This window comes from Bufo bufo, chromosome 3, assembly GCF_905171765.1.
Source record: "Bufo bufo chromosome 3, aBufBuf1.1, whole genome shotgun sequence".
NCBI lineage: Eukaryota > Metazoa > Chordata > Amphibia > Anura > Bufonidae > Bufo > Bufo bufo.
The window spans coordinates 643,135,325-643,207,413 of record NC_053391.1 but is presented as its reverse complement, the minus strand read 5'-3'; the positions used below and the strand labels follow the sequence as shown (position 1 = coordinate 643,207,413).

Sequence of the window (72,089 nt, the reverse complement as noted above, 5' to 3'; positions counted from 1 at the left end):
GGTAAGGAATAAGGGTTTAGGTAATAGCCTGAGGAGAAATCTTCCATCCTTGAAGTCATGTAAACAAAGGAAACAACAAATGTTTCCTGACTTTTCCCATGGCGGGGCCGTGGGGCGAACAGCTGATGCAGACCTTGTGTGCTGTACCCGTTCATCTTGTGATCTAACGTGTACAGGCACACGCTCCCTCACTTTAACGGACTTCTTATTGTGCAGTATATCCTGTCTATACTGCTCAATAATCATGGCCGCATCCGTGAGGGATGGCTCCCTAGCTGCACTTAGCCGGATTGCAGTATCAAGGTATGGGAACTTTTCCACAAACATGCGCACCATGCCTTGTGGAATACCAATACCCTGATCCTAGGTAACCCTCCTGTACATTGCTTCAAACCGACTACACAATGACAAAGGTTCATCATGTATAGTAGTCTTGAATTTTGACAGGACCTCTAGAGTGACGTCCCAATGACCCGTGGCCAATCTCGTGAGTATGGAGAGGCGTTCCTCCTTATCATGAAACTGGCCATTCGTGGGTTGCATCCTCCCAGTTACCTCATACCTTTGGTTAAGGTGTGTCGGTAACCACAATTTTAACAGCTCCATACGATATTCAGGAGCCACTGAATATTTATTACAGTGACCCTCGAAAATATCGCATGAAGTGAATGGATCTACATTGGGATCGTATTTTGGGATGTCCTTGCAAATCCATAACAGAAAGTTTATCCGTTCCATACTGGAATGGTTAGGATAAACCCCTTCCTGTTTCTCCGGACGTATTGGTGGATTGTAAGCGGAATATGGCCATCCACTTTCCTCTTCCAAACTGTTGTCCTGTTCCTGGAAACGGCTGCTACTCCTATTCTCCCCGGGTGTCGGGGTGAATCGTAGCGACAGGTCCACCTGTCCCCTAGTATCTACCACTGCGCATGTGTTGCTGGCAGATCCTCTGTTTGCGGGGTGGCAGGTGGCACTGTCACTCCAGAGGTGGATGAAGAGGCCGAGACTGCAGCAGAAGAGGAAGCAAGAGGAGCCAGAGACCTTTCTTGGTTTTTGAGGTGTCTACTCCACTGCAGCTCCTGCTTTGCACTTAAATGCCTGGTCATGCAGGTTGTGCTCAGGTTGAGAACGTTTATGCCTTGTTTCAGCTTCTGATTGCACAGCGTGCAAACCACTTGTGTCTTGTCGTCAGCACATTGTCTGAAGAACTTCCCCGCCAGGGAACTCCTTGGAGCTGGCTTTGGTGTGCTTGGTCCCTTGCTCCGGTGGGCAGTAGCAGGCGTACTGTCTAGAGGACGGCCGCTCAACTTTTGCACCCTGCTCCCTCTTCTGCTCTGTGCGACCATCGCCTCTTCCTCCGAACTACATCGGTCACTCGCATGACCTTGATTCCATGTGGGGTCAAAGACCTTATCGTCCTCCACATCATCTCCACCCAGTCTTCACCCGTGCCTCCTTGTCGGTCTGCATACTTTCGAAAGCCCCAGCAGTTGGCATCTGTGTTTCGTCATCATCTGAGACATGCTGCGATGGTCCTCCCATGTACTCATCTTGAAAGATAGGTGGTTGGGCATCGGGGCACTCAATCTCTTCCACTTCTGGGGCAGGGCTATGTAAATGGCCCTGGGAAACCCTGCTAACAGAGTCATCAAAAAGCAGAAGAGACTGCTGCATGACTTGGGGCTCAGATTGCTTGGCTAATTTGCAAGGGGGTGAGGTGAAAGACTTATGGACATCGGCTGCAGGTGCCAACTGTGGTCTTTCAGCAGGAGACTGGGTGGGATACAATGTGAAGGAACTGGATCCACTGTCAGCAACCCAATCTACTATCGCCTGTACTTGTTCAGGCCTCACTATTCGTAGAGCCGCAATAGGCCCGACCAAATACCGCTGCAGGTTCTGTCGCCTACTCGCACCTGAGGAAGGGTTTTCACTTGTGCGTGTAGCTGGCACAGATCGACCACGTCCTCTCCCTGCAACAGGAGCTCCACCAGCAGCACCACGACCTGGGCCACGTCCCTTATTTGTGTCACGGCCTTTGGTTTGCGCGGTGACACTGTTGCCACACTTGCGGTTGCCCGCAGCAACGTGTTGCTGTGAGAGCAAGCGGTGGCAGTGTCTCGGCCTTCTGGGTGATTGCTGTGACATGTGTAACATCCCAGAGTTATGTTACGAACCTCTTTTATCCCGCTACAATCTCCTAAGTGTATCTGCATTGTCATCCTGTGTAATTTAACATCACATTCTCACAAATGTGCATATTCTAAGCCTGTTACATGTATTTGCTGTAATTTTCATGTACAACAGCAGGTGGCAGCAATGTTTAGCAGGACCTTAGTTCAGTTTAGCATATCTAAACTGGAATAGTTTATTCCAGTTTATCTCCCCCCTCTTTGAGCAGAGTGGGCTCGCCCATGTCCTGCCTCATGGGGAGGAAAGGAAGTTAGAGTTAGTGTTCCAGCTCTCCCTGCAAGGGGAAGGCTGTGCTGGTAGGAGCTCCCAGAAATAGGGATCCAGGCCAGAATCTAGTCTCGGCTGAGACCAAAGATCAACCTTCCCAGTCTGAGCCCTTCAGCCTCAACTGGTGACCAGCAAGCAGCCATCTCCAGAACGTCAGGACGAACCATTCCCTGTGAGCATAACTGTGAGTAACTATCCAGAGACCAGGAGAAGCCAAAGTCCTCCTCAGCTAGTCAGTACCCAACACAGCAGAAGATAGACAGAGCAGAAGATAGATTCCTGCCATATTCTTCAGGCACATGATAGGAGCAGAAGAGATATTGATCCCTGCCATATATTGCCAATACCTGCTGGGACCCAAGACTATCTCTGTATCTCATATGAATTAATGCTGCCTTCAGTAAAGACAAGTTGAATTATATCCAGTCCAGCCGTACCAAGGTAGGAGACACCGTTGACACTATACCTAATGCCACCCAGAGACATTATACCTCTCTGGCATTCCTCACCTGGTACGTGAGTTGCAACACCTTAAAGGGCCCTGAGACTGTACCCTGCGCACGCTGCAATTGGCGTCACGAACAAAAACTATTAACTATACCCATATCCGGACCCACTGCATACTTTGGCGTCCGCCTAACCGTACCACGGTCCTGCTCATTGCACATGGTTGCCACGCATGCTGTTGCCAGTGGTAACGTGTGGTTTAGTATGCTTGTGTGTGCACTTCCCCTTTAAGTTGTAGCCTCCCTCTGTCTGGTGCTGTAAGTGTTAACTCCCTGACTGGGTGTGGTCTCTTGGCTTTTATCTTCTGTGGTTTTCTGGCTAGAGTCATTGGTACTTCAGCTGTCGTTGGTGCTGGAGCTCTGCTCCAGTCCAGGGTGTTCCATCTGTCCAGTGAGGGCCACCCTTGTGGTCATAGATGTTGATGTTCTTATGGTGTCTCCTTCCCTTCTTATGTTTTGGTTTGTGTGGATTATGTTCAGGGTTTTGTATGTCTTGTGTGGTGTTACATGGCTGGTGATGTTTGGTGTCCAGCATGTTTGCTAGACATTCCCCTGTCTCACGTTTATTGCAGCTATGGGTTTCCTGGGTTCCTGTGTGGTTTGTGGTGTGTTCTGTGACCTTTAATGTTGGTGTGGATAGCAGAACTTGTGCACGGGTTCCAGTCAGTGTGTCTGTGGCAGGTAAGTGTGTTATGGGTTTCGCTTACCTGCCATCTCCATGTATGTGTTCCCCTCTCCTTACAGCCTGGTCTCAGATAGAGACTCCTGTTCCTCCATGACTGGGATGATCAGGTCGTCTCTTCCCGACTCCTTAGTGAGGGATTACCAGGGCAACTTAGGGTCTCTAGGAATCCAGAGTATGAGTCGTCCTACCATCGGGGTCCACTCATACGATGAGTCAGGGAGAGGATTAGGGACGCTGCAGGAGGTGACCTGCTCCCTTATTACTCCTTTTGGCCAGGCTGATCCCCTTTTTACCATTTGACACCGCACGGTGGGGGGTTTCCCCCACTCCCCACCGTGACAATTTGACGCTCTCCTCATATTTCTCGAATTAAGGATCTTGCCCTAAATGGGTGTTTAATTGATAGTAGAATAGAACGACAGTATGTACAGGGTGTATCTCACACGGCCTGAACCGGACTAGGCCTCAATTAAATTAGTTTGCCCAAAATGGCTGTATTTCAAATGCCTGAATAGAAGCCCTGTATTTAAAGGGTGTATCTCACACGCCCTGAACCAGACTAGGCCTCAATTAAAGATTTGTGCACCAAATGGCGGTATTTCAAATATCTGAATATAACCCAATTATATACAGGGTGTATCTCACAATGACATATGCAGCAAAGGCTGCCAAATAAACTTTTTTTGCCCAAACGGGTGTTTGTTTAATAACTGAATATGGCAGCAGTATATAACCCTGGAATTTCAAACGTCAAGATGTTGCAAGGCCTGAAATATTGTGTATTTTTCCACAAAAAGGGTGTTTTATTAATAGAAGAATATAAGCCCTGTATATACAGGGTGTATCTCACACCGCCTGACCCACACTAGGCATCAATTAAAGATTTGTGCACCAAATGGCTGTATTTCAAATATCTGAATATAACCTAAATACACTGCTCAAAAAAATAAATGGAACACAAAAATAACACATCCTAGATCTGAGTTAATTAAATATTCTTCTGAAATACTTTGTTCTTTACATAGTTGAATGTGCTGACAACAAAATCAAACAAAAATTAAAAAATGGAAATCAAATTTTTCAACCCATGGAGGTCTGGATTTGGAGTCACACTCAAAATTAAAGTGGAAAAACGCACTACAGGCTGATCCAACTTTGATGTAATGTCCTTAAAACAAGTCAAAATGAGGCTCAGTAGTGTGTGTGGCCTCCACGTGCCTGTATGACCTCCCTACAACGCCTGTGCATGCTCCTGATGAGGTGGCGGATGGTCTCCTGAGGGATCTCCTCCCAGACCTGGACTAAAGCATCTGCCAACTCCTGGACAGTCTGTGGTGCAACGTGACGTTGGTGGATAGAGCGAGACATGATGTCCCAGATGTGCTCAATTGGATTCAGGTCTGGGGAACGGGCGGGCCAGTCCATAGCATCAATGCCTTCGTCTAGCAGGAACTGCTGACACACTCCAGCCACATGAGGTCTAGCATTGTCTTGCATTAGGAGGAACCCAGGGCCAACCGCACCAGCATATGGTCTCACAAGGGGTCTGAGGATCTCATCTCGGTACCTAATGGCAGTCAGGCTACCTCTGGCGAGCACATGGAGGGCTGTGCGGCCCTCCAAAGAAATGCCACCCCACACCATTACTGACCCAATGCCAAACCGGTCATGCTGGAGGATGTTGCAGGCAGCAGAACATTCTCCACGGCGTCTCCAGACTCTGTCACGTCTGTCACATGTGCTCAGTGTGAACCTGCTTTTTTCTGTGAAGAGCACAGGGCGCCAGTGGCGAATTTGCCAATCTTGGTGTTCTCTGGCAAATGCCAAACGTCCTGCACGGTGTTGGGCTGTAAGCACAACCCCCACCTGTGGACGTCGGGCCCTAATATCACCCTCATGGAGTCTGTTTCTGACCGTTTGAGCAGACACATGCACATTTGTGGCCTGCTGGAGGTCATTTTGCAGGGCTCTGGCAGTGCTCCTCCTGTTCTTTCTTGCACAAAGGCGGCGGTAGCGGTCCTGCTGCTGGGTTGTTGCCCTCCTACGGCCTCCTCCACGTCTCCTGATGTACTGGCCTGTCTCCTGGTAGCGCCTCCATGCTCTGGACACTACACTGACAGACACAGCAAACCTTCTTGCCACAGCTCGCATTGATGTGCCATCCTGGATAAGCTGCACTACCTGAGCCACTTGTGTGGGTTGTAGACTCCGTCTCATGCTACCACTAGAGAGAAAGCACCGCCAGCATTCAAAAGTGACCAAAACATCAGCCAGGAAGCATAGGAACTGAGAAGTCGTCTGTGGTCACCACCTGCAGAACCACTCGTTTATTGGGGGTGTCTTGCTAATTGCCTATAATTTCCACCTGTTGTCTATCCCATTTGCACAACAGCATGTGAAATTTATTGTCACTCAGTGTTGCTTCCTAAGTGGACAGTTTGATTTCACAGAAGTGTGATTGACTTGGAGTTACATTGTGTTGTTTAAGTGTTCCCTTTATTTTTTTGAGCAGTGTATATAAATGGTGTATATCACAATGACATATGCAGCAAAGGCTGCCAAATAAACTTTTTTTTCCCAAACGGGTGTTTGTTTAATAACTGAATATGGCAGCAGTATATAACCCTGGAATTTCAAACGTCTTGATGCTGCAAGGCCTGAAAAATTTTGTATTTTGCACAAAAAAAGGTTTTAAGGTTTTATTAATAAAAGAATCAAACCCCTGTATTTAAAGGGTGTATCTCACACACCCTTAACCAGACTAGGACTTCTTTTAGTTTTGTTTGCCCAAAATGGCTGTATTTCAAATACCTGAATAGAACCCCTGTATATACAGGGTGTATCTCACACGCCCTGATCCACACTAGGCTGCAATTAAATTTGTTTGCCCAAAATGGCTGTATTTCAAATATCTGAATAGAACCCCTGTATTTAAAGGGTGTATCTCACACGCCCTGATCCACACTAGGACGCTATCAAAGAATTGTGCTTAAAATGGCTTTATTCAAAATAACTGAATAGAAAATCAGTATGTAAAGGCGGTATCTCACAATGACATAGAAACATAGAATGTGTCGGCAGATAAGAACCATTTGGCCCATCTAGTCTGCCCAATATACTGAATACTATGGATAGCCCCCGGCCCTATCTTATATGAAGGATGGCCTTATGCCTATCCCATGCATGCTTAAACCCCTTCACTGTATTTGCAGCTACCACTTCTGCAGGAAGGCTATTCCATGCATCCACTACTCTCTCAGTAAAGTAATACTTCCTTATATTACTTTTAAACCTTTGCCCCTCTAATTTAAAACTGTGTCCTCTTGTGGTAGTTTTTCTTCTTTTAAATATGCTCTCTTCCTTTACCGAGTTGATTCCCTTTATGTATTTAAAAGTTTCTATCATATCCCCTCTGTCTCTTCTTTCTTCCAAGCTATACATATTAAGGTCCTTTAACCTTTCCTGGTAATTTTTATCCTGCAATCCATGTACTAGTTTAGTAGCTCTTCTCTGAACTCTCTCTAGAGTATCTATATCCTTCTGGAGATATGGCCTCCAGTACTGCGCACAATACTCCAAGTGAGGTCTCACCAGTGTTCTGTACAGCGGCATAAGCACTTCACTCTTTCTACTGCTTATACCTCTCCCTATACATCCAAGCATTCTGCTGGCATTTCGTGCTGCTCTATTACATTGTCTTCCCACCTTTAAGTCTTCTGAAATAATTACTCCTAAATCCCTTTCCTCAGATACTGAGGTCAGGACTGTGTCAAATATTCTATATTCTGCCCTTGGGTTTTTACGCCCCAGGTGCATTATCTTGCACTTATCCACATTAAATTTCAGTTTCCAGAGTTCTGACCATTCTTCTAGTTTTCCTAAATCCTTTTCCATTTGGCGTTTCCCTCCAGGAACATCAACCCTGTTACATATCTTTGTGTCATCAGCAAAAAGACAAACCTTACCAGCGAGGCCTTTTGCAATATCACTTATGAAGATATTAAACAAAATCGGTCCCAGTACAGATCCCTGTGGAACCCCACTGGTAACATTACCTTGTTTTGAATGTTCTCCATTGACTACAACCCTCTGTTGTCTGTCACTCAGCCACTGCCTAATCCACTCAACAATATGGGAGTCCATGCTCAATGACTGCAGTTTATTGATAAGTCTTCTATGTGGGACAGTGTCAAAAGCCTTACTAAAATCTAGATATGCGATGTCTACTGCACCTCCACCGTCTATTATTTTATTCACCCAGTCAAAAAAATCTATAAGATTTGTTTGACATGATCTCCCTGAAGTAAACCCATGTTGTTTTTCATCTTGCAATCCATGGGATTTTAGATGTTCCACAATCCTATCCTTTAATAGGGTTTCCATTAATTTGCCTACTATTGATGTCAGACTCACTGGTCTATAGTTGCTCGATTCCTCCCTACTACCTTTCTTGTGAATGGGCACGACATTTGCCAATTTCCAATCTTCCGGGACGACTCCTGTTACTAATGATTGGTTAAATAAATCTGTTAACGGTTTTGCCAGCTCACCACTAAGCTCTTTTAATAATTTTGGGTGTATCTCATCAGGCCCCTGTGACTTATCTGTCTTCACCTTAGACAGCAAACTTAGAACATCTTCCTCTGTAAAGATACATGCATCAAACGATTTCATAGTCATTCTTTCTAGTGGAGGTCCTTCTCCTTTTTCTTTTGTAAAAACTGAACAGAAGTATTCATTAAGGCAGTCGGCTAGCCCTTTATTCTCTTCTACATACCTTCCGTCCTTTGTTTTTAATTTAGTTATTCCTTGTTTTAATTTCCTTTTTTCATTTATATATCTGAAGAATGTCTTATCCCCTTTTTTCATAGACTGAGCTAGTTTTTCTTCTGCCTGCGCTTTAGAAGTTCTTATAACTTGCTTGGCCTCTCTCTGCCTAATCTTGTAGATTTCCTTATCTTCATTGCTCTGGGTTTTTTTATAATTACAAAATGCTAGCTTTTTATTTTTAATGATTTGGGCCACTTCTGCTGAGTACCACATTGGTCTCCTCCTTTTTTTGCTTTTACTGACGAGTCTAATGCAATTTTCTGTTGCCTTCAATAATGCACCTTTTAAGTAGTCCCATTTCTCCTGGACTCCATGTAATCCGTTCCAGTCTGATAAGGACTCATTTATGACTAATTTCATTTTTGAAAAGTCTGTTTTTCTAAAATCTAAAACTTTTGTTTTTGTGTGGTGGGACTCTTTCACAGTTCTTATATTAAACCACACTGACTGGTGATCACTAGATCACACATCTACAGCAAAGGCTGCCAACTAAATTTTTTTTGCCCAAACGGGTGTTTGTTTAACAACTGAATTTGAAAGCAGTATATAACCCTGGAATTTCACACGTGCTGATGCTGCAAGGCCAGAAAAATTGTGGAATCTGCAAAAAAAATGAGTTTTTAAAAATCAAGAAAATGATGGCTGTGTTTCTAGCTTAACCGCCTTCGGACCGCCTAACGCAGTATTGCGTTCCGGAGGCGGTCGATTCATTCCTCCTAGACACGCCGGCGCGTCGTCTCGCGAGAGGCGAAATTTCCTGTGAACACGCGCACACAGGCGCGCGCGTTCACAGGAACTGCAGGTAATCGAGTGGATCTGCAGCCTGCCAGCGGTGATCATTCGCTGGCAGGCTGTAGATCTGATTTTTTTAACCCCTTAAAGGTATATTAGACGCTGTTTTGATAACAGCGTCTAATGTACCTGCTACCTGGTCCTCTGGTGGTCCCTTTTGCTTGGATCGACCACCAGAGGACACAGGCAGCTCTGTAAAGTAGCACCAAACACCACTACACTACACCCCCCCCTGTCACTTATTAACCCCTTATTAACCCCTGATAACCCCCCTGTCACTGATTACCCCCCCTGTCCGCGGATCCGCAAAACACGGACACCGCGGATCCACAAAACACGGACACCGCGGATCCGCAAAACACGGACACCGCGGATCCGCAAAACACGGACACCGTCAATGTACTTTCCGCATTTTGCGGATCCGCACATTGCCAGAACTATATAGAAAATGCCTTTTCTTGTCCGCAATTGCGGACAAGAAAAGGACATGTTCTATAGGCTCTACAAAAAACGCAGTGTTCGCCCGATCAGGCCTGATCTTGTGCGCACACTTGCGTTCAGTCCGCCCTACCGCAGTGACAGAAATTCTTTTTTTATGATCACTGCAAAAACACTGTAAAATCGCTGCGGGGCTATAAAAAGATCACTTTCGAGGGGCATGGCGAGTTCATAGAAGATTTTTTATTTTTTTTGGCACAAGTTAGCGGAAATAGATTTTTATTTTTTTTGTTTTTTCTTACAAAGTCTCATATTCCACTAACTTGTGACAAAAAAAAAATCTCACATGAACTCACCATACCCCTCACGGAATCCAAATGCGTAAAATTTTTTAGACATTTATATTCCAGACTTCCTCTCACGTTTTAGGGCCCCTAAAATGCCAGGGCAGTATAAATACCCCACATGTGACCCCATTTTGGAAAGTAGACACCCCAAGGTATTCGCTGAGGGGCATATTGAGTCAGTGGGAGATTTTATTTTTTGTCACAAGTTAGCGGAAAGGGAGACTTTGTGAGAAAAAACAAAAAATATATAATTTTCCGCTAACTTGTGGCAAAAAAAAAATCTTCTATGAACTCGTCATGCCCCTCACGGAATACCTTGGGGTGTCTTCTTTCCAAAACGGGGTCACATGTGGGGTATTTATACTGCTCTGGCATTTTAGGGGCCCTAAAGCGTGAGAAGAAGTCTGGAATCCAAATGTCTAAAAATGCCCTCCTAAAAGGAATTTGGGCCCCTTTGCGCACCTAGGCTGCAAAAAAGTATCACACATGTGGTATCGCCATACTCAGGAGAAGTTGGGCAATGTGTTTTGGGGTGTCTTTTTACATATACCCATGCTGGGTGAGAGAAATATCTCTGTCAAATGACAACTTTGTATAAAAAAATGGGAAAAGTTGTCTTTTAGAGAGATATTTCTCTCACCCAGCATGGGTATATGTAAAAATACACCCTAAAACACATTGCCCTACTTCTTCTGAGTACGACAATACCACATGTGTGACACTTTTTTGCAGCCTAGGTGGGCAAAGGGGCCCAAATTCTAAAGAGCACCTTTAGGATTTCACAGGGCATTTTTTACACATTTGAATTTCAAACTACTTCTCACGCATTAGGGCCCCTAAAATGCCAGGGCAGTATAACTACCCCACAAGTGACCCCATTTTAAAAAGAAGACACCCCAAGGTATTTCGTGATGGCCATAGTGAGTTCATGGAAGTTTTTATTTTTTGTCATAAGTTAGTGGAATATGAGACTTTGTAAGAAAAAAAAAAAATCATCATTTTCCGCTAACTTGTGACAAAAAATAAAAAGTTCTATGAACTCACTATACCCATCAGCGAATAGTTTAGGGTGTCTACATTCCGAAATGGGGTCATTTGTGGGGTTTTTCTACTGTCACGGCATTGTAAAACCTCAGGAAACATGACAGGTGCTCAGAAAGTCAGAGCTGCTTCAAAATGCGGAAATTCACATTTTTGTACCATAGTTTGTAAACGCTATAACTTTTACCCAAACCAATAAATATACACTTATTGCATTTTTTTTTATCAAAGACATGTAGAACAATAAATTTAGAGATTTTTTTTATAGAAATGTATTTTTTTTTTTAAATTTGACAACTGAAAGTGAAAAATGTCATTTTTTTGCAAAAATTTTGGTAATTATCGATTAATAACAAAAAAAAAAAAATGTCAGCAGCAATGAAATACCACCAAATGAAAGCTCTATTAGTGAGAAAAAAAGGAGGTAAAATTTATTTGGGTGGTAAGTTGTATGACCGAGCAATAAACCGTGAAAGTAGTGTAGTGCAGAATTGTAAAAAGTGGTCTGGTCATTAAGGGTGTTTTAGCTAGGGGAGCTGAGGTGGTTAAATTGCACACCGACTAAGCCTGCAAATACACCAGATGTAAATTGGCAAAAAATTTTGATTTTCAATGTCCCAAAAGCTCAGATGCAGTGCTAGTGCACTGAGCTTGCATAAAATGGCCGCCGCCGCCCACCTAACTGACTTATAAACAGTGGCGTAGGGATCGCCATAGCAAACATAGCAGTGGCTATGGGGCCCTACGCCACTGGGGGCCCGTCCGGGCCGCCTTCTGTTGATTTATTTATTTATTTTTTATTTAGACACACACTACACACAGGCAGCCAGGCCCGAGCCTCGGACCGCCCGCCCACTACACTAGACTAGTGTAGTGGGCGGTCCGCGGTTCGGGCCTGGCTGGGGAGAAGAGAAGGAGTCAGTAGGCGGTGGAGGGGGCCGGAACGGGGGGCGTACCTGAGGGACGGAGGCGGAGCCAGGCACCAGCGGCCGCAGTGCAGGAAATTGGAATGGAATCCTAAGTTGAGTTCCGGAATCCATTGTGAGCTGCCTGCAGGGCAAGCTAGGGGAGGGCCGAGGGCGGGCGCCGGGCACAATTAGTGGGCGGTCCTTCCGTGGCCCAGGCCGGCTTGGGCTTGGCTGGGGAGTGGGGAGCTCATCTGTGCTGCTCGTCTGACTGCTCCTGACTCCTCCCCTGGGGAGGAGTCAGTAGCAGTCAGGCGAGCAGCACAGATGAGGTAGGCAGTGGAGGGGGCCGGACCGGGGGCGTACCTGAGTGGAGGGAGGAGGGACTGGAGCCAGCCAGCCACCAGGTTGGAGAAGCAGCAGAGGGAGGCGCTGAGGGCGGCGGACTCAGGCGGTGGAGGGGCCCGGGCCGGGGGGGGTACCTGGAGTGGAGGGACTAGGGAGTGAGTGGTCATGCCGGCCGCACTGGCGCCAGTCAGATTCCCGCTCTCTGACTGCCGGAAACCAGTCTGAGCAGCTCAGCAGTGTCTGACTGAGTGAGACAGTGTCGCAGTCTCAGTCTCACACTGCTAGTGCTACTGCTGCCAGCCTGTGCCTGCCTGCGCTGTACTGGACCGGTCCTCCTGTCTCTGCTCAGTGCTTCAGTGAGGCCGGACAAGAAGCACAGCGGTAAGGGTGTAGTGTCCCACTAGATGGGCGTGGGCACTACACAAGGGTCAATTGGTGTGCGTGTTGCTCCTACTCACAAGGGACAGAAATGTTATATTTAATTATGCATTTAATGTGTTTGCTAATGTGTTTTTATATGCAATGTTCCCCCTGTGTAAATGCTTAGCAGGCCTAGCTGGGTGTAGTTAGACATCCCAGACACTAGAGGGAGATAGGGAGCCCCTAGTATAAATGTTCAGGCCCAGACAGGGAGGAGAGAGTTCAGAGTCAGGAGTCTGTGAAGACAGAAGTCAGAAGGCACCAGCCAGAGATATGCTGAGGGCCTCCTCCTGACATGCAGCTTGATAGCCCTGGCTGCTAGCCATGACCAGGAGGCTAGTGAAGAATCCTAGCCTGCCTGAAGTCCAAGAGAGCCTTAGTTAGCTCAGAAGACACCCCAGTAGCAGGACAGGACCTCCTGGGAGAAACCTGCAGTCATTCTCAAGTCAAGTAAGGATATTTCCAGCCAAGATAAGTACACTAATAGGCAGAGGAACTATAAAGCAAAGCAAGGATTTTATACGGGAGGAAGATATATATTTTACCAAGGATTTAAGCCAGCATTTAGGCATCCGGGCCTTGGGATTGAAACCAGACAGGAGTTCTAAAAAGGACAGTGTACGCTATTTCTGAGGAAAGGTACAACCTGATTCTGAGTGTGTTGTGGATTTACCCTCTGAGTATCTTGCATGATCAATACCTACCATCTTGTGAAATAAACCTGCTTGTGAAGCTTGTGATATAAAGGACTGCATTATTATCTTGATGTACAAAGTTGGACTGTTAAGTAAAGCAACGTTTGGTTCACTATACCACCTGTGTACCTCACTTATTCCAACTATAAATCGGTGTGCCACCGTTACAGGCACTGGCGTCACGAATCCAAAAGGGACCTTGCTTCAGGCACTCAAAATACCTGTAACATCCAGGGCACCTCATCCTCCATCAGGCCTGGTCCCTACATACCGAGTGTGCCTAGAGGAACAAAATCACTCAAACAAAGACAAAGGAAGGGACCCAGAAAATACCAAAGAAAAGACAAACAATGGGACAAATAAAAAACAGCATAACTCAGTCACAGACAATTCACCCACCCATTACAACGTACCAACCTCTAACAGATATGAAACATTAGCAACCCCACATTTTTTAGATGTAACCCCCCCCACCACAAAACCAGACAGAAGGTGACACCATTACCACTCTTAGCGAAAAAATACAATCAGACACATTCTTCCACCCACGATTACAATCTGAGACACAAACAAAACAGCAAATCGATATATCAACCACGAGATTGTCCACCACAATACAGACACCAAACTTCACATCAAAATCAATACCAGAGGGACAACCCGTCACAACAAACATGGATCCCACCCAAAACACGCACATATCAACAAAGAGAAAGATACGAAGAGGAAGAAGAAAATCACTACACAAACTGGTCAAGAGGAAGCAGTGAGGACCATAAAGAAATTAACCTTAGCAAACTAAAAATCATCGGAAGGAAATACATGCTACCTGATGGGATATATGTGACTCCATTTTGTCTCATTTAGCCACGTGTATTACATTTGGTTAGTGCACTACAAAACCTCCCTCCCCCCTATGGAATGTGAGACACTTCCTTAAACTGTTTCATGGAATCCATACAGTTTGAAAGTATGAACAGCCTTCTAGCCATAAAAGGACATCTCGTTCAACTGTATGCTAGCCTATGTGTATATACCTGATTGGTCAAATGCTGTTACTATGAGTCAGCTATGATGTTAATGCAGAGCTTATGTGTGACCATACTATTGGTCAAATACTAATGCTAACATATGATTGGATGTAAAGGAAGCTCAACCCCTTCTATTAAAACTGTTTGCCAGCTGTGAATAAACCAGAATGGATTGGAAATAGACATGTGTTCATGTGGTCTATCTTCTTCATTCTCCCGGTACCGGTAAGACTTAATTCAAGCTGGCCACTGAAATCATGTGTTAGGGACACACCGTTAGGGAAGAGAGTACATTTTCCTTACAGATTTGGGGGCTCAGTTTCCGGGATTGGGAGGGTCAACTCTTCAGGTCTACCGTGAAAGACACCAATTTTTGTCCGCCTTGGACCTGGGAGCAATGACCAAAAATCCCATTCAAGTAAGTCGAACCATCTATTTATGATTTCAGTGGGTTGCGATGTCTGGGACACGCAAATGTTGATTGTAAGCGGCTCATATCATTGAGTCCATATCGTTATAAAATGTTGATTGTAAGCGGCTCATATCATTGAGTCCATATCGTTATAAAATGTTGATTGTAAGAGGCTCATTTGAGTCCGTATCGTTAAGAGATAGTGCACTATATAAGGATATCTGTTCCGGGAACAGAAGGATACAAGCTTGAATTAACTCTTATGTATATATAGTATAAGTATTTTAGAGGTATTAAGATTATCTGTCTGTGTGAGATGTTGGCCGGGTGGTAAGTTTACGGTCGCATCCCGCTTTGAAATCATTCTGTTTCCATCACTGCCAACATGTAAACTTTGTTGCACGGTCTAGTCCCACAAATTATTTCCTAGTTAACACATGAGTAGACAATTGGGCAAGATTTGAGAATTGACAGTTAAAATGTGAAACAGAATGTTATGCCAGGCTGGCAGGGATGAAAATCAGTTACATCAGAACTCCCGTGATTGTGAAGGGGGGCTATTGTGAGTGAGAAGACACAGCAGAGTCAGGAAGTTAATTCATGGCAAGGGAAAAAGTGTCTCAGTGTTTGCAATTAGAAAGGGCTTGTGTTAAACGTTCAGAAATGAACTGGTTAAGTTTTGTTGCCCTAATGATCTTTGTGTGTTTAAATAGTGACGATTTATAGTCCCTGGAATTAGAGATTACAGCACTAAAAGATGGACAGTTAATGCATAAGTGTATTGATAGTTGAAGAGAGAAGTTGTTAAAGGATAATAATAGCCTGGTGCAAGCTGAGTTATGGTGAAAAAGTGTATATGGAAGTGACTGAGAGAACTTGAAGTTAGAGAAATGAAATGAGCAGCATTTCTTATTTCAAGATGGAGGATTTTGAATCCTATAGAGAACAAAGGTTGCCATGAGGCATCCCTCCCCCCCACCACATTCCAAAATGTCACTTGTAGTACTACAAAAAAAAAAAAAAAAAAAAAACAACTTCTTCCTGTCCTGTTTGAGATGTGTTTTCAGAGAGAACTCCCTCCCATCTCACCCCTCTTCTCTGCTCAGGAATTTCATATGGGGGTTGAGGGGGGAGGGGGGCTGCTAATTGGTATTGCATAAGCAGCAATGTGAAGATACTAACCTGTGTTATCTATAAGATATTCCAGACAGGGCTCCAGTATTAATTGTATCTTTCCAAATTGTATGTTCCGATGGTTTAAAATGTGCCTGCAGTGATGATGCTAATTAGAAGTGTCCACTCGTATCAATCTAAGGTTGCACCCAATAAGTTCTTATTCAGATGTGAGTAAAAGTTTGAGGAACATGTGGTACAGCTGAACGTCTTGATGTATTGCTTTACTTCCCCTGTTCGAACACTCCTGAAATAGGAGACGCAAGGCAGAGGAAATGGGGGAAGTGTTAGTTATATACAATAAGTGGCGATGTGTGTAACACTAAAAAAAAAAAAAAAAAACGACATGGCATATAAGATGATTTGTTAATTTTAACAAAATGACTGTATGATTAACATGTATATTGTTTTACAGCGACAGACCATCAGCAATTGCTGTGTTTGTCTGTGCTGCAAGTTTTGGGATGTAACAAAGAGATTGTGTGATTGGGTGAAAGATACATGATTCAGTGGAATGTGAATGGGTGTGGCTCTGAGTTATATGTACGTAGCAGAGCTGTGTGTGTAATTCATATTTTATGTATAAGGGCGTGGTTATGAGCTGGTTTGTGAAGATGAGTACATGAAAATGTATATGAATGCGTATGGAATACGGTATTTGTTTTTAAATATGCGCATTAAGAATTTTATTTTATTTTATTGGAAGTTTTTGGGTTTTTTATTGGTACCAACAGCATTGATCAAGCTGTACATTTTTATTTCAATGAAAAGTTTTTATGGGCCCTTTGTGTGTTCATGTCTGTATTGTCAGATCTGTTTGTTTCAATGTTTGCAGTTACATGTTACATGTTCAGTGTTGTGCTTAACATCAGAGCTCTGCTCGTATGGACAGCTAAGATACTAATGGCAGAACAGAAGACAGACCAAAGCGTCCACCAAAAGGGGCGGACTTAGGTGACTCAGAGTGTCAGGAAGGAAATGTGAGCCCTCTATGGGAATAAATGGGGTACTGACAAGGACATACAGAACAGATTCCTTACCAGTAGAAACCATGGACAGGGAATACATCATGTCATGTATTTAGCATTATACTAGATTGCCCAGTCAGCCTATTAGGGAGAGATTTGTTCATTAGGCTTAACTTGCAGGTATCAGCAAAGAATCAGGACATAAGAGTACACTCAGGTCTCATTCCAGTCTCTACACCAGTGCCACTGATTCTTGCAAACATACAGGACCACCCAGAATAACATTAACCCTGCATTATGGTCCTCAAATGAATATGACACAGGATTCATAGATTGCACACCTTACAAAGCTACTGTGAAACCAGGTGTCATCTCAGTGTTCCAGAAACAATACCTGCTGTTAAAAGAGAAACTTGATGGACTTAGGCCAATGATAAAGGAATTCCTACAAAAGGGAATCCTGGCAGAGGTGATTTCACCCTACAGCACGCCCGTGAATCCAGTGACAAAGGCAGATGGTGCTGCCCGCTTTGTACAGGATTTAAGGGCCATCAACAACATCATTGTGCCTATAGCCCCTGTTGTACCTGATGTCACTTAATTATTATCTGCCATTCCAGCAGACGCTGTTTGGTTCAGTGTGATAGATCTGAAAAATGCTTTCTTTTCTATCCCAGTTGATAAGATAACCAGACTACTTTTTGCTTTTTCCTTTGACAGACGCCAACTGACCTGGTGCAGAGATGCCCCAGGGATATGCTGATTCACCTGTAGTGTACAGCATAGTCCTCCGAGCGATGTTAGAGTCATGGTACATCCCCCCAAGGTTCTGTGCTGCTGCAATATGTCGATGATTTATTACTGTGTAGCATGTCAGCGGAGGCCAGCATTCAGGATGGTTTATCACTGTTATAATGGTTGTCAGGATGTGGTCACAAAGTGACACTTAAGCAAATGCAATGGTGTAAAATGCAGGTTGAATACTTGGGCTTTGTCCTCACAAAAGGTGAACGGAGAATCAGCGCAGAAAGAGTCCAGTCTATTGCGGGTTTGGTCGCCCCGCACACCAAGAAAGAAATTTTATCTTTCCTTGGTATGATAAACGGTAGACAATGGATTACTGGTTGCTCCCACTATTGACAATGTTTTGAGGCAAGCCACTCTGGATGGAAATCCAGATTTGATTAAATGGTCTTCTGAAATGTACAATGCATTTGATTATCTGAAATGTTCGCTCATGTCGAGTCCAGGGCTGGGCCTCCCTGACTATAATATGCCCTTCCACATGTTTGCACGCCAAAATTGTAAAACCATGGCGGGTGTACTGACACAAGAAAACGGAGGCAAGTTGCGTCCTTGTGTGTTTTTCTCAAAGGTAATGCCCACCTCTGTCCAGGGGATGCCGGCATGTCTGCGTTCTCTTGCAGCCTGTGCTATGATGGTAGAGTCGGCAAATTCTTTCACAATGTGACATTACACCATTTTGCACACCACTCATGATGTTGTAGGCCTACTCAAGGACATCCGCACTCAACACAGCAGGCAGCTGAGCTTATTGCACTCACTAGGACATGTATTCTACATGCTGATAGACCTGTCACCATTCATACTGAGAGTAGGTACACACATGGGGTAGTGTGGGACCATGGTATGATCTGGCAGAGGAGAGGATTTACGGCAGCAGATGGTAAGGAACATGTCTCACAGGGCAATGCGCTGGCAGTTAAGATGGCGAAATGAGTTGCCAAAAGCAACCTCACAGGTTTGTATAACCATTGGGAGATGCCATGTTTGGCATCTCCAACCCCTGAGATGCTGCAAATACTTACTGATCTTCAGTGGTATGTCACTGAACAGGGACAGCAGGACTGGTGTTATCCAGTATTGCAGAAAAATTAGTCTGCGAAGAGGGGAAGTTATGCATTCCCCAACACAGTGCTTCCATCTTAAGTAGCACATTTCCACAGAGTAGGACATTCCACAGAGTAGGACATAAACAGCATTGAGATACTCATGGGTAGGCCTTTCCTCACACCATGGGCAAGACGCCCCCTGGTGGTGCAGGAAGGGGACTTGGACCTGATCAGAGAGAAGTACTAATCTGATCAAAGTCCTCAGTAAAACTGAAGAAAAAGTTGCTTGTAAGTCTCCTTCTCTTTCACAGGAATCAACCCGTCCATTCCGGATAGGCAACCAGGTGATGATCAAGATCTTAAAGAAGGGAAAGGAACCAGGAAGTTTCACCTACGGACAACCCACCGAGGTAGTCGCGATCACCAGAACAGCGGTCCTCACTGAACAATCGCCCACGTGGATCCACGCCACAAGGATTAAGTTGGTGAAGAAAAGAGAGGTACTAACGGGGGCAGACAGCCCTGACCTCCAACGAGGCCCAGAGGTACTAACGGAGGCAGACAGCCTTGACCTCGAAGAAGATACAGAAGGGGTACTAACGGAGGCAGACAGCCTTGACCCCCAACAAGATGACGCAGTCGGGAAATTCCTCGAGATGGCTGAGATGTAGTGCCTTAATAATTGTAATTTTGTGTCTCCTACTTACTGTCCCATGGCTGTGGAACAGACAGATATACCTGGAAACAGAATGCAGAGGGGAAGACAGTCTATGCAAGACAAAGGAGAACTTATGGCTGTACCTGGCCAAAACTCTGAACTTAACTGACTTTTGTCTCCAAACCACTTTATCGGCATCTAACATTTTGGAGACATGTCTGGTAGCAGTCCCCACCCCACTAGACGTATGGACGGAGCTCCTACGTTCCCAATGGAACGACACAGACTTGGAGGATCATGATGTTAAATATGGATATGTAAATCCTTATCATGCTTGTTATGACTGTCCTACATATGAGAATCTGCAGAGTAATATGATAGAAGTAATTACAGGTCTTGTCACAGCAGCAGAAATATGTTATAACTTCACCTGTGATGAGACACTATTGCCTCCCTGCATACAAGCAAAAATGCAGAATAAGATTAAGCCAAATATTTGTGATAGAGATTTAGGTAGTTGTAAAAAGATAATATCAGGAAAGAATATGCAATGTAATATTACAAAAACAGTACCATCCCTAGACAAACATGTACCTCTACCAGTAGGATGGGTATTGGCCTGTGGGAATACTAGTTACACATACATACCGGCCAATATTACAGAGGGACCCTGTACAATAGCCAGGCTGACATTAGCAATGATACCACTATTCCCAGCAGTGCAGACACGACACACGAGAGACACTTCCCTACAGCTACCAGAAAATTGTGATTATAATGTGAATCTCCTCTCTAGATTAGAATATATGAGTTTAGGGGTATCTTTGATAGGAGTACCAGGGTTGGCCATATATAACCACAGGACAATATCAAAACTTGCCTGTTTTATGATAAAACAGATAAATGTCACTAGTGCAGTTCTGCAAGATATGCTGCTGGATATACAATCGTATGAAAAGGCTATCTTGCAGAATAGGGCAACTATTGACTATTTATTGCTCCAGCATGGTACAGGATGCTCAGCGTTCGCAGGGATGTGTTGTTTCAATTTATTAGATCACTCCCGTGGAATAAAAGATAAAATAGGCCAATTAGAGGAGATGAGAAAACATATAAAACAGGATGTTGACCAAGGTTGGTGGGACTGGCTTTTTGGCTGAATACCTGACTTTGGTCAAATAAGATATGTTTTAGGAGTGGCACTCGCCGTGGTCGCTGCAATAGTGGGTCTCTGCTGTTGTCTGTAGTGTGTGCCCTCCCTTCTAGCCATATGTCAAAAAGGTGGCCGAAAGAGGGGTACACTTAACATTCCTCTATACTCCGGTAGAGGTAGAAGAGGCAAACACAACCTCAACAAAGCCTGAGGATTATACTGCTGAAGGGTATATGGAATACCTAAAGGCTTATAAGCAAACCAAGGAAGAGCAGAGAAAGAACCATATAGTATAAGGTATATATATAAGGTTCTAAGAGGGGATTTGATGGGATATATGTGACTCCATTTTGTCTCATTTAGCCACGTGTATTACATTTGGTTAGTGCACTACAAAACCTCCCTCCCCCCTATGGAATGTGAGACACTTCCTTAAACTGTTTCATGGAATCCATACAGTTTGAAAGTATGAACAGCCTTCTAGCCATAAAAGGACATCTCGTTCAACTGTATGCTAGCCTATGTGTATATACCTGATTGGTCAAATGCTGTTACTATGAGTCAGCTATGATGTTAATGCAGAGCTTATGTGTGACCATACTATTGGTCAAATACTAATGCTAACATATGATTGGATGTAAAGGAAGCTCAACCCCCTCTATTAAAACTGTTTGCCAGCTGTGAATAAACCAGAATGGATTGGAAATAGACATGTGTTCATGTGGTCTATCTTCTTCATTCTCCCGGTACCGGTAAGACTTAATTCAAGCTGGCCACTGAAATCATGTGTTAGGGACACACCGTTAGGGAAGAGAGTAAATTTTCCTTACACCACCGTGATATCTTTAAATTTCCCGCAGAGAAGGAGATTGGCCAATCAGAAAGCAAGCATCGTGTGACGCCAGACTGCATCATCATCACGTGCAGCATCACACGGTAAGGCAAGCGATCACGTGGGACGCCACGCAGGTCCTTGCAGAACGGAAAATATCGTAACCAACTGAAGAGGGGTAAAGTAAATCTCTTCTTTCTATTATTCCTCCATTAACTACATATGCTATATTGCCCACAATAACGGACATATGTAATAATAATACCGGGACATTTCACATCCAAATCCAAGTGAATCGGAGAACTGCTAGGAGAGTCGCTCTCTCTTTAAAAGGCGGGCACCAACACTTGGTAATCCGGTGAACACAGGTCCTAACAAAGCTGTATCAGTATCAGCAACTATTCTCAACACATTTTTTCACTTGTATGCCAAATGGCAACATTGATTTGTTGTGCATAACATAGCATTTGCAATTGAGCACGTATCTCTCTATTTTTTAAAATAATTTCTCAATTTTTTCAATTTTTTTGCACTGCACTTTTGTTTTATATTTATATCAATTGGATTTTATATACGCATATACTGCACCCTTCTCAAGAACAGCACTATCTTACTGAAGACAGACAATATATTATTAGAATTTCTTGGACTGTATATATATCGATTCCAGGACCTCTTAAAGAACTCTTTGAACATTTTCTAACATTTTTTGGACACTATTTTTATTTTATTTTAATTTTATTTTTACTTTATTTTTATTTTTATTCTTCTTATTTTTAACTACAATTTCAGGGAACCCTACTCCATCATTACCCATTGAACTATATACCATTGTCCAATAGACTCTATACTCTACCCTAACGTACCTAATAAATATATATATATATATATATATATATATATATATTATTTTTTTTAAATATATTTTTATATCTATACCAACAATTACCATCAAATACTTTTTACTTATATAACAATAAAAATCCCCATACTTAACCCAAATGCGAGTGTGCCATCACAATTTATTTCTATTTTAACATATCCTTACGGTTTTAGGTGTACCGGTGATAGAGCACCTCCATCCATACTGACCGTCTGGTGAGCCACAGAAACCCTTCTATCGATAGGGTGCAGAGGTAGGAAGTTAGAAAGGGCGGGAGTAGTCATGAGAACGAGGGGGAGGGGCTGCTGGTCAGAGTGAGGAGGAGGCGGGGGGCAGAGGCATTCGGCCAGGCAAAGCAAACGGAGCAGGATCATGTCAGCGCTGCCATTATCAGTGGAAGAGATGCTGGAGATACTGCGCAGGGAGGCGGAGGTGCGGGGGCCTGGCTGGTTGCAGGAGCAGGTGGGTGTGTGCGTTATTGCCCCCGCTTCTGCAGATACCGCCACTGTACGGGCTGTCCGGCCGCGGCGGGGTGTCCCACCGGCGCGCCTTAGTCCTGAAAGCACCCCCAGGGTCCGGCGCCGAGTAGGGAGCCCCTCCAGGGACCCTCCGCGGCGGAGAGGCTCTGCTCAGCCTTCAGCAGGGCGCTCTCGTCGCGGGAGGAATCCCAGTACACGGCGGGGCCCAGAGCAGAGTGGGACGCCCCTTCCCCCACTCTCACCTGCTAGTCTTCAGGATACAGGACCAGGAACGGTCGACCGGCCCAGTCCAGGTCCTAGAGGGCGGTCTACTCAGCGGTGTGAGGAGATCCATATGCTTCGGGTTGCGCAGAGTGAGCGAGAAGAGCTGTGCAGGCCCAGTGAAGTTTCGTGTGGAGCGGGAGCAGCGTCTTTGTGCCAGAGGCCGGTCAGCATTATACAGCGGGCAGTACAAGTCGTCCGGGAGGAGTCGCCTTCAACGTCCAGGAGGAGCGCCGAAGTTGAGGCTGAGCAGCGGGAGTCAGGACTTGCGGCAGTGGGAATCACAGCGCCCGTGGTGCCTGGTGAGATTAATTGGGGTCCCTTATTAGCGCAGGGCTTCCCGGTAGGAAGTGTTGGGGGTGGGGTGGCCATGGGTGATTTAGGAAAAGGTTTAGGGCAGTTGCTGGGGGGTCTGGCGGGGTGGTTGGCTAGTTTGGGGTCCGTGGGCGGGTCGCCATTACCGGCGTGGGGGGTGTTGTCGGGACCGGTAGCCGGGTCGAGTGGGGGGTCGGTGTCTGTGGAGACTCAAGTGGGGGGTGAGGAAGAGGGGCAGAGGTTGGATGATAGAGCGCGTGGGGAGGTGTATGTGTGCTTTGAGGGCCCTTTGGGGGACCATTTGAAGCAGGAGGTGAAAGAAAAAATCTGGAAAGGGGAATATGTTGAAATTTTTTCCTTGCTTCCTTTGGAGCGGTTTAATTTGGATAGGGGTAAGAAGGATGAGGGAAAGAAAGAGGAGGAAGAGAAGCGGCGGCATAGGTTGATCCCCCACACATTTGCTAATTGGCTGCAAGCGTTTGCCATATTAGCAAGTGTCATTGGGGAGAGGTCTCCGGAATGTTGTTAGGCGTTATTCTGTTACCAGGATGCGATAGGTGAGGCATATCGGGTATACGGCGGTGTGGGGTGGCTCCGTTACGATGAGCAGTTTCGGCAGTGTAAGGCGGTTAGGTCAGATATACGGTGGGACCACAAAGACATCGGGTTGTGGTTGAAGGTGACGGCACCGCCTAGGGCTGGGCAATCCTTTCGGGCTGAGCCTGGGGGATCGTCCCCGGGGGCATTGGCAGCAGCGTCAGCAAAAGGGTTATGTTTCCTCTTTAATGAAGGGAGCTGCAGATTTGGAGCTAAGTGCAAACTCAAGCATGAATGCTCAGGGTGTGGAGGGTCGCATGAGGCTAGCCGTTGCTTTACAAGGGGGAGACAGACGGGGGGGGGGGGGGGGATGGTGTTGGAAAGGGGACGGACACCGGTGCAGGTGGAAAGGATGCAGGAATATCTAGATAGGTACCCGGACCGGGCGGCGGCCAGGCTATTGGGTGATGGATTTAGATTTGGTTTTCGCATCCCGGCAGAGGTAACGGCGGGGCCTGTGGTTCATAAGAATCTTAGGTCTGCGCTTGATCATGCGGATGTGGTGACCGAGAAGTTAAATAGGGAGGTTGAGTTGGGGCGGATGGCTGGCCCGTTTAGTGCGCCACCGCTTCCGAACCTTAGAGTGTCTCCGTTGGGGGTGGTGCCTAAGAAGGAGCTGAACAAGTTTCGGCTCATTCATCACTTGTCTTACCCGAAAGGTGTGTCGGTCAATGATGGTATAGATCCTGAATTGTGTTCCGTGGTGTATACCTCATTTGATGCGGCTGTTAGGTGAGTGAGACGGTGTGGGCAGGGGGCGTTGTTGGCAAAAGTTGATGTTGAAGCGGCTTTTCGGCTGCTTCCGGTTCATGTGGAGAGCATGGGTTTGTTGGGGTGTTATTGGGGGGGGGGAGTATTTTGTGGAAAGGTGTTTGCCTATGGGGTGCTCTCTCTCTTGTGCGTATTTTGAGACGTTCAGCTGGTTTTTGGAGTGGGTGGTGGTAGATGTTTCGGGTTGTGCATCGGTTATTCACTATTTAGATGACTTTTTGTGTTTGGGGCCTGCGAATTCTCGGGTATGTTTTTTGTTGTTGCACACGGTTCAGTCAGTTTTTGCGCGTTTTGGCGTGCCGTTAGCGATGGAGAAGACGGTGGGTCCAGTTACTGAATTGTGTTTCCTGGGGATTGTTATAGACACAGAGAGGATGGAGTGTAGGCTTCCTATGGACAAGGTGCTGGATTTGAGGCGCGAAATCGATCAGGCCATAGTGAGGGAGAAGATTAGGTTGAGGGAGCTGCAGTCATTATTAGGGAAGCTTAATTTTGCATGTCAGATTATGCCGATGGGCAGGATTTTTTGTAGAAGGCTGGCTGCCGCTACAGCGGGTGTGACTGCGCCTTATCACTTTATTAGGTTGCGAAAAGAGTTGAAAGGTGACTTAAGGGTTTGGGCAGAATTTTTAGGTCATTATAATGGGAGGACGTTAGTTATGGAGGAAGTTTGTGATGTTGCAGATTTTGAATTGTATACGGACGCGTCGGGGGGTGTGGGTTTTGGCGCTTATTGTCAAGGGCAGTGGTGTGCGGGCGGTTGGCCAGAGTCGTGGGTGGAGCGCGGTTGGGTGACGAATATTGCACTGTTAGAGTTGTTTCCTATTGTTATGGCGGTGGTGTTGTGGGGGGATAGGTTTGAGAATAGGAAGGTGCGCTTTAATTGTGATAATTTGGGGGTTGTTCAGGCTATTAACAGTTTATCAGCATCCTCCCCTCCGGTGGTTAAGCTTTTACAGTTTTTGGTGTTACGGTGTTTGTCGATTAACGTTTGGGTGGTGGCGAAGCATGTGGCTGGAGTGACTAATTCTGTGGTGGACTCTCTTTCTCGTTTACAGTGGGAGCGGTTCCGGCTTCTTGTGCCAGAAGCGGAGTTGGAGGGCCTGGAGTGTCCGTCATGACTGTGGGGAATCTTGGAGGAGAGGTGATGGGGTTGCTTAGGGATTCGCTAAGCCCTGGTACGTGGAGGGAGTATGGAAAGGCATGGGAAATCTGGGAGAAGTGGATTGGGGATTGGGGTGCAGGGGGGGATGATGGGGGGGGTTAAGCTGGTTATGTTATTGGGGCATTTAAAAGGTGAGGGTTGGTCAGTGTCCAAATTGAATCGGTTGATTGCAGGTGTAGCCTTTGGTTTTCGGCTGCGGGGATTGGTGGATTTAACAAAATGTTTTTTAGTGAGGCAGGTTCTGAAAGGCTGGCGCAGAGGGGCGGGTAGGGTGATGGATAGGAGGAGACCGGTGTCTTTTGAGCTATTGGTTCAGATGGGTGAGAAGTTGAGCGTGGTGTGTAGCTTAGGATGGGAGCTGGGGTTGTTTAGGGCGGCATTTGCGTTAGCATTTTTTGCGGCTTTCAGATTGGGTGAGTTGGTGAGTGGCAGTGTTAGTCGTGCGGGGGAGTTGATTAGTGAGGTTGTGGAGATTGGGGAGGACAGGGTCATTGTGCGGATTCGTAGGTCTAAGACTGATCAAGAGGGCAGAGGTCAACAGTTTACTTTGTTTGCTGTTGCGGGTTGTGGTATGTGCCCTGTTCTGTGTTTGAGGAGGTATTGGTCTGGCAGGGAGAAGGATTCGTTGCCATTTTTTCGTCATGAGGATGGTTCGTTTCTGTCGAGATTTCAATTCTTGGCGGTGTTTAAAAAATGTTTGAGGTTTTTGGGGGTGCATGATACAGAGTATTCTGGTCATTCGTTCAGGATTGGTGCTGCGACTGAGGCGGCAAGATTGGGGGTCAGTGATGAGGCAATTATGAGGATCGGGCGTTGGGAGTCGGCGCGATTTCGATCCTATGTTAGGCTGGGTCTTCTGTAATTGTGGATCAATGGTTGGGGCGTTGTGTTAATTTTGTTTTTGTTTGCTTGCAGGTTTGCCGGTGGCCTTGGTCTGGATTTTAGGACATTCCTATGTTTTCTGGGGGGCGATTAGAGCAGATGTTAGGCCGAATGGCCGCCAGCTGGGAGTGAGTTCGGAGGTTGCTACGGTTAGGTGGTTAGGGGTTAGAGGAATGTTGTGGGGGGGGGGGGGTTGCGGGAGGTTCAGCGGTTTGAGCGTTTAAACAGGCCTCCGGATGTGTTGGTGCTTCATGTGGGGGGCAATGACTTGGGGAGGCGGCCATTTAGGGAGTTGGTGAGAGATGTGAAGTTTGATCTGCTGAGGATTTGGGCTCTATTTCCAGGTGTTGTTACAGTGTGGTCTGATATTGTACCGCGTAAGTCTTGGAGGGAGGCTAGGTCTGTGGAAAGCATTAATAAAGCCCGGATAAAGGTGAATAGGGCAGTGGGCAGGTTTATGGCACGGAATGAGGCTGAGGCGGTACGTCATGAGGAGTTGGAAAGAGGAGTTGGTGCATTTTGGAGAGCAGATGGGGTGCATTTGAATGCGGTGGGGACTGATTTGTGGTCTTTGGGGATCCAGAATTGAGTGGAGATAGCGTTACGGATGTGGAGGGACGCGCAGGCTTGAGGAGGTCAAGTTGCGCGTTCTTGGAGGCGGGGGAGGTCCTGGAAGTGGAAAATATGGTGGTATCTGAGGATGGGAGGGCCCCGCGGTAGGGGCTGGACTCTCATGGAGGAGCCAGTACTAACAAACTAGGCGTCCATCAGTTGCTGCCTCCGAGCTGGGTTCAACGGCTGGGGGCAAGATGGAGTCGCAGGTTTGTTACGGTGTTTATGAGGTTATTGGGGCTTCTAGGACCTCCCTCGTCATTGGTTAATTTATTAAGTTATGTTATGTATTTATTTAATAAACGGCTGCTGTGGCCAATTGAATCCAAGCAGTGGTGTTGTGTGTTCATTTATATGGGGCTGGGAAGGAGTGACATATTATGTGGGGATAAGGGACCGAACATATAGCCAATTCCCTCTTCATGCCTCCTCCTCAACTGGTCTCCACTCCAGTCCTGCCAGTGCCACTCCAGTCTGCTGTGACTAGTGTCGTGACTCGTGTGCTCTAAAAAAAAGTAAGTGAAAGAAAGTGAGAACTTAGGATTTCTGAGATACTTGATCTGAATTCTGGAGTTAAAAAGAGCTGCCTGCAGAGTGGGGCCCCCAAGAGAAGCAAGGGGCGCCCTCCTCATCATTGCAGGTCTGCAGGCAGCTCTTTTTAACTTCAGAATTCAGATCATCAGACTCTCACTAATTACAAATTTACAGCACACACCCTGGCCTGTCGTGTCCACCATCAGACAGGGGAGGGAAGAAACCCCAGAACTAGAGTGTGCCCCCCAACTTGGGGGGGCACACTGACAGTCTAGTTCTGGGGTTTCTTTTCTTCCCTCCCCTGTCTGATGGTGGACACGACAGGCCAGGGTGTGTGCTGTAATTAGTAAGTGAGAGTCTGATGATCTGAAGTTAAAAAAAGATGCCAGCAGTGATAAGGAGGGCGCCCCTTCCTTCTTTTGGGGGGCACACTCTAGTTCTGGTGTCGTCCCCCCCCCCCCCCTTATATAACAGACTAAGGGTACTTTTACACTTGTGGCAGGACGGATCCGGCAGGCTGTTCAGCCTGTCGGATCCGTCCTGCCGCTATTTCGCTGGACCGCTGCTCCGTCCCCATTGACTATAATGGGGATGGGGGCAGGGCTCCGGCGCAGCACTGCGCGGTGAGAGGCCACCGGATGAAAAAGTCGGACTTGCAGTACTTTTCGGCCGCCAGCCTTTCACCGCACACTGCCACGCTGCACCAGAGCTCCGTCCACGTTCCCATTATAGTCAATGGGGATGGAGTGGCGGCAAGGCGAAATAGCGGCAGGACGGATCCAACAGGCTGAACAGCCTGTCGGATCCGTCCTGCCGCAAGTGTGAAACTACCCTAAGTTCTGCTCCTTATTGAAGGTTGCTGTACTCGCAGTAGATGGTTCCACTGTGGGCGGTCTGGTGGTGGCAGAGGCACTACTGTGGCAGGCACCAGGCTAGTCTGGACTGGGAGTCTGATGGGACTGACTTGTAAAAGTTAGATGAGAGAGAAAAGTCTGAGTGCACTCAGACTTTTCTCTCTCATCTAACTGAAGACGCATGGTAAGGCCCCATTCACACATCCGTAAGTGTTTTGTGGATCCGCAAAACACTGACATCAGTAATGTGCGATCCGTAATTTGCGGACCGCACATTGCCGACACTGCATAGAATATGCCTACTTTTGTCCGCAGTTGCGGACAATAGTAGGACATGTTCTATTTTTTTTCGGGAACGGAATTGCGGACCCGGAAGTGCGGGTCCGCAACCCCGTGTCCAGGCTGCACATCGTGCGGCTCCATAGAAATTAATGGGTCCGCAATTCCGTTCAGCAAAATGCGGAACAGAATTGCGGACGTGTGAATGGGGCCTTATTGGTAGGTGCCAGACCAGATGTGACAACTCCAGACCCCAGAATCTGCTCTGCACCCCTATAGTATATGAAGTGGCACTGCCTTGGGGTGCCCCATTACAGGACCAATGATCCAGCTTCCAGCCCGTTACTCTCCTGGGGCAGAGGGCTGGTCTGGTGGTGGCAGGCAGTACTGTGGGACTTGTAAAAGTTACTCTGGAGTCCGGATTAATTGGGTCCTGTAATGGGGCACTCCACCTACCATGTCGTCTTATGCAACTGCGGCATATGGCGGTTGATATAAGTGGTTCCGCAGATTGTGTGCGGACCACAAATACAAATGTTTGAATGAGGGAGGCCTTACAAATAGAAAATCCACATGAATTTCTGTCCGGATTTCTGTGTTTTCTGCACTAATTCCACGTGTTACTTTCTGTTTTTTGTTGCAGATTTTCGTGGATCTCAGACAAACGTTGAAAATGGTGAAAACAGCACAAAGAATTGGCTGCAGATTTCACAATCCAGGTGAATTACCGCTCAGAAATAAAAAGAAAATTGTACAATTGCAAAGAGCAGGACACTGGGTCAGTGGGAATGCTTTGCAGTGGGTCAGTTTATATGTGTATAAGTTTGTGTCACGGATGGTGTACAGGAAACAAGACAATACCATATAAACAATGTCTCTCTGGATCCACAACTAAGGAACAAAGGGAGACCCCTGCAATAGACCTGCCGCTCTCCCTCACTGCTCAGCCTATGCGAACACCCCAAATGTGGATGGCCGCATATCCACGTTCCTCGGCTATCTATTACCTGAAGACCCTACAATAGTGAAGGGACACGACCACCGGCTCCCTACACTGACACGGAGGGAGTCAGGGTCACCTGGATCCAGAAAAGACAAAATCATAAATACATAAACTGCACTTATCTTGCAGACGAATGACGACTGATGACTGGGAACTGGGAACTGCATGCACACACACTCCAGGAAGTTGTATCAGCCGCACACTACTGCATTATGAGGAGGAACTTAAAGGGTAGCGATCAGTCTAACTGCATGACAGCTGAGATAGACTAACGAGATGAGAAACTAAACCAAAACAAAGAAATTCAAGGAGGAGGATCTGAGAAGCTCCTGTGAGCGCTTCTCAGCTGTCTGGCTGTGACAGTTCGTGACGCCAGTTGCAGCTTGCGCAGGTACTGTAGCAGGGCCCTTTAAGATGTTATGAGCTCATGTACCAGGTGAGGAATGCCAGAGGGGGATAATGTCTCTGTATAGTAGATATGGTAGTGTCAATGGTGTCTCCTACCTGTGGTACGGCTGGACTCCTGTATCCCGGCTCACATGCAACAAAATTGAGTGTGGTTAATAGGAGTAACTGAGGAATGATGGGATTCCACACAGATAATAGGGTCCAACTTGTCTTTACTTGGTGGTATGATATGCAGCTTTGATCCATACAAGTTACAGCGTTAGTCTAGAGTCCCAGCAGGTTTTGCCAATATGTGGCAGGAATTTATATGTTTTCGGCATCGGATCATACGCCTATTAGAATCTAGCAGTTATCTATCTTCTGCTCTGTCTTTAGTCTGCTTAGTTTGGGTCTGACTAGCTGGTGAGGTAATTATCTTCTCTTTGTCTTAGGATCTTTACTTACAGGACTGCTCGCAGGGTATGGTGGTTTCTTCCTGGAGATCTATACGTCTTGTGAAGGGCTGCTTTCCTGGTCTACCAGCTGAGGTAAGGGACTCAGGCTGGGTAGGTTGATCTGGGGCCTCAGTCGAGGCTTGGATCCTTGTTTGGGGTCCCTGTTTCTGGGAGCTCCTACTAACACAGCCTACCCCAGCAGGGGGGTGGCTCACACTGCCTAGAACTTTCCTTCCTCCCCCTGAAGTAGGATCTGAAGTCTAGATATATTAACTAACCATGGTCTGCTTACATATTGCTGCCACCTACTGGTGTACATTGAGAATTACAGCAAATATACAATACAGGCCTAGAAAATGCACATTATGAAGAGAGTGATGCAAACATACCAGATGACAAGCAAAGCCCTTGTAGCACGGTGGATTTTCTGCTGGAGTAGGGTTCCCACGCCTATCAATAATAAATTCAGAGACTCCAGCCAAGTTTGTGTAAAGTGCAATTCTGTTTATTTAGCAAACAATAGTAGTTGCTATGGCAAAGTAAATAGTGACATTTCGGCACATCCGTGCCTTCATCAGACCAGTGCCGCTTGTAGTGCAGAAGATCTCAGGTGTGGACGCAGTAGCCACACCATGGCGCCTCTTCTCTTCAGCGGTACAACCGCATGTTTTTCCCTCTACTGCGTCCACACCTGAGATCTTCTGCACTACAAGCGGCACTGGTCTGATGAAGGCACGGATGTGCCGAAACGTCACTATTTACTTTGCCGTAGCAACTACCATTGTTTGCTAAATAAACAGAATTGCACTTTACACAAACTTGGCTGGAGTCTCTGAATTTATTATACCAGATGACAATATGCATATACCTAACATGTTGTAGCGCAGAGTTTAGTGACATACTTCAGGATGTTACATACTCCTTTACTTTAAGATAAGCCGTCCTCGGCGCATGGTAGACAGTTGAGGAATAAGCTCTGGGTACCCAATATAATACAGAGTGCTGCATGAATATACATATAATGACATTACATAGACAAAACACATAACGGTTTCCTCGAGGTTCCTGCCCGCTAGAGTAAGGTGTCCAACACACAGTTTCCTTCTCTTGGTATAACAAGTGAACCTATAACTGCACAAAGCAAACATCACTGACTGACTTTGTATGTTCTGGCCCTAAAACATCAAAGAAAGCATGGGGGTGTCTTTACTCCGTAATCCCACCATTATGTAATGCAAATCCCGCAAATAGAAGGGTGGCCTTATCCTGTATTCCCTTCCCTGCATCATAGCCTGAAGAAATTAGGCTTATAGCACGATCACTATGATGTCTATGAGGAAGCTAAATATAAGGCTCTAAGGCTTGAGGTACCATACCTTAGGCAAACGCTCAGAAGGGGAGGTATGTATCGTCTCCATGTCTTCTGGCAAGTCACAGGAGGAGGGTCTTTAATCCTGTGCGCTCCTGGAAATGAGACACCTCCGGATGGGAACAATCCGGAACATAAAACAAGCGGGAAGGAGCAGCCTAGGGCTTCTAACGATTCCCGAAGCTGTGAAGTTGGATCTGCCTGGACTTACCACTTGGTCCTACCCGGGTGTAGGCCATTGGTGTAAAACGTCCCTATGAAGACAGTCCGTATAAAGGGGGAGAGAACAAGAGCTGTGAAAAGGCCTACTTTAAGTAAGTTGCTACATTTTGGTTAAGTGCAATGGTTAAGTGCAATCATTCGGAATAGTGCATAAATTCACATTGGGGCATCTAGAATGATAATACACACAATGGGAAGGATACTTAAACGTTACATAACAGTAGACAGGTACATTAGTGCAAAATTATCATAATAGGACAATCACAAAGAGCTCAGGTATCACGTTTGAGTCTTTTCTTTGGGTGCAAGCTTTTATGTTGCTGTAAAACATTTAATATAAAATAGTGCAAATTTTATAAGTGCAAGGCTAGGCTCAACAATAACTTGAGTCCTTATTCCTGGAAGTGCTTGAAGTTGTAGAATCCTCTGGAAATTGATAAAAGTTCTTTGCAATCCACAGGGCAAAAGTTAATTGTAATCCAAAGGGTTAAAATATTTAATAGCAGCAACAGGCTATCAAGTAACCTGAGAAAGGGGATAAAACAGTTAACTTGAAAGTGAAGAGGTTAAGTGGGGGGAGTCCTAACTGACATGACCATCTGGATGAGGACAAACAATGGCAACCTGAAACAAAACGGTTAAAAGCACACAAAATGCCAAACAGGTCCTCACCCGTCAGGTAGCAGTCCACGGAGTGGCTCCCAAAACAATGTCACTTGTTGGTTTTCTTTATGATGGGGACACCTTACAGGTAGGTGTCCAGCTCATCGTCGCTACTAGAGCTGCTGAAGTGCATTAGAGGTTGCTCTAGCCTCTGCTGGTAGCTGAGGGTAGTGTTGGTAGTGGTGCGCCACTGCTTTCTACCGGTTGTGGTAGGGATAGGCTGTGCCGACAGCCTGGAAAATGCTGCAGTAGCTTGCCGCAGACCGGAATCCACAGCCGGTGCGGGAAGGGGCAGAACTTCTGGTTGCAGAGGCTCAGGTAGACCTGGAGCAGATTGTGAAGACTGCTTCCAGGGCAGCATGTAAGGCGGCATAAAGCATGGCTGTACTTTAGGGTTGAAGGTTAATACGCTATTGTTTATCTGTCCCACCCGCAGGGTTGGTGGCGGTGACAGGTCCCGTATTAGTGGTGCCGGTGCAGGCTGTACCTTTTCTCTGAAAAGTAAGCGACCATCCGGGGTTTCTTGTAGGCATCTGGTCCTGCCCGCAGAGCCTGGATCCTCTTGCCAGGACTCTGGGGAAAGTGGTTTATGCAGTAGGTTGACTCCAGCGGCAAAGAGTCCCTGCATGGACCGCATGGGGGTGTATTCTACCTGGTCCCCTACATAAAGGTTATGCCTTTCCTGGGGTAGATAGTGCCGTTTTACTGAGCGGCGGCCCACAAAGACTTCAGTCCCTGAGTGGTTGTCCTGCAGGAATCCTACACCCCGTTCTACAGAGAACCATAATACAGTTCCTGTACGCCGGGTCAGTTTGGGGTCTCCTGACTGGGGGCTGTCGAGGACCTGCTTTACCCACTCTTCAATGGCCGACTTATACTCCCAGGCCGTCTTGGCAAACGCGGTAATCTCATGGGGTACCTCAGGATTCAGGCTGCTTAACTGGCTGTAGCTGGGCGGCGGAGTGGAATCACCAGCCGCCTCCGCCGCACCAGTCGGTGGCAGTGGCTTTGCGGGCCTGAGGCTGATGGCAGGTTTTGGAGTCCCAGGACGTGGCGGGGGAACGGGCACGGACCGGCCTGAGGCCTCAGGGAGCGCGGCAGCTCGTACCTGAAGTTGCAGCCAGGCGGCCGATTCCGGTACTTTCTGCTTGGCTTCTCGGGATTCAGGCGCCATCTGGGTCACTGGCTTCTCCACAGCTGATGCAGCGACGTCAGCGGCGTCCTCCGCGGGAACAGTCTCAACGTCGACCTCCATCTGGCGTGGCACGTCACCTTCCGCGGGGGCGCTTGACAAGGTGGAGGAATCCACGGCCTCCGAGAACTCCATCAGGTCAGGGCCTTGTGCAGCAGGAACCGGGACCTCAGAGATGCTCGGTAAGGTTGGCGGTCTTGCTCTTATTGGCAGGGAGGAATCCACAGCCTCTGGGATAGCAGCGAATACGGAGGGCCCAGTCTTCTGGACGATCTGGGAAACTTGTATCTTAGGTGGACGCTCCTCATAGACGGCTTCTCCACAAATCACCATCTGGATCCACCGAGGTTGAGGAAGCGCCATCTTGATGTCTTCTTCCCTTCGGCAGATAGCAGGTTCTGAGGGCGCAGCCCAGGGGGTGGAGACTTTATCACCTCGGTCCGCAATAGAAAGTTCATGGTGGGCAGTCTCTATTTTTCCTGCTCCTGAAGGGGCGTATTCGACATCTTCGTGCCTTTCTTGAGGGGGTGTTGCTAATTTTTACCGTTTCTGGGGGGCGTAAACAGCATTTTCGCGGTCTTGAGAGGGCGTTCCTTTGTCTTTGGGCATGAAGATGAAGCGCCATTTTAAACGAATATGGCGAATTCTACAATATCGAATTAACACCTTGAATGCTGTAGCGCACGTCCAGCGCATTCTGGTACAACAATACAAGTAAGAAAGTCACTTTTCAGCGATCTTTGCACAATCTTCAGCCCTTATTATACTGTGAAACATGCGGTTTTAAGTCCGTTTTTTAGCGCACAATTGGATGCAGTTCTGTTGTTAGGGATGGACACACAATTCAATCCAATCCTGTTCGTGACGCCACTTGATGCAATGAGCAGGACACTGGGTCAGTGGGAATGCTATGCAGTGGGTCAGTTTATATGTGTATAAGTTTGTGACGCCAGTTGCAGCTTGCGCAGGTACTGTAGCAGGACCCTTTAAGATGTTATGAGCTCACGTACCAGGTGAGGAATGCCAGAGGGGGATAATGTCTCTGTATAGTAGATATGGTAGTGTCAACGGTGTCTCCTACCTGTGGTATGGCTGGACTCCTGTATCCCGCTCACATGCAGCAATATTGAGTGTGGTTATTAGGAGTAACTGAGGAATGATGGAATTCCACACAGATAATAGGGTCCAACTTATCTTTACTTGGTGGTATGATATGCAGCTTTGATCCATACAAGTTACAGCGTTAGTCTAGAGTCCCAGCAGGTTTTGGCAATATGTGGCAGGAATTTATATGTATTCTGCATCTGATCATACGCCTATTAGAATCTGGCAGGTATCTATCTTCTGCTCTGTCTTTAGTCTGCTTAGTTTGGGTCTGACTAGCCGGTGAGGTAATTATCTTCTCTTTGTCTTAGGATCTTCACTTGCAGGACTGCTCGCAGGGTATGGTGGTTTCTTCCTGGAGATCTATACGTCTTGTGAAGGGCTGCTTTCCTGGTCTACCAGCTGAGGTAAGGGACTCAGGCTGGGAAGGTTGATCTGGGGCCTCAGCCGAGGCTTGGATCCTTGGTTGGGGTCCCTGTTTCTGGGAGCTCCTACTAACACAGCCTAGCCCAGCAGGGGGGTGGCTCACACTGCCTAGAACTTTCCTTCCTCCCCCTGAAGTAGGATGTGGGAACATTCCACTCCTCCTCAGAAAGGGGGGGAGCTAGCCTGGAATGGTCTATTCCAGTCTAGATATATTAACTAACCATGGTCTGCTTACATATTGCTGCCACCTACTGGTGTACATTGAGAATTACAGCAAATATACAATACAGGCCTAGAAAATGCACATTATGAAGAGAGCGATGCAAACTTATACCAGATGACAATATGCATATACCTAACATGTTGTAGCGAAGAGTTTAGTGACCTACTTCAGGATGTTACACAATCGGTTTGGAAAATATTATTTACTTTGCTTAGGCCTCTTTCACATTTGCGTTGTTGGGATCCGGCGTGCACTTCCGTTGCCGGAGGTGCCCGCCCGATCCGGAAAAACGCAAGTGTACTGAAAGCATTTGAAGACGGAGCCGTCTTCAAAATGCTTTCAGTGTTACTATGGCACCCAGGACGCTATTAAAGTCCTGGATGCCATAGTAGGAGCGGGGAGCGGGGGAGCAGTATACTTACAGTCCGTGCGGCTCCCGGGGCGCTCCAGAATGACGTCAGAGCGCCCCATGCGCATGGATGACGTGATCCATGCGCTTGGGGCGCCCTGACGTCACTCTGGAGCGCCCGGGGAGCCGCACGGACGGTAAGTATACCGCTCCCCGCTACACTTTACCATGGCTGCCAGGACTTTAGCGTCCCGGCAGCCATGGTAACCACTCTGAAAAAGCTAAATGTCGGGTCTGGCAATGCGCCGAAACGACGTTTAGCTTAAGGCCGGATCCGGATCAATGCCTTTCAATGGGCATTAATCCCGGATCCGGCCTTGCGGCAAGTCTTCAGGATTTTTGGCCGGAGCAAAAAGCGCAGCATGCTGCGGTATTTTCTCCGGCCAAAAAACGTTCCGTTCCGGAACTGAAGACATCCTGATGCATTCTGCACGGATTTCTCTCCATTCAGAATGCATTAGGATAAAACTGATCAGGATTCTTCCGGCATAGAGCCCCGACGACGGAACTCTATGCCGGAAGAAAAGAACGCAGGTGTGAAAGAGCCCTTATAAGGTAGGGGGTATGTCCATGTGCTGAAACGTCTTAATTGGCTGTCCTGTACCACCTGATGGATGTGTCATGGGTAAAAGTTCTTCACAATGTAAAATAATATCGGGGGCGCGAATATCTCCATATATTTGCATGTTTGGCAAATCGCGAAACACGCAAACTTCGCCGCGAAACGACCGCCCAGGCGAACCGCAAGGCAATCTCTAGTCACCATATGTTGCAGCTGGTAAGGCATGGTGCACCCCAATTAGAAATAACTCCAGAGAGTCAATGTTTGCAGTAAACCAGTGTGCTTCTTTACTGGAGGAACTCAGTACAAGTCAACACATGCAAAGCACAGAACTGACTTCTTCGGTCTGAGACTTTAGCTAGCTGTCTCCCCCCCCCCCGCTCCTCTCTGTCTCTCTCAGGTTTTGTGGCTCAGTCGTCAAGCCGGTTCTCTGAAGTCCTGGATCCTGTTTGTGGGGGATTGGGAACTATATATTCACAAATTCACCTTCGGATTTACTTGGTTTTCGGGAGACGCTGTACGGATTTACTCAGCTGGAGTGTAAAATATCCGTAACACTGAGGATACTGGATTTCTGTGTAACATCAGCTGGTCCATTGCAAGTATGACCTGTCCTGAACTGTTTGCATTTTAATTCTTCAGTAAAGAAACCTGTTAGGCTGGTGGTCTGAGTCCACCGCTGTCCTGCTGTCCTGCGCAGGTGCAGGCGTTGCTCCGCACTCCCTTTGTGTATTGGGTCTAGTACTCTGGGAACTTCGTTTCAGCACTGCCATAGTAAATCCTTCCCTTTTGCTCCCTGTCCAGCTGATGACTAAGGAGCTGATCAGCCTCCCTATTTAGCTGGGCTTTGGATCCACCCTCTTGCCCGAGCTTTGAGGTTTTCTAGTCTCTAGTAACCAGTGAAGGTGTAATCTTTTATATGACTACCTCTGCACTGTACTTTGACTGTTTACAAACCAGGGCAGACAGAACAGGGATCAAGCTGAGGTTAGGTGGCGTAGCCTATCTAACCTAAACGTTTATTTTTGTCTGCCGGTTTCTGAAAGTTTTTACGCTTTTTATTTAATGCTCTGATTTCAATGCTTCATCATGGGCTATAAAAGGGACAGACTGAGCAGAAACATCAGCTAAAAACTCGCATGGCTGATTTTAATATGGGAATGGATACTATAACCTCCTCTCTAGGGGTTTTATTTCTCAGATGGTTTTCCAATTTATTCAACTATAAGTACACAGTTCATCATGCTATGTCTTGACATGGATATCCAAGAAATGGCTTGAATATGCGGGCAGGGAGTCTGGGCCTTACAGCCTGTTTTAGACTCTGGGCAAACAAGACAGATTTGTAGCAGATCTTTTCCATGCAGCTTCAACACTGAACATCAGTAACAAAATACAATTCAACGCATGCAACTGGGGAGTACCACCTAAAAAAGACAACATCTAATGAAAGTGCCTTCAGATTTCCCCCAACGACAGGATAAATAGCAATCCATAGTACAGTACATAGATGGCTCTTGCCCTAATATGCATGTGGGACTTGTTGGATAAAACATAAATAAGCTACAACCACATGATGGTGAATGGTACTGTTTATTGGTGGTAGATGTCCTTTTCTGTCCCTCTGTACCACTAGTGGATGGTGTGATCTCCACTGACGGCAAAGTCTAACAAGTCGCCATTTTCTTGTCGATGTTAAGATCCATTGGCACGCAGGAAAGGAAAAACCCCCTGTGGAGGAAACCTCTAGGGAACCATGGCCTAAGGACCACCCTTCCCTTTGGGCACAAGAGGCAACTTGTCGACTAGAAGCGCTGGCGGTCAAGTCATTGATTCTTGGAAGAATCTTCATCGACTCCATAGCTTCTTGGCTGCATGCTAGACTGCAGGTCACAGCCCTCAGGTTACTTCTAGTGGCAGCTGGAAATGAAGCTGAGGAACAAGGACTGGTGTGGCACAGTACCGATGAGTAGTCAGGAGAGCAGATAGAGGTCAGAGTTTGGAATCTGAGGCTCATACAAGGACAGCAAGTGTTGGTTGGTTTTTCTGCTGTTTATGATGTCAGCAAGAGGCTCTGCTGGAACATGATGTTTTTCAGCCACTGATCTACTGGGGACATCTGTATACAGAGTGGAGCTCTTTACTTCCAGTTTTTCATCTTCCTCCAGATCCTGCGGATGGTCTCTCTCACAAATCTGCCAAACGTTCTACCAAGAAAAAATTAAAACAGGTTGGAAATGAAATGAAATAGCCTTGCAAAATGGTAACCACCTTCAAGTTTGCTCTGTCCACCCATGAGCAGACTATAAGCCAGTGAATGGAATCCACACTGCACAGATTCACAGGGAATCTCCAATAATCCCCATCTGTATTCCCCTCTCAGCTACAATGACTCACCTGCGTGGTCGTATGAAAGGTTCTTTAATTGGCTTTACGACCTGCCAGTTCTCATTGGCAAATGTGAATCCACAGAACAGTTGTTGATCTCTTTCAGCCATTGGTGACTTATTGGCTTCCGTGGAGGACAGGATGTCATCGATTTTTGTCAATGTCATCACTGGTGGCTATGGAGAGAACATACCAAAAGCGGTGTTGATAAAGAAGGAACACAATGGAACTGTACTACTAGCCACATCTTCTCTGGATCATTTACTTACTGGTCCTAGTTGGAATGGTGGACGAGCTCCTGCTCCCTCTATATCTGTCCAGTTGATTTCCATGAAAAACGGATGTTCCCTGATGTTATCTACCGCTACCTGGCGACTCTCTGGTGACTTGTTTAAGAGCTGGAAAAATGTAGAATAAAGACATTCATTCCATCACACGTTGCAATGCTATCCCTGATTTTCAATGTCCTCATTTTCATAATATTTAGCCGCTGTATTACTGCTATGTGTCTTTCTACTCACCCCCACTATAAGGTCTCTAGCTTGGGGGTTGAGGCCTTTTGGGTAGGTGGGAACATCATTAATCAGTGACTTTTCGATTGTTTCAGGCATTATACCGGCATTGAATGGATATTTGCCAGTAGCCATCTCATATATCATCACACCAGCTGAGAACCAGTCCACTGCCGTGTTGTAGGGCTTCCGTAGAAGAATCTGTGAAAACATCCAGCAGACAATAAGAGTTAGAACATTGTCCAGGCCAGCAGAAGTCATGCAGCCGTCCAGCCCTGTAGAAAGAAACAGCTCAGTAGCATGTGCAGTCGATGATTCCTCACCTCAGGAGCCATGTATCTAAGAGTTCCGGCATATTCTGAGATCTTCTTATCCCCAAAGATGTTCATCACGGCAAGACCAAAATCGGCGATCTTCAAGTGACCGGCGCTGTTCATTAAGATATTGGCTGGTTTTATGTCCCTGTGTATGATGCCTCTGGTGTGGAGAAACTGCAGCCCACAGATGATCTCAGCTGCCATAAATCTGATGGCAAAAAGAAAGAAAGAATATCAACATTTCACCCATTAAACTACCAGACTAATAATGACACAAAGCTGCATGTTCCTGACAGCAATCGTCAGTTTTATCTAATATATCCATGTTCTGTCTTACCTGGTGACTGGAATGGTGAATAGGGCGTTGGCTCTCATGAGGACACTTAGATCTCCTCCGCTAAGAAACTCCATGATGAAGAAGGCATAGTCCTATGATAAAAGACAGAAAATATGATCCAGGTTTCTAAAATATTATAGTAAAGGTCCTGCAGCCTCCTCAGTTGGGATCGGTATAGCTAACCCACTGATCAAGCCTCGATAATGGATCAGACTCTTACCTTGGTCTGGAAGGTGGCATAAGCATGGGTAAACAATGGACTCTTCCCAGTCACCTCCAGGACCTGTCGCTCAATCAGGACAGTGTCTTTAAAGTCCTGAAGCAGGACCCTCTTCTTCACCAGCTTCACTGCCAGTTGTTGTTGGCAGGCGGGATGTGTGGCCAGCATGACCTGTAGGAGACAGAGCATTAGAACTGGAAGAAAGGCCTGTCTTGCCATGAGACCTGATGAGAAGACATGAAGCGTTGACATCCCTAGAGTGATATTACTGCGACACACATGACACACATGAGGAAGAAGTCCCAAAAATTCCTAATACTCACTTTACCATAACCACCCTCTCCAAGGATTTTATGGAAGGTGAAGCTTTCCAGTCCAGTCACAAGGATGGGGGCGTCTGCTGGGATTGTCCCTGGTGGAGACAGGAGAGATACCGTAAGATTTAATATTTCTATATTTTTGCCATTACAATACAATGTAACTACATTAGGGGGTAGCAAAGAAAGGAATTCATAATCTTGGTCATAATTAGGGTTCTCCAAAAGTGGAGAATTCCATGAATTCGTACATTAGGGGGTATTGGCTCTAGGAAACTTAGATCTGCACTCACCTGACAGCTGTTCAATGTCAGTATTGTAGGACATGCTGGGTCTGTCATCAGCTTTTTCCCCCATCTCTTCTCCCCTCTTCCTCTTTCTCTGGATACTCTCCTGTATAGGGCTTCCAGGTCTTTTTGAAGCCTTGATAATTTTTTCTTTGCCGCCATCATTTGCCCTCTCCGGTGTTACTATTCTCCTCCTCTTATTTGGCGGCTGAACTCTCCTCTTTCTCTTCCTCTTCCTTTTCTTTGGAAGATTCCTGGAAGTCTCCATATTCAGCCCCTAGATGTTATGTTAGGCTGAGGAAGGTCCTGTCTGCCTTCAGCACGTTCCGGGGTGACACTTGTAACGGTTTGGCTAACAGTCCTTCTTTTCTGGTCTTGTATTTGAAAAATTTGCCAAGCACTAGAAAAAGTCGCCTTCACCAGTCAAACGATGAAGAAATATGGCTGCCGTTCAGGTTGCAGAGTTCTAAACCTAACTGTTGCATGATGTCACAAAGGGTCCTGTGACATCACCATATTCTAAAGGTCACATGACATGACAGAGGGACCTGTGGCATCATCAGCCAGGCTGACAGGCCTGCAATTATCAGCAGCTACAAAGTTCCATGCTTTTCTGCTATTTACCTATTCTCTCTATCATTTTAATCCCATTGGAAACAATATATCACCAAAGTAAAAACTTTCCTTAATACAGTTACCTTAACAATGCAACACAAGACAATTCAAGTGTAGTCACGCTTCTTGTCAGGGGCAATGACACATTGTATCCTTTAGAATGCCTCGTAGCCATCCATTAGTTCTTATGTCGTTTACGCAAACTGCGATATTGATGGCCTATCCGACTTTTATGCAAAAGTGCAGGGCACTCCAGCTGGACCACCGGGTGGCTTTATTTACCCAGGAACAGCACCATACATACGGTTGTGACTGTGTGTGGTACTGCAGATCAGTCCCATGCACTTGAAAGAGATTGAGCTCTGTGAGCTACAGTATGTTACGCAACCAGAACCGAATTGAAGGTGCTGTTCCTGGGTAAACAATGAAGGGGACACAGGGTCCCCTCTTTCAGTTGATTGGATCGGACAGATCGAATTTGAAATCTGCAGCATGTCAGTTTATGCTGCAGTTTTCCCCAGCGGATTTCACCCTTTCAAATGGAGAGGGAAAAGTCCTCTGGCTTTTCTATGGCAAAAGCGCACATCGTACACGTGTTTTTTGTTGCTCGTTTTGTTGCATTTTTTTAGCAGAACTGCCTGCTCCAATTTCTGGCAGGTGTGGATGTGAACGTACAATAAAAGCAAAGTGGATGAGATTTAATCAAATCCACACGCTGCAAAAAAGATTTCCACCCAGAAGAGAACATAAGGTTCTCTGCAGATTTCATCCATATAGGATGATATCCGTGGTAAATACGTAGCAAAAGCTATCTGAAATCCATGAGACCCTGCCTCTGCAGTGTCCCACTCACGTCACCGTGGGCACCGCAAACGTGCTTTTATCATGTATTAATGTCATGTGATATGCCTGTATTTTGTATTTTATCTCCTGTCATATTCTCCATGTCACAATGTGATTCTATATGCAAATATCCTTTACACAGGCCTAGTCAGGGTGCACTACACTTGTTACTCCACAAGATGGAGCAGTGTCAGTGTGTATATATAGCTTAGCTCAGACCAAAGTTAGGCAGTTAAGTTGTTAGCTGGTTGAGGTCAATCCAAAGCAGTTCAGATGAGCTCAGGTCAATCCAAGTGAGAGTTCAGTTGAAAGCAGTTCTCTCATGAGCCTACAAGAAAGAAACTGCAATGTAGCTGAATATCTGGAGGGAGGCATATTCCTAGCCTCTCTACTCTGTCCCTGTCGGCTCCACAGCCCAGGGCTAAGGCCTGCAATCATTCTACCTAGAGGTGAGCAATCCACTACTATAGATCGCTCTTCCAGGGTGACCAATGTCTAAACTGCATGCAGCCGAGTATTTAAGGAATTATCACGTTTATGCAAGACAAAGGATTAGCAAGATAGTCGTTACCTGAGGACTTATTAGGCACCTTTGTAGTAGGTGTAGGAGACAGCATGAAGCTTCCACATCCCCAGCTCAATTCCTGAGGACAGTTAGGCCAACTGTCAGAACAACATTGGAATAGAAGTTTCAGGATTCATAAAAGCACTTTTAAACAAGGATTAGGATCAGGCCGGAGTTTTGACCAGTGTAAGACTTTCATTATTACAAGCCTAGTCTGAGCAGTAGCTTTCTTATGTATTACAAGAGCCTGTACTTCATTGAGGATTTGCATTTCCCTTTCCCCATATGTATGGGAGATTGTGATTAATGCCGGATTATATCAAGAGACTGTTTTAATGCATTGGATGTGTTGTTACTAGAAGTCATCTTCAGTAAAGTTCCACTTTGAGTTTCATTCTGTTTGCCTCAGACTCAATTTCCTCTATTAACACTACAGTAAATGGTTGTACCTCCATACAAAAGGTACTGGCGTCACGACTACAAGGGACCTTGCCACTGGCACATTAATACAGAACACCAAGGGCACCTCAAACCACCATCTGGCCTGTGTCCCTTACACCAGAGTGTGCCCCAGAGATTCCTTGTGCCGTTCTCCTTTTCACTTTTATGCGAGCCTGCCCAGGGACGACCTAACCGTGAGTAACCAGAACTGTATTTTCCTCGGCCCACCTATTGCTCACGCCGTGACCTCACACATAATTCCCCTGCAAGGTGAATTACTGTAAAAAGCCATAGAAACAACTTGTGTTTTCTTTTTCTTTTCTAGGCAGTATGCTGTTGCCGGGTTTTGGAGTGGGCCCAATGCTACGCTGGGTCCTCCAAACACTGCCGAGGTGTCACCATTAGTGATGGACTAACATCTGCCGGGACGGTTCGCGAACGCCATCAAATGATCGCGAACCGCAAGTTTGCGGCGGGTCCCATTCATTTTAATGGCAGGCGAACCTGAAAAACCTTCAGCTCATATTTGCAGCCAAGAAATAATTACTAGAAGTGCACAAATAGTCCCACAACATGGACAGTGACATACCAGATGTATTATTCGAATTTGCAATCTCCATGCATTATTATTTCAATGCGAAATATCGGCAATATAATGTTCGCGTGCGCACATGCGCAAATGCACTATATAGTACCCAAATGCACTATAAAGAAAGTATATTGGTATCTAACACCCCACTTCAATCAGTTTTTTTGGGGGACGACTGGTATATCACACCAGTAGAAATTATTTGTTCCAATAACGCTTGTCCCTCTATATACCTGCAGTATCGCAGCAGAACCGCACACAACTGCCGCACAATACAAATGCACTATAATATATTTTCTAACATAGAAAGCATATTATAACATTGTACAAGGAAGGCAATCCATTAGAATATACATAAAGATAAAACGTAACCTTTAATAATGTTACTATGAGGGTCCATTCACACGTCCGTAAGTGTTTTGCGGATCCGCAAAACATGGACAACGGCAATGTGCATTCTGTAATTTGCGGACCGCACAACGCCGGCACTATAATAGAAAATGCCTAATCTTGTCTGCAATTGCAGACAAGAATAGGACATGTTCTTTTTTTTTCGGAAACGGAAGCACGGATGCGGAAGTGCGGATCCGCAAATGCGGATGCAGACAGCACATTCCGGCCCCATTAAAAATGAATGGGTCTGCACCCATTCCGCAAAATTGCGGAACGGATGCGGACCCATTTTGCGGACGTGTGAATAGAAAAGATATCCCTCAAAATGAAAATAAATAAAATTATTAAAGTTAAGCAAAAAGCATAGATGTGGTAGGTAATAAGTGCTCGGTGCCACTAAATCAGGTGCTCGGCGGCACCAAATCAGAAACCATATGTCCTACCACAATCCGGGGGGTTCCAGTGCACATCCATGAATCCCGGAGGGAAAGCAAAAACCATCTATCCCTGGGCTAGATGATGATGTGGTATTGAAGGACAGGGTGGGCAGAGAACTGTTCCTGATATTGCCCTACAGGGGGGTGCTATTCTGGCCTTGATAGACTAACCACAGACCACCCGCCCTGATAAGAGTGACCCCGTCCGGAACCTTACCCTATATAAAAGCATGATTTTTTGGGAATTGGGAGCCCAGTCTCCATTCCCCAGCGGCCGTGTGATGTACAGGGAATTGGGAGCCCAGTCTCCATTCCCCAGCGACAGGCGGAGTTACAGGGGGCAGAGACAGTCGGTCCTGTCCCCCAGTGGCAGAGTGTCCAGCAGGGAATAGAGAGCCCAGTCTCCTTTCCCCAGCAGCAGGACACTGTATTGAGAGCGGAGACGGTCGGTCGCCCTCCCCAGCGGCTGGAAGTATGTATGGGAGAGGAGCTCGTTACCCCCTCTCCCCAGCGGCAGCTAAACGCACCAGGGGGAGACAGTAAGCCCCACAACAGTGCAGATGGGACCGTGGTCTCTGCACTTACAGCACAGGGGGTAGAGACAGTCGGTCTCCCCCCCAAACAACCAGACTCTAAGCCAGGGAGCAACACAGAGATCGGGAGTACCAGCTTCCAACATAACCTTGGTGGACTCACTGGACAGAGACAGGCTACCAAATGCAACAGGTCCAGTATTGGGTTGTGGGTGGGCTGCCAGACTAACTCAGGTACCGACCGGCGTGAGGTCAGGTATCTGGTTAGTCTTCCCTGGGGGGGGGGAGATGTGTGGCGAAACCAACCTCGCCACTGGGTTTTGGAGAGGCCTGTTTATCCGCCTCTTGCCTCAGGATTATGGCCCATACTAACTTTTAAACCCCTGAACCTATTCAAGTGAATTTTGGATAGGTTTGTCCCCAAGTTATACTGTTTAAATTGATGTAAGTTATATGTATGGCCAATGTAAACTCACAAAGTTGTAACAATTTATAATAAGTGTAACTTGTCAGCTTGGGAGGAAAATGCTGGGTGTGTTTCTATTGTGCCATTGTCCCATTGTGTGTTTAAATGGTGATGTCTGTCCTGTTGTCTGCACATGTGTATTGGTGATTTCTCTTTGTCCTGAGAGATAATTGGATTGCCCCTCGGTTGTCTCCGGGACAGAGGGGAGGAAACCATGATGCATTGTGGGGATATGTTGTATCATTGTATGTGTTGTAAATTACTGATTGGTTATATTTCAAACCCCTGTGGGCAGTACTATGTTTGTGGTTTATGAATAAAAGAGGCTGTACGTGAAGTACAGTCAGACCACTGCTTGACCCTCAACACGGAGCCTTGTCTCGTTATTGGGGGGATCCGCTGTATGCTGTTAGAGGCTGATTGCCAGGAGTGTAAGCTGATTCCTGTTCGTCTGCTAGCAGCTATTCGTGAGGTTCCAGTTTGGAGTGCTACTTTGTATCCAGTTCGGGAGTTTGGTGTATCCTGCAGTAGCTGTGCCTGTCTCTCAGAAAAGGGGCATATCGCCTAAACGGATTTTAACCCCTTGTCTGCTGAAACGGTCCGTTACAGGTAAAAACATCTAAGTATAGAGACATGCGCAGAGAAGTAAGAAGCACAGTAAAATTTCTAAGTGCAGAGACATGCGCAGTACCTTGCCCTGTTAATCTTATAGATTTCAAAAGCATCAAAGGACTAGCGAGCAAGCTAAGTCTGATCAGCTAATTAATGATAACAGCACAATATTAACAATCTAACTAATAAAGGAATAAAACTATATTTTTATCGGTGTCTGCAGACCAGTCAACAGATTGGAGCCAACCAAAGTTCTAAGTATGGAGACATGCACGGGATCTGAGTAAGATCGCGTGAGTACTGACGTCAGAGCTGGGCGATACGAATAGCCTATCAAAGATCACAAAAGAAACAATAGGGACAAGCTCAATAAGTTAACTCCGAAACGCGTCTGGTGAAGGATAACCCCATGAGACTAAATATACATTGAAGCGCTTCAAATCGACCAGGAATAGTGGGATCAGTATCCCAAAAATTTGGTAAAGAAAAAACCTGAAATCAACAGCCGCAGTGACATCTGACCTGCTTGCTTGATTGCGCACCTGTGCAGGAACTAAACCACACAAAACCACTGAGACGGCACTCCTACAGTTGATTGCTGCAGATCCCTGAATCTATCTCCTGGAAATTACATCGTAGCCTGTAAGCGTACTAGACGTGGGACGCCCTGTCAACCGCAGTACAGCCGACATAAATCTACTGAACTGTAAGTAAAACCAATGCCGTATGGATGTATACACAGGCAAAGTGATTGGATGTATTGCTAAACTTGTAGCAAAAGAAATGTGAGTGACTCAACCACACATCCTCACTTCGGCTACATTGAAACTAACCTGTGAACTTTCTAAAATCCTGATTACCACGGACTGCGTCCAAATAGCGTGGATATCAGGTCCACTGGACAATTAATGTAACACGGACATTCAGAGTAATAGAAAATAACAGAAAAATTTGAGACTCTATTCAGGACATTTCTTCCCTAGGATTTTTCACATAATTTTATATTTTAGTGTTGCTTTTTATGGATGTTTGCAATTTTAATAATTTTAAAGTGACTATAAGTCTAAATAGCATGCAAATATATGTTTAATAATATTTTATGTATATATATTTTTTTCTGGTATAAATAAATTTATTGTCTAGATAAACTCTTCCATGTGTATCTGAATGTAGGTGTGCCCTACTCCTTCAATTATCTATATATATATATATATACATACAGGCCCGTCGCTAACAGACAGGCAAAACAAGCAATTGCTTGGGGCCCCGAGCTGGCCCGGGGCCCCAAGCCCCCAAGCAGAGCCGGTGCTTGTTTTGCTTCCTTCGCTGGGCTGGCACAAGTTAAATAGTTACATAGTTACATGGGACTGTTTGCAAGAAGGACTGAAGGCAGGGGGAGTGATGTATCTTACACGGGACTGTATGCTGGAGGAGCTGAAGGGGGCCATATTATTACTATAATACTACAGAGGTGGTCATTATAATAATAATACAGAGGGGGCCATTATATATTATAATTATACAGAGAGCATTATACTTATGGGCACTACGGGGGAAGGGGACGTCTGTTATCTGAGGATGATAGTAAAGTGAGGAATCTAAAACATTTTCTGTGAAACTTTGCAGAGACGAGAAGCGGCTGAAAGAAGGTGTCATGACGGTCCTATCCCGAATGAAGACGTTGAGGAAAGTCTACATCACAGGAGATGTCACTGGATGTAACAGGTATGTGGTGCTGTATTCTACTGTATATTTCATAGCAATGTTATGTCCATCCAAATATCTGTTTCACGGTAGGGTAGAGGGGAGGGGGTATATAGAATTTGTCCCGCACTGCCTCAGCCTGGCCCCAGACTTGAGGTCACACTGTGCGTAAGGTGGGGAGGGCGTGGAGGGGGGGGGGCCCTCCATGTCTATTTTGCTTGGGGCCCCCAAATTCATTCAACTGGCCCTGTATACATACATACATACAGTATATATGCATAAATTTCAACAGGCACGTCGCATATGAGGCGGTGAACGGGAAGGCCAAAGTTACGCTGCAGCGCTGACAGGCGAGCAGCAGCAGGGTGAGAACGCCAAAAGCGCGCACAGACGGCCTGCACTTTATGTAGCAGCTCTGACATATCGGGGTAATTTTTAAGGAATCTCTGCACCACCAAATTCAGCACATGCGCCAGGCAAGGGATGTGCGTCAAACCAGTTAGTCCCAGAGCTGCTACGAGATTTTGCTCATTATCGCACACCACCAGGCTGGGATGTTGGGCACATCTGCGCACATCATCCTATAATGTGCCTATTTATGTATGTATATATATATATTATACATGCACACACGTGTTCGCATGCATATATATATATATATATATATATATATATACATACACATATATGCATATATTTCAACCCTTCCTCAACAATCCCCCTGTTTTTGGAAATTCAACAATCTTTTGGGGGAAAGGGTTGAGACATATTTGTCCCCCTCACCCCCATCCTTGGTGGAAGTTCAGGAAGAACTGTAGTGCACATTGATCCTTAAGTACCTAGACATCCCCCATCCAGCTTCCTCCGACCTGCCCTTCACCGTAACCTACTCATCCATCCACAGGATACACCGTCTTCTTCTCGCGGGAACTTTCTTGACATCTTTTGCTTCCATCTTCCGGTATCAGCCCCTCCTACTGTCGTCTTTTCCTGACTTCCGGAGCGGTTTGACCCTCACAGAACAGGCCTTTCTTTCAGGGAACCATCTTCCGGTGTCGGCCACCCCCAATGAATTTGGAGTGACCACACCCCCACAGTCTCTCGGTATTAATGCCGATCTTCAGGTGTTGTCCACCCCCAAGGAACCTGGAGCGGGTTCACCCTCACAGTCTCAATTTTCCATCTGCGCTAACTTTCTTTAAGCAAGACTTTCGTCCAACATCCCTTGTTCCGTCTTGATTGAAGGATGAGTGCGGTTCTCCCATGGACAGAGGACAGATGGGTTCAAGGTGGCAAATAGCGAACAGAGGGGGCCTGTCCCTATCGTGCCCTAATCTTACCCCCATTCACACAAAATACATCGTATTCACACAGTTCCCCTCCCCAACCCACCTAAACCCGAGGACATTTATGATATACACAATACTATGAGGTCTCAGGAAGGCATAGAATGTACCTCCCAAAACCTCATATGAAAATTCAGTTTATGGGGTCTCAGGATAATTTGCCATCCTGAATGCCCCCCCCCCCCCCCCCCCACACACACACACACACAAATTGTCCTGTCCTTTGGATCTTTTTAGGCTTCAGGACTTTGGTGAAATCAAGTCCTGAGCCTCCGACGGTTGAGTTCGTGAAGTGCCGTCTGTTTCTGGCTTAGTTGGTCTGCTAGTCTCTTGACCCTCCAGTACATCCACCACAGTCCTAGGTACATGAGTCTAACCAGAACCAGAAGCACTATCACCGGGTGTTTCAGTAAATTGAAAAACGAGGTTGCCTTAGGACTGTATCCAAAAAGACTCTCCCACCATGAAATCTTTGGGGTTCTTCCTTGCTGCTCTGCGACGTCCAGACCTAGAACGGAACTAAGGGTACAGTACGCTCCGGGGAGGAGTACTCCTCGCTCGGTACAATTAAGTCCATAAATCGTATACGATTCGTTACTCCCTTGGTACCAACACCAATACTCCTGTCCCAAGTATTTTAAAGAGGACGAGGGTATTGGGTTGGCCTTCATCTCACAGGTCCCCTCGGTGTTCCAACACTGGTGCCTAAGCACCAGATCCCGACTACCCTGACAGAGGATGGCATCCTCTCTCAACCAACATCCCTCAGTGTCAAACAAAGAAGGATGGCCTTCTTCATAGGTTAGAATGCTCGAGGGGAGCTGGGGATGAAGTTCCGTTCGGTTGTTCATCACCGTTCCTAGATTGATGGCACTGTATCCCTGTCTGAGGCGACCGGACACAGGTGCCAAGGACGAAGCAGTGCAGGTTAAATTTCGACATCCATGCCACTGAACCACCCACCAGTTGGTATGATTGATGGCGAAAGGAGAGATCAGTGGACTTATTCGCTGACGGAGGTTGAATGGGAAGTGGCCACTGTGTAACGCTGAGACAATATGTTTAAGGTTGTCCGAGAGTTCGCTTTGGACCTGCAGATCTGCCAATTGATGGATAGGGGCGGTGCAAGAGTCCGAATGCGGTTTTACCGGTTGGAGATCTTCTGTATCGTAGGGGACCCTCACCACTGTTACACAGATCTGCCCCCTTCCTTTGAACGGATGCCACTGTTCGTTTTCTCCAGCCTGTAACACTAGCTTCCCTACAGGTTTGGTTTGGGACAGATAGACCCACTGAGTAAAGGTCCAGCATCCTTCGTCTACTGCCTCGCAAAAAGGCCACTTAAACGAACCATCTATATTGATGTCAAAGTTAATATCCCTGCCCCTGGGGTTTTTACAATCAGAAAACACATATCTACCCCGGTATTCTTCAGTCATAGGGGTACCATCCATCCATACATCGACCGTAGGGGTATCTACCCTGTTGCACACCAAATCCCACCTCCAGGGATTAGTGTCCAACATCACCATCTGGGTTTCCTGCTCCCAGTGGGCATAGGTGACGAAATAGTATCCTGTCACCTCAGGAACACAGTTGTCTCTCATGATCGTGATCATAAAAGACCGTATGGATGGAGATCCCTTTAACTGAACATACCTAGGGTCCTTGGCATCGGTCCGTACCTTTAAAACTGTGGCTCGGTATAGGCCTTCCAGTTTTACCGGACCACTCTGGTCATTCCAAATGGCCTGACCAGAGTCACTGCAGTTTAACTTTAACATCATTATACTGGTTCGCAAGTAATCTGTGGACACATGTCCCTGAACATAACTGGATTCCCTGGTGATAATCATCTGGGAATCCCTCAACATGCAATAAGCCTTCAGGGTGCCTTTTACTGGAATGGGCCTATCAAAATACGTCCTAACCCTTAACCTGTCCTGGCTATCGTTCCCCAGGAAGGAAGCCTTCAGGATGTACCAACCGCTGTACTCTGCCCCAGTGACATCTTCAGGACTCAGCATTCCCTCCTTGGTACACAACACCGTAGTAGTGTTGACTCTCACTTGCTGGTAAGGGTGCAAGTGTGGGTCCCTAGACACCCATCTTAAGGATTTGATAGGTGTAGGGTCCGAGTCCTGAAAATGTCTGAATTCCTTGAGACAGAGGGCATGTAAGTCATGTTGTATGGCAGACACATTCTCCACCGGGGTATAATGCTGAATTACACCGTTGGCAAAACCCTCTCTCTGGAAACCATACAGATACCACTGACCCGATGTAAAGGTGAAGTTCTCGTATGGTTTCCGGATTTTGCCACCCAAACATTCCACCATTAAAAGGCTGGGTCCACTAAGTGATATGTTGGCCATACCAATGTTTGTCCCCAGGCCCTCCCTTGAAGAGACTGATCCTGCCATCAACATGCTTACCACCAGTGTCACAAGCTGGAGACGTATCCCGTTCAGAGGACGCCCAGCTCTTCCCTGGCAATGTGGTCCCATGGCGTATCTCCCTCTTGTGTTCTGTAATTAGATGGAGTGTGATAAGTGTAATGGATTCACCATTGACCCACCAAGCCTTCCCCCCACCCCCTCACCCAACTCGGAACGGTATGCGTTATTGAGTTGGGGAGGCTCGGGTGGCCTTGGCCTGGTCGATGTGAATCCACAAGACTTCCTGCCGTCTACGGGATTTCTTTTTGTTTGTGATTGGCCTTTGTACCTTCAGCATGGTGTCTCCCATTACTTCAAGGACCTTGTAGGGTCCTTCCCAGTTTGCGTCCCATGGGCCAGCCCGACTTTCACCATCACCATTTCTCCTACAGCGGGCATTGGTGTTTCCCCCTGTAGATACGGTTTGTGCAACCATATAGCTGCATGAGGCAGTAACTCCTTCAGGTTCTGCTGAACCTGTTGGAGAAACATGTCTCTGGCGATGGCGTTCTTTGTGGGCCCCGACACTTGGGGTTCGTTAGGCAGACATAGGGGCATCTTACGTCCGGTCATAAGTTCAAACGGGGAGATAGCAGTACTGGAGGCCTCGGAGGCTTGAATACCCATTAGCACGGCGGGGAGAGAGATTACCCAAGAGGAACTTTTCTCCAGCAGTGCCTTGGAAAGCCGGGTTTTGATGGTCCGGTTCATCCGCTCCACGATGCCCGCAGACTGAGGGTGGTAAGACACATGAAACCTTTGCTTTATGTTTAAGAGACCACAAAGCGCTTTCATTACCTTACCCGTGAAATGGGTCCCTCAATCTGATTCTATCACTCTGGGGATACCCCATCGTGACCGAACCTGTTCCCAGAGAACACGGGCAGTGGTGGCAGCCGTATCGTTGACCGTGGGGATGGCTTCTACCTATTTTGAGAAGACATCCACTATCACCAGTGTGTAACGGCAGTTACGACTTCCGGTCGGCAATGGTCCGATAAAATCTATTTGTATCGCGGACCACGGACCATCAACAGGAGGAACTCACTGCAACACCGGCTTCAGGGCTGACGCCCTTGGGTCGACTTGAGCACACACCAGGCACTGTTGAGTAACCTCCTCTACTGTATTGGACATTCCTAGCCAGTACAATTTGTCTCTCAGGAGAGGCAAGAATTTATTCCGGCCGAGGTGTCCAAACAGTTGGTGGTTCAATCGCGTCAGCTCTGCTTGCAGATGCTGCGTGACCACCGGAAGAGGAAATTGCTGAGTACCGGTATTGTAACACAGGATCCCTTGCTGTACAGACCAGGGATACTGTGGTGATTTGATATGTGTCATTAGAAGAGGATCTTTGGCTTGTTACTCTTCAAATGACACCGGGCAGTCACTCAGATGGGTACGCGCTGCAATCCGGTGCGTTGGTAGTGGCCCAGTGCCTGGTTCCCGGAGGGTACCAGACACTGCCGCTAGTTTTGCCAGCTCGTCTGCCTTGTTGTTACCAATTATCAAAGGTTCGTCCCCTTTTTGATGCGCAGGGATTTTGATAATGGCTGCTTCCGTCATGTGTGCCATGCCCCACTCCCACAGCTCCTTCAGGACTGACACATGAGCCATAGGTTTGTTTTGACTGTCCACAAATCCTCTCCTCTTCCATATGTCAAGATGCAGGTTGAGGGAGCGAACTACATATGAGCTGTCGCTATATATAGTTAGTTTCCCTGGGGGCTGAAGAAGCAGAGCTTCTTTGACAGCCTCTAGCTCTGCCCGCTGTGCCGACATGTGACCCGGTAACCTGACAAGACTCTGGGTACCAGTGGTCTCATCCAGCACAGCAAAACCCGTGACATAGTCCCCATCCAGATAGAATTGAGAGCCATCGACAAAGATGACTCTGTCATCTGGACGCCTGTCAGTCCTGAACATCTGTGGTGAGTCGTCCAGTTCTGGTTGGCCACAGTCATGTTCGGTTTCATTCAGGTTTAGCAACTGGGACAGAACATACTTGGCCTTGTGGTCCACCTGCAGATTCCGGCCACTGAGATCCATGATCTATCTCCTGAATCTCTGTTGGGAGACTCCAGGGAGAGTATCACGGAGCAAGAGGGCTAAAGGAGAATGTGGAGTCTGCAAGGTGAGGGGCCGGAAGCCCTACAATATGCTCGGTGGTCTTGACGGCATAGTGTATGGCCTCCAGTTGCTTGGCACATTCATCGAACCCTCGTTTGACGGGCGAAAGTAGCCTGGAGAAATATCCCAGCGGTCTGGTCTCATACCCTACTTTCTGTAAAAGGACCGCTGAGATAGACTTTATCCCTGCATGCGCCTGTATGGCCATTTCCCCATCTGGATGTGGAGTGGCCAACACAGGCGCCGAGGAGAGATCCCTTTTCAAAGTTGAAAAGGCCTCCTCCTGCGCATCGGACCAACCTTTGATTGAGGGTTCTTCTCCTCGAAGGAGCTCATAGAGAGGTTTCCCTTTGGCAGCGAAATCCTCTATGAATTCCCTCATGAAGTTGGCCACCGCCAGGAATTTCCTCAAATCTTGAAGAGTGCCGGGCCTGGGTAACTTCACCATGGCTTCCACACGGGCTGTCAAATTTGGACCCCAAGGAAGGTTACCTCCGTTTTGGCCAAATTTGCCTTATGGGGACTCAGCTTGAGTCCTGACTTTGCCAGGAGTCCCAGCAGCTCTCTCAACAGAACCAAATGTTCCTCCATGGTTTCTGTATGCAAGAGCAAGTCATCCACGTATTGTAGAAGGCATTCCGGCCGTGAGAACACACTCAGTACGGCCGCCAATGCCTGATGAAAATACGTGGGGCTGCTGTGTAACCCCTGGGGCAGTACAGCAAACATGTACTGTTTGTCCCCCACCGTAAAGGCAAATTTGTACCGGCATGACTCAGTGAGTTCGATGGAGAAGAACCCGTTAGCAACATCTATGGTCGAGAATACGCTGCTTTTGCAGCTTATTCTGGCCATGATGTCGGGAGTCTGGGCCACCACTGGAGCGGACATTGGGGTGTATTTATTGAGGTCCCGGAGGTCTATGGTAAGCCTCCATGCATTAGTGTCCTTTTTCTTGACTGGCCAGAGGGCATTGTTGCATTTTAATATATTCAATATGTGAGAGAGAATCTAAATCGCACATCCACATTACTATGCTTTTGATATAACAACTGTTTTAAATTACAGCATGATAAAACATGGCTATACAGCACTATTATCAATCTATTGCTATGCACTATTAGGAGGCATTAGTATACAGTTTGATCAAAGAGCATAGGCCCACTTACCACGACAAGGTTGCCTCTTCAAGTGGGGACCTACTCTAACTTTGGCGCGGCACTGTGCGGCGACTATCGTGCCCCCACACCGCTCCAGCAGGCAATGGGACCCAGCAGCAGGGTTTATAAATTCCTACCACCTCTCAGTTGGTGTTCCTGAGAGGCTGTGAACAGGTGAGCTCTTTGCACCTGTTCACATTATGCGGTGCTGGGCGGTGGCCGTTGCTGCTTTTGTGCTATGCTGGTGGAGTGATGGGGCCCGGGGCCTAGGTGGCTTTGCCGCACAGTGAGGGTGCTGTGTGGGTCCCGTTTGCCAGCTGGTGCGGTGTGGGGGCGCAATGGTCGCTGCACAGTGCCGCGCCAAAGTTAGAGTAGGTCCCCACTTGAAGAGGCAACCTTGTCGTGGTAAGTGGGCCTATGCTCTTTGATCAAACTGTATACCAATGCCTCCTAATAGTGCATAGCATAAGGTTATATTTATTGATAATAGTGCTGTATAGCCATGTTTTATCATGCTGGAAATTAAAACAGTTGTTATATTAAAAGCATAGTATTGAGGATGTGCGATTTAGATTCTCTCTCACATATTTAATACATTGTTGCATTTTGAATTACCCTCAATGACCACTCCCCTAGTCTTCAATTCCTGGACAGTGTCCATAATTGAATGGGTGGCCTCTGGTGGAAATTGATATTGGCGTTGAGGTGGAGGGTCAGGACCCTGTATGTCCACCTGAACGCCAATCAGTCTGCCACAGTCGTTTTTGCTCTGGGCCCACAGCTCAGGATGCTCGTACACAATAAGCTCCAGGTCTAGATTGTGTGAGACCTCAGGCCACTTGTGTTCGAGCACATCAGTAGAATTCTCTACTGCTTGTGCAGCACGCCAGTCCTGCAGGGTATAGCGAAGTGAGGTCACGGTTATGGGCAATCGAGGGTTACTCACTATTTGGAGGAGAACCATGGGCAGGCATGCGGCAGTGAAGGAGAGGTAGACACAAGTTCCTCTGGGGCACACTCTGTATGTAGAGACCTGGCCTGATGTTGTGTGAGGTGCCCTGGATGTTGCAGGTGTTTAGAGTGCCTGAAGCAAGGTCCCTTTTGAGATTCGTGACGCCAGTGCCTGTAACGGTGGCACACCGGTTTCAGCAGCAATAAGTGAGGTACATAGGTGGTATAGTGAACCAAACGTTGCTTTACTTATAACAGTCCAACTTTATACATCAAGATGGTAATGCAGTCCCTTATATCAAGTGCTTCACAAGCAGGCTTATTTCACAAGATGGCAGGTATTAATCATGCAAGATACATGGAGGGCAATCAACAACACACTCAGAATCAGGTTGTACCTTCTCCTCAGAAATAGTGTACACTGTTCTTTAGAACTCCTGTCTGGTTTCAATCCCAAGGCCCGGATGCCTAAATGCTGGCTTAAATCCCTGGTTCAAATAATCTTCCTCCAGTATTGGCACTTGCTTTGCTTTATAGATCCTCTGCTCATCAGGGTACTTATCTGACTGGTAATATCCTTACTTGGCTTGAGGGTAACTGCAGGTTTCTCCCAGGAGGTCCTGTCCTACTACTGGGGTGTCTTCTAAGCTAACTGAGGCTCACTTGATCTACAGGCAGGCTAGGATACTTCACTAGCCTCCTGGTCATAGCTAGCAGCCAGGGCTATCAAGCTGCATGTCAGGAGGAGGCCCTCAGCATATCTCTGGCTGGTGCCTTCTCACTTCTGTCTCCACAGACTCCTGACTATGAACTTCCCCCTCCCTGTCTGGGCCTGGACATTTATACTAGGGGCTCCCTATCTCCCTCTAGTGTGTAGGATGCCTAACTACACCCTAATAGGCCTGCTATACATAATACAGGAAAACATTGCATGTAAAAACACACAGAAAATACATTAAATGCCTAGTTAAATATAAGATCACTGTCCCTTGTGAGTAGAAGTAACACGCTAACCAATTGACCCTTGTGTAGTGCCCACGCCTACCTAGTGGGACACTACACTTGCAAAGGTGGTCCCAGACACTGGCGTTGGATGACAAACACCTTAGCTTGTCTGGTACCCTTTCTCACAATGCAATTTGCCAAATCCAGGATCCACCCATTTTGTGTCGTTACATCGGTTCCGATAATGTTATCAGAACCGGGGTAATACCACATGGGTATCCTGAGTGTCATGCACCTGGTAATCTGGACGATTACCTCTTCAATTCTGTGGGCCATCCGATCACTACACATTGTGGGCCTTTGGGGTGTAAATCGTGTTTGACATTAGTAATGGAAATTTCCGCACCCGTGTCAAGCATGATTTTCGTTTCCTGTTCTTTTATTGTGGCTTTTATGTGGGGTCTCCCTGAAGAGTCCAGTATGATGGGACATACTGGTGCCAATTCTTGAGGGACCCCTAACCCTCAGTCAATGTCCACCAGACTCCCAGTAGGTACCTGTGAGGTGCATACTGCCACTTGTGCACTTTCACCCTGAGTATTTGGTGTGGAATCTTTTGATTCCACACCCCTTGGGACATTAATGACAGCCAAGCGTTTTGGTGATTGGCCTGGTGAATGTCCCAGATTCTTATCAACGTCTTCCCCCACTGACTTGGCAAAATTAGGTTTCATTCTGAAACCATTATTATTGCCAGTCTTTTCCGGATTTGTCCAGTTACTCCTTGCCCATTATGGACAATTCCTTCTGATGTGCCCGTATTAACAGCAATGGAGAGAGGCGCAGATATAGCGGAGTGCGCTTTGACTTGGGTGGAAGTCGTCAGGCTAGGAAAGGGTTAAGGTTGGAAGTTGGTTGGGGGGGGGGGGGAGAGGTTTTCGCGGGCAGTAGATAGGGCTTGGGGGAGTGGTTTGAGTAAGCAGGGTCAGTGCAAGGCAGAGTGTTTGAGCAGCAGGATGTCGTCTCTGGAGGATCTTTTGGCAGCAGTCAGGGCTGCAGTTCACGAACATGGTGCGGAGCGTCTGCATGAGACCATTCAGGCGGCTCTTGCCCCTTCTCCTATGGCGGTGGTGACGGAGCGACCTTCCAGGTCCAGGAGGTCGGTTCCCCCGGAGCGGCTGAGCCCGGAGTCTACCCCACGTGTGCGCCGGCGTCTCCGGAGTCCCCCTGTGTACCCTCCTCTGCGGTCTGAGGTGTCTGTTCCCAGCAGTGCACCCAGGCGCAGCGGGAGGAATGCCTCTGTGCGTGGTGGAGCGGCGGGAGAGGGACGGGTTAACCCCGGTCCCGTCTCCCAGGCGACGAGAGGCAGAGAGCGCGGGCGAGCGGGCGTCTCACCGGGTGCGGTCCGGAGTGGTGAGCGAACCCTGGCGGCCTTACCTGAGGTCCGGAGGGGTAGTGCGGTCGGGCAGTCTGGCGGCCTGGGCCTTCCTGGGAGCAGGACAGCGAGGTCTTCTGCGCCGCGGCCGGCGGCTTCTGGTCGGCGGCTGGAGCGCTTGAGGACGGACGTGCGCAGAAGAGGAGAGAGCAATGTGAGTGTGTCGCGGCCCCTGGTGGTGGGCCGGCGACATGGCAGCGTGGAAGAGAGCAGGGTGGTTGCCTTGTCCCCTGATCGGTTATTTCAGGATGCGGCTTCCGGCAATCCTGCTGGAGAGCAGGTTGTGATGGGGAGGATGGAGGAAGGAAGCGTGCGGCCATGTGTTGGGGCCAGTGCGGCGTATGAATTCCAGGACGACGGTCTCTTGCTGGAGCAGGGTGATGGGGAGCTGTCGCCATTGGAGGAAGGAGAGGTGGAGCCGGGTGAAGATTTGGCGGCAGGCGCCATGGACGTCCCCCAAAGGGAATTAGCCGTGCCGTGCTGTTCGACTACGCCACTGAGGACGTCTGGGATGAGTTCCGCGGCTGCCGGTGATGTTGTCCGGGGACGGCCAGGTGAGAGACCGGCGGGTCAAAGTCATGTTGGGGGGGATGTGGGCTCTGTTGGTATTAATGTGGGGGGTTCTGATGCTTTAGTGCGGGAGGTATTGTCAGGTATGGTGTCTTTATTATCTCGGTTAGGTTCCGGGCCTGCGGGGTCTCCAGTACCTGTCTGGGCCCCGGTACAGGTTTTTGAACGGGAGCAGAGTGCGGTGCTGGTGCCTGTTGGGGCAGGTGATGGCATTGGAGGGGGTAGCAAAGGATGTGGGTGATGGTGTTCGGTTGGCGGATGCGGCGAAAGGGGAGATTTATGTATGTTTCGAGGGGCAGCTGGGGGCTCACTTGAAGCAGGAGATTAAAGATAAGATATGGAGGGATGAGTATGTGGAGATCTTTGCGTTACTTCCCTTGGAAAAATTTAATTTGGATAGGGGGAGGCCGGATGAGAGCAAGAAGGAGGAGGAAGAGAGGAGGCGGTAGAGGCTGATTCCATGTACTTTTCAGAATTGGCTTCAAGCCTTTGCAATTCTGGCTAGTGTAGTTGGGGAGAAGGCGCCTGAGCACTGCTCGGCTCTCTTCTGTTATATGGATGCTATAGGTGAGGCGCATCGGACTTATGGAGGTGTGTCGTGGCTTAGGTATGACGAGCAGTTCCGGCAGCGGAAGGCGGTCAGGCCTAGCATTCGTTGGGACCACAAGGATATTGGTCTGTGGATGTGATTGATGGCGGCACCGAAAGGGGGTCCTCAGCCCTTTCGTGGAGGGGCCGGGGGTGGCTCGGCCTCGGAGTCTTCTGGGGGTAGCAGGAGGGGTTGTTGTTGGCAGTACAATGAGGGGCATTGCAGGTTCCTGTCCGACTGCCGGTACAAACATGAGTGTTCCGGGTGTGGCGGTTCCCATAGCTTGTCCCAGTGCTTTAAGCGGGGTAAGGGTAAGGGATCCGAGGTTGTGCAGAAGAGGGGTGACGTCGGTGAGGGTGGACGAGATGGAGCCATATTTAAGGATGTATCCAAATAGGGAGGCGGCACAGTTGTTGTTGAAAGGTTTTACGGAAGGTTTTGTTATTCCATGCGGTTTGGCTGGTGTCAGTCGGGCTCTGCGGAATCTGTCTTCGGCATTGTGCTATCCGGCTGTGGTGAGGGACAAGATTGCCGGGGAGATTGCTGCTGGCAGGGTTGTAGGCCCCTTTGTTGAGTGTCCGTTGCCGGATTTGTGGGTTTCTCCTTTGGGTTTAGTGCCTAAGAAGGAGCCTAATAAGTTTCGGCTAATTCATCATTTGTCCTATCCGCTTGGGGTTTCGGTGAATGATGGTATAGCGGATGAGTTGTGCTCAGTGTCGTACACATCTTTTGATGAGGCAGTGCGGTGGGTACGACGTTTCGGGCAGGGCGCTCTACTTGCAAAGACGGACATTGAGGCTGCCTTTCGGTTGTTGCCTATTCACCCTGATAGCTTGCATTTACTGGGTTTTCAGTGGGATGGCTGTTATTACGTTGATTGTTGTTTGCCGATGGGTTGTGCGATTTCGTGCTCCTTGTTTGAGTCGTTTAGTTCTTTTTTGGAATGGGTGATAAAGAAGGAAGCGGGTTGGAGTTCGGTCTTGCACTACTTTGTTACATACCATGGAGAGGGTGGCGGCTCGTTTTGGTATTCCGTTGGCGGGTGATAAGACGGAGGGCCCTTTCACGGTTATAAAGTTTTTGGGGATTGAGATTGACAGTGTGGCCATGGATTGCCGGCTGCCTGTTGATAAGGTGTCGGATCTGTTGCATGAAGTGTTGTTCTTGCGGAAGGCTAAGAAGGTCCAGCTCAAACGGGTTCAGTCGGTTTTAGGTAAATTGAACTTCGCTTGTCGTATCTTGCCAATGGGGCGGGTGTTTTGTCGTCGCTTGGCCCTGGCAACTGCGGGCGTTGCGGCACCTTTTCATTATTTGCGTTTACCTGCTGCGGTGAAGGAGGATTTAGTGGTGTGGGAGAATTTTTTGTCGGAATATAATGGCCGGTCTGTGTGGATGGAAGCGGTGGTTGATAGTGTTGATTTGGAATTGTTCTCTGATGCGTCTGGTTCCTTTGGCTATGGGGTTTTTTGTACGGGTCAGTGGAGTGCGGGCGCTTGGCCGGTGGAATGGAGGCAGGCCGGTTTCCTTACTAATTTGGTATTGTTGGAGCTATTTCCGATTGTTTTGGCTACTGAGTTGTGGGGGGACTTGCTTAGGAATCGGCGGGTTCGCTTCTACTGTGATAACATGGGTGTGGTTCAGGCAATTAACAGCCAGACGGCGAATTCACCTCCGGTTTTGAATTTGCTGCGACATTTGGTTTTACGTGGTTTGCAGTTGAATGCATGTTTTGTTGCGGTGCATGTGCCGGGAGTGGATAACTCACTTGCTGATTCCCTTTCTCGCTTTCAGTGGGATCATTTTCGCGGTCTGGCGCTGGGTGCCGAGGTCAGAGGGTTGCCCTGCCCCCAGTGGCTCTGGAGCGTGGCCTTGGGGTGTCGGCAGGCCTGATTAGACAATCTCTGAGTAGAGGTACGTGGTTGGCCTATTCCTCAGTTTGGGCGTTGTGGGAGGATTTGATTGAACAGAGGGGTGGTTGTAGTTCTTTTGAAGAATTTAGGTTGTTGTTGATATTTTGGGTGGGTCAGTTTTATGCGGAAGGTTTGTCGTTTTCGGTGGCGTCAAAGAGGGTAGCGGCTGTTGCTTTCTGGTTGCGCCTGAGGGGCTTGGCTGATGTGTCTAGGTGTTTCATGGTGCGGCAGGCCTTGAAGGGTTACCGTCATAGTGTGGTACGGAAGGATACTAGAAGGCCGGTTTCTTTTGCGGTTTTACAGATGCTGTGGAAGGAAGCAGGGTTGGTTTGTAAATCAGCGTACGAAGTGTGTCTGTTTAGGGCGGCGTTTGTATTGGCTTTTTTCGGGGCTTTTCGGATCTCTGAGTTGGTGGCGGCAAGTCGCACGGGTGGGTGGCGGTTTGTGCGTTGTGCTGGTGGATGGTGCTTTGAGATGTCTGTTGCGCAAGTCAAAAACAGATCAGGTAGGTAAGGGTGTGGTGGTATGGCTTAGGCCGCTTGCAGAGTCGGTCGTGTGCCCAGTGCGTTGTGTCAGGGAATTTTTGGCATTGCGTCCGGGTGGCACGGGTGTGCTGCTGGTTCATGTGGATGGTTTGTGTTTGTCTCGGTTCCAGTTTGTGGCTGTTTTTAGGAAATGTTTGTTGGCTGCGGGTTTTCCGGCAATGGCATTTGCATCACACTCATTCAGGATTGGGGCTGCGACTGAGGCTTCCAGGTGGGGGCTTGGAGAGGAGGTTATAAAACGTATAGGGCGGTGGGAGTCTGATTGTTTTCGGTCATATGTTAGGCCTCATCTCTTGTAGTGTGTGGGGATGTATTGTTTTTCATGATTAATGTGTGGGGATCGGAATTGGCAGTGACCGTTGTTTTATTTGACTTTGTTTGTTTTACAGGGGCGGCACCTTGTCTTGCGTGGATTTTTGGGCATTCATATGTCTACTGGGGTGCTTTGCGAGCGGATGTTCGGCGGAACGGCCGTCAATTGGGTTTTTCGATGGAGGATCTGCAAGTCCGTTGGATTGGTGTAAGGGGGCTTCTCTGGGGGCGGGTTTTGCCGGAAATCCATACGAATGTTTTGTTGGATCGCTCGCCTGACATTTTGGTTCTGCATGCGGGGGGCAATGACTTGGGGGTACGTCGGTCGCGAGATGTGATTCGGGACATCAAGTTGGACGTATTGCGTTTGGTGTCGGATTTTCCGGGCTTGCTGTTGGTTTGGTCGGAGGTGGTTGCGAGGAGCAGTTGGCGTTTTGCGAGGTCGGTGGAGCGAATCAACAAAGCCCGGGCGAAGTTAAATAAGGAGGTGGGGCGTTTTGTCTGCAGACAAGGTGGTGTGGTGGTTCGTCATCGGGAATTGGAGGCGGCGTCGCCTCAATTCTTGAGATCTGATGGCGTGCGTCTGAATGAAGTAGGTATTGATATGTGGGCTTTAGGTATCCAGGAGGGGCTGGAGACGGCTCTTAGGGTGTGGCAGGACGCCCACAGGTGAGGTGTCACCAGTGGTCTTCTGGTGGCTGATGGATATGAGATCCTGGGGGAGCAATACAATGGTTTAAGAGATGCAGGACATGTTGGAGCCTGTATCTCATGTGGTTTGTGAATGCCGAGGATGGGGCTCCTGTTTGGGCTAAAAGGTCTACAGGAGGAGATACTTGGATACTTCAAGGATTTGGTGCCCTTGGGTCGGTGAGTGCGGCCAAGGGTAATCTTGAAGTATAAGGAGAGATGGTTACGGAAGATACCGCTTGTTTGGGTTGCCCTCCAGGATCATTGTTACGGTACTGTGGTTCATAATGTTGAAGGATGTATTTAAAGTGATTATTGTTATTATGTTATTTGTGTGTACAATAAAGTTGGCCGTAATGGTAATTTTACCAAGCAAGAAGGTGTCAGAGTGGTTATTGGTAAGGAATAAGGGTTTAGGTAATAGCCTGAGGAGAAATCTTCCATCCTTGAAGTCATGTAAACAAAGGAAACAACAAATGTTTCCTGACTTTTCCCATGGCGGGGCCGTGGGGCGAACAGCTGATGCAGACCTTGTGTGCTGTACCCGTTCATCTTGTGATCTAACGTGTACAGGCACACGCTCCCTCACTTTAACGGACTTCTTATTGTGCAGTATATCCTGTCTATACTGCTCAATAATCATGGCCGCATCCGTGAGGGATGGCTCCCTAGCTGCACTTAGCCGGATTGCAGTATCAAGGTATGGGAACTTTTCCACAAACATGCGCACCATGCCTTGTGGAATACCAATAGCCTGAGCCTAGGTAACCCTCCTGTACATTGCTTCAAACCGACTACACAATGACAAAGGTTCATCATGTATAGTAGGCTTGAATTTTGACAGGACCTCTGGAGTGACGTCCCAATGACCCGTGGCCAATCTCGTGAGTATGGAGAGGCGTTCCTCCTTATCATGAAACTGGCCATTCGTGGGTTGCATCCTCCCAGTTACCTCATACCTTTGGTTAAGGTGTGTCGGTAACCACAATTTTAACAGCTCCATACGATATTCAGGAGCCACTGAATATTTATTACAGTGACCCTCGAAAATATTGCATGAAGTGAATGGATCTACATTGGGATCGTATTTTGGGATCTCCTTGCAAATCCATAACAGAAAGTTTATCCGTTCCATACTGGAATTGTTAGGATAAACCCCTTCCTGTTTCTCCGGAAGTGTTGGTGGATTGTAAGCGGAATATGGCCATCCACTTTCCTCTTCCAAACTGTTGTCCTGTTCCTGGAAACGGCTGCTACTCCTATTCTCCCCGGGTGTCGGGGTGAATCATAGCGACAGGTCCACCTGTCCCCTAGTATCTACCACTGCGCATGTGTTGCTGGCAGATCCTCTGTTTGCGGGGTGGCAGGTGGCACTGTCACTCCAGAGGTGGATGAAGAGGCCGAGACTGCAGCAGAAGAGGAAGCAAGAGGAACCAGAGACCTTTCTTGGTTTTTGAGGTGTCTACTCCACTGCAGCTCCTGCTTTGCACTTAAATGCCTGGTCATGCAGGTTGTGCTCAGGTTGAGAACGTTTATGCCTCGTTTCAGCTTCTGATTGCACAGCGTGCAAACCACTTGTGTCTTGTCGTCAGCACATTGTCTGAAGAACTGCCCCGCCAGGGAACTCCTTGGAGCTGGCTTTGGTGTGCTTGGTCCCTTGCTGCGGTAGGCAGTAGCAGGCGTACTGTCTAGAGGACGGCCGCTCCGCTTTTGCACCCTGCTCCCTCTTCTGCTCTGTGCGACCATCGGCTCTTCCTCCGAACTACATCGGTCACTCGCATGACCTTGATTCCATGTGGGGTCGAAGACCTTATCGTCCTCCACATCATCTCCACCCAGTCTTCACCCCTGCCTCCTTGTCGGTCTGCATACTTTCGAAAGCCCCAGCAGTTGGCACCTGTGTTTCGTCATCATCTGAGACATGCTGCGATGGTCCTCCCATGTACTCATCTTGAAAGATAGGTGGTTGGGCATCGGGGCACTCAATCTCTTCCACTTCTGGGGCAGGGCTATGTAAATGGCCCTGGGAAACCCTGCTAACAGAGTCATCAAAAAGCAGAAGAGACTGCTGCATGACTTGGGGCTCAGATTGCTTGGCTAATTTGCAAGGGGGTGAGGTTAAAGACTGATGGACATCGGCTGCAGGTGCCAACTGTGGTCTTTCAGCAGGAGACTGGGTGGGATACAATGTAAAGGAACTGGATCCACTGTCAGCAACCCAATCTACTATCGCCTGTACTTGTTCAGGCCTCACTATTCGTAGAGCCGCAATAGGCCCGACCAAATACCGTTGCAGGTTCTGTCGCCTACTCGCACCTGAGGAAGGGTTTTCACTTGTGCGTGTAGCTGGCACAGATCGACCACGTCCTCTCCCTGGAACAGGAGCTCCACCAGCAGCACCACGACCTGGGCCACGTCCCTTATTTGTGTCACGGCCTTTGGTTTGCGCGGTGACACTGTTGCCACACTTACGGTTGCCCGCGGCAACGTGTTGCTGTGAGAGCATGCGGTGGCAGTGTCTCGGCCTTCTGGGTGATTGCTGTGACATGTGTAACATCCCAGAGTTATGTTACGAACCTCTTTTATCCCGCTACAATCTCCTAAGTGTATCTGCATTGTCATCCTGTGTAATTTAACATCACATTCTCACAAATGTGCATATTCTAAGCCTGTTACATGTATTTGCTGTAATTTTCATGTACAACAGCAGGTGGCAGCAATGTTTAGCAGGACCTTAGTTCAGTTTAGCATATCTAAACTGGAATAGTTTATTCCAGTTTATCTCCCCCCTCTTTGAGCAGAGTGGGCTCGCCCATGTCCTGCCTCATGGGGAGGAAAGGAAGTTAGAGTTAGTGTTCCAGCTCTCCCTGCAAGGGGAAGGCTGTGCTGGTAGGAGCTCCCAGAAATAGGGATCCAGGCCAGAATCTAGTCTCGGCTGAGACCAAAGATCAGCCTTCCCAGTCTGAGCCCTTCAGCCTCAACTGGTGACCAGCAAGCAGCCATCTCCAGAACGTCAGGACGAACCATTCCCTGTGAGCATAACTGTGAGTAACTATCCAGAGACCAGGAGAAGCCAAAGTCCTCCTCAGCTAGTCAGTACCCAACACAGCAGAAGATAGACAGAGCAGAAGATAGATTCCTGCCATATTCTTCAGGCACAATATAGGAGCAGAAGAGATATTGATCCCTGCCATACATTGCCAATACCTGCTGGGACCCAAGACTATCTCTGTATCTCATATGGATTAATGCTGCCTTCAGTGAAGACAAGTTGAATTATATCCCAAGTCTGGATCTCAATTATTGCTACCAAAACCCTCAATTTCTCCTACTAGCAACACTCATTTATTGCAAGTGAGCCAGGATCCAGGAGTCCAGCCGTACCAAGGTAGGAGACACCGTTGACACTATACCTACTGCCACCCAGAGACATTATACCTCTCTGGCATTCCTCACCTGGTACGTGAGTTGCAACACCTTAAAGGGCCCTGAGACTGTACCCTGCGCACGCTGCAATTGGCGTCACGAACAAAAACTATTAACTATACCCATATCCAGACCCACTGCATACTTTGGCGTCCGCCTAACCGTACCACGGTCCTGCTCATTGCACATGGTTGCCACGCATGCTGTTGCCAGTGGTAACGTGTGGTTTAGTATGCTTGTGTGTGCACTTCCCCTTTAAGTTGTAGCCTCCCTCTGTCTGGTGCTGTAAGGGTTAACTCCCTGACTGGGTGTGGTCTCTTGGCTTTTATCTTCTGTGGTTTTCTGGCTGGAGTCATTGGTACTTCAGCTGTCGTTGGTGCTGGAGCTCTGCTCCAGTCCAGGGTGTTCCATCTGTCCAGTGAGCGCCACCCTTGTGGTCATAGATGTTGATGTTCTTATGGTGTCTCCTTCCCTTCTTATGTTTTGGTTTGTGTGGATTATGTTCAGGGTTTTGTATGTCTTGTGTGGTGTTACATGGCTGGTGATGTTTGGTGTCCAGCATGTTTGCTAGACATTCCCCTGTCTCACGTTTATTGCAGCTATGGGTTTCCTGGGTTCCTGTGTGGTTTGTGGTGTGTTCTGTGACCTTTAATGTTGGTGTGGATAGCAGAACTTGTGCACAGGTTCCAGTCAGTGTGTCTGTGGCAGGTAAGTGTGTTATGGGTTTTGCTTACCTGCCATCTCCATGTATGTGTTCCCCTCTCCTTACAGCCTGGCCTCAGATAGAGACTCCTGTTCCTCCATGACTGGGATGATCAGGTCGTCTCTTCCCGACTCCTTAGTGAGGGATTACCAGGGCAACTTAGGGTCTCTAGGAATCCAGAGTATGAGTCGTCCTACCATCGGGGTCCACTCATACGATGAGTCAGGGAGAGGATTAGGGACGCTGCAGGAGGTGACCTGCTCCCTTATTACTCCTTTTGGCCAGGCTGATCCCCTTTTTACCATTTGACACCGCACGGTGGGGGGTTTCCCCCACTCCCCACCGTGACAATTTGACGCTCTCCTCATATTTCTCAAATTAAGGATCTTGCCCTAAATGGGTGTTTAATTGATAGTAGAATAGAACGACAGTATGTACAGGGTGTATCTCACACGGCCTGAACCAGACTAGGCCTCAATTAAATTAGTTTGCCCAAAATGGCTGTATTTCAAATACCTGAATCAAACCCCTGTATTTAAAGGGTGTATCTCACACGGCCTGAACCAGACTAGGCCTCAATTAAAGATTTGTGCACCAAATGGCGGTATTTCAAATATCTGAATATAACCCAATTATTTACAGGGTGTATCTCACAATGACATATGCAGCAAAGGCTGCCAAATAAACTTTTTTTGCCCAAACGGGTGTTTGTTTAATAACTGAATATGGCAGCAGTATATAACCCTGGAATTTCAAACGTCAAGATGTTGCAAGGCCTGAAATATTGTGTATTTTTCCACAAAAAGGGTGTTTTATTAATAGAAGAATATAAGCCCTGTATATACAGGGTGTATCTCACACAACCTGACCCACACTAGGCATCAATTAAAGATTTGTGCACCAAATGGCTGTATTTCAAATATCTGAATATAACCTAAATACACTGCTCAAAAAAATAAATGGAACACAAAAATAACACATCCTAGATCTGAGTTAATTAAATATTCTTCTGAAATACTTTGTTCTTTACATAGTTGAATGTGCTGACAACAAAATCAAACAAAAATTAAAAAATGGAAATCAAATTTTTCAACCCATGGAGGTCTGGATTTGGAGTCACACTCAAAATTAAAGTGGAAAAACGCACTACAGGCTGATCCAACTTTGATGTAATGTCCTTAAAACAAGTCAAAATGAGGCTCAGTAGTGTGTGTGGCCTTCACGTGCCTGTATGACCTCCCTACAATGCCTGTGCATGCTCCTGATGAGGTGGCGGATGGTCTCCTGAGGGATCTCCTCCCAGACCTGGACTAAAGCATCTGCCAACTCCTGGACAGTCTGTGGTGCAATGTGACGTTGGTGGATAGAGCGAGACATGATGTCCCAGATGTGCTCAATTGGATTCAGGTCTGGGGAACGGGCGGGCCAGTCCATAGCATCAATGCCTTCGTCTTGCAGGAACTGCTGACACACTCCAGCCACATGAGGTCTAGCATTGTCTTGCATTAGGAGGAACCCATGGCCAACCGCACCAGCATATGGTCTCACAAGGGGTCTGAGGATCTCATCTCGGTACCTAATGGCAGTCAGGCTACCTCTGGCGAGCACATGGAGGGCTGTGCGGCCCTCCAAAGAAATGCCACTCCACACCATTACTGACCCAATGCCAAACCGGTCATGCTGGAGGATGTTGCAGGCAGCAGAACATTCTCCACGGCGTCTCCAGACTCTGTCACGTCTGTCACATGTGCTCAGTGTGAACCTGCTTTCTTCTGTGAAGAGCACAGGGCGCCAGTGGCGAATTTGCCAATCTTGGTGTTCTCTGGCAAATGCCAAACGTCCTGCACGGTGTTGGGCTGTAAGCACAACCCCCACCTGTGGACGTCGGGCCCTCATATCACCCTCATGGAGTCTGTTTCTGACCGTTTGAGCAGACACATGCACATTTGTGGCCTGCTAGAGGTCATTTTGCAGGGCTCTGGCAGTGCTCCTCCTGTTCTTTCTTGCACAAAGGCGGCGGTAGCGGTCCTGCTGCTGGGTTGTTGCCCTCCTACGGCCTCCTCCACATCTTCTGATGTACTGGCCTGTCTCCTGGTAGCGCCTCCATGCTCTGGACACTACACTGACAGACACAGCAAACCTTCTTGCCACAGCTCGCATTGATGTGCCATCCTGGATAAGCTGCACTACCTGAGCCACTTGTGTGGGTTGTAGACTCCGTCTCATGCTACCACTAGAGAGAAAGCACCGCCAGCATTCAAAAGTGACCAAAACATCAGCCAGGAAGCATAGGAACTGAGAAGTCGTCTGTGGTCACCACCTGCAGAACCACTCGTTTATTGGGGGTGTCTTGCTAATTGCCTATAATTTCCACCTGTTGTCTATCCCATTTGCACAACAGCATGTGAAATTTATTGTCACTCAGTGTTGCTTCCTAAGTGGACAGTTTGATTTCACAGAAGTGTGATTGACTTGGAGTTACATTGTGTTGTTTAAGTGTTCCCTTTATTTTTTTGAGCAGTGTATATAAATGGTGTATATCACAATGACATATGCAGCAAAGGCTGCCAAATAAACTTTTTTTGCCCAAACGGGTGTTTGTTTAATAACTGAATATGGCAGCAGTATATAACCCTGGAATTTCAAACGTCTTGATGCTGCAAGGCCTAAAAGATTTTGTATTTTGCACAAAAAAAGGTTTTAAGGTTTTATTAATAAAATAATCAAACCCCTGTATTTAAAGGGTGTATCTCACACACCCTTAACCAGACTAGGACTTCTTTTAGTTTTGTTTGCCCAAAATGGCTGTATTTTAAATACCTGAATAGAACCCCTGTATATACAGGGTGTATCTCACACGCCCTGATCCACACTAGGCTGCAATTAAATTTGTTTGCCCAAAATGGCTGTATTTCAAATATCTGAATAGAACCCCTGTATTTAAAGGGTGTATCTCACACGCCCTGATCCACACTAGGACGCTATCAAAGAATTGTGCTTAAAATGGCTTTATTTAAAATAACTGAATAGAAAGACAGTATGTAAAGGCGGTATCTCACAATGACATCTACAGCAAAGGCTGTCAACTAATTTTTTTTTGCCCAAACGGGTGTTTGTTTAACAACTGAATTTGAAAGCAGTATATAACCCTGGAATTTCACACGTGCTGATGCTGCAAGGCCAGAAAAATAGTGGAATCTGCAAAAAAAATGAGTTTTTAAAAATCAAGAAAATGATGGCTGTGTTTCTAGCTTAAATTGCACACTGACTAATCCAGATGTTGTATATTGCCAAAAAAGTGTTTTTTGGTAACAGAATATGAAAGCTGTATATATAAAACTTGAATTTAACACTTGCAGATCAGGAAAATAGTGTTTTTTGGCAAAAAAGTGTGTTTTTAAAAATCCGGAAAATGATGGCTGTATTTCTAGCTTAACCGCCTTCGGACCGCCTAACGCAGTATTGCGTTCCGGAGGCGGTCGATTCATTCCTCCTAGACACGCCGGCGCGTCGTCTCGCGAGAGGCGAAATTTCCTGTGAACACGCGCACACAGGCGCGCGCGTTCACAGGAACTGCAGGTAATCGAGTGGATCTGCAGCCTGCCAGCGGTGATCATTCGCTGGCAGGCTGTAGATCTGATTTTTTTAACCCCTTAAAGGTATATTAGACGCTGTTTTGATAACAGCGTCTAATGTACCTGGTCCTCTGGTGGTCCCTTTTGCTTGGATCGACCACCAGAGGACACAGGCAGCTCTGTAAAGTAGCACCAAACACCACTACACTACACCCCCCCCTGTCACTTATTAACCCCTTATTAACCCCTGATCACCCCCCTGTCACTGATCACCCCCCTGTCCGCGGATCCGCAAAACACGGACACCGCGGATCCGCAAAACACGGACACCGCGGATCCGCAAAACACGGACACCGCAGATCCACTAAACACGGACACCGTCAATGTACTTCCCGCATTTTGCGGATCCGCACATTGCCAGAACTATATAGAAAATGCCTTTTCTTGTCCGCAATTGCGGACAAGAAAAGGACATGTTCTATAGGTTCTACAAAAAACGCAGTGTTCGCCCGATCAGGCCTGATCTTGTGCGCACACTTGCGTTCAGTCCGCCCTACCGCAGTGACAGAAATAATTTTTTTATGATCACTG

The 72,089-nt window shown here is 47.3% G+C and overlaps 1 protein-coding gene across 1 annotated transcript; it reads right to left on the bottom strand.

The window, feature by feature from the left end:
* Positions 1–40,031: 40,031 nt before the first annotated feature.
* Positions 40,032–40,825, bottom strand: LOC120993998 (protein kinase C delta type-like). Its single transcript, XM_040422458.1, has 3 exons — positions 40,752–40,825; positions 40,421–40,622; positions 40,032–40,298 (listed from the first exon to the last, which is right to left on the bottom strand). The coding sequence occupies exons 1-3, from the start codon at positions 40,823–40,825 to the stop codon at positions 40,032–40,034; spliced, it is 543 nt and encodes a 180-aa protein (XP_040278392.1).
* Between the last annotated feature and the right edge of the window lie 31,264 nt (positions 40,826–72,089).

Excerpts from the sequence above, each read along its gene's own strand:
- LOC120993998 (XM_040422458.1), bottom strand. The coding sequence starts at position 40,825 with ATGGAGTTTCTTAGCGGAGGAGATCTAAGTGTCCTCATGAGAGCCAAC. Across the intron at positions 40,623-40,751 it reads TTCACCATTCCAGTCACCAG|ATTTATGGCAGCTGAGATCA; the intron begins GTAAGACAGAAC and ends TTTTGCCATCAG. Across the intron at positions 40,299-40,420 it reads TTAGATACATGGCTCCTGAG|ATTCTTCTACGGAAGCCCTA; the intron begins GTGAGGAATCAT and ends ATGTTTTCACAG.